The sequence below is a fragment of the Rhinopithecus roxellana genome, chromosome 15 (genome assembly GCF_007565055.1).
Source record: "Rhinopithecus roxellana isolate Shanxi Qingling chromosome 15, ASM756505v1, whole genome shotgun sequence".
NCBI classification, from domain to species: domain Eukaryota; kingdom Metazoa; phylum Chordata; class Mammalia; order Primates; family Cercopithecidae; genus Rhinopithecus; species Rhinopithecus roxellana.
In genome coordinates, this window is record NC_044563.1 from 19,719,460 (window position 1) to 19,791,548 (window position 72,089).

The 72,089-nt window shown below is 38.8% G+C and overlaps 4 protein-coding genes across 4 annotated transcripts; 1 reads left to right on the forward strand and 3 right to left on the reverse strand.

The window, feature by feature from the left end:
- Nucleotides 1-2,829: 2,829 nt before the first annotated feature.
- Nucleotides 2,830-3,832, reverse strand: LOC104679438 (olfactory receptor 4D10). The gene has a single exon (XM_010385010.2). It carries the CDS (start codon nucleotides 3,821-3,823, stop codon nucleotides 2,864-2,866), a length of 960 nt encoding a protein of 319 aa, XP_010383312.1. The 5' UTR covers nucleotides 3,824-3,832; the 3' UTR covers nucleotides 2,830-2,863.
- A 15,429-nt stretch (nucleotides 3,833-19,261) lies between these two features.
- On the reverse strand, nucleotides 19,262-20,303 carry LOC104679439 (olfactory receptor 4D6). The gene has a single exon (XM_010385011.2). It carries the CDS (start codon nucleotides 20,284-20,286, stop codon nucleotides 19,342-19,344), a length of 945 nt encoding a protein of 314 aa, XP_010383313.2. The 5' UTR covers nucleotides 20,287-20,303; the 3' UTR covers nucleotides 19,262-19,341.
- A 12,830-nt stretch (nucleotides 20,304-33,133) lies between these two features.
- LOC104679440 (olfactory receptor 5A1) lies at nucleotides 33,134-34,172 on the reverse strand. Its single transcript, XM_010385012.1, has one exon. It carries the CDS (start codon nucleotides 34,151-34,153, stop codon nucleotides 33,206-33,208), a length of 948 nt encoding a protein of 315 aa, XP_010383314.1. The 5' UTR covers nucleotides 34,154-34,172; the 3' UTR covers nucleotides 33,134-33,205.
- Nucleotides 34,173-53,922: 19,750 nt separating this feature from the next.
- On the forward strand, nucleotides 53,923-54,893 carry LOC104679441 (olfactory receptor 5A2). The gene is given in 3 exon segments (XM_010385014.2): nucleotides 53,923-54,119; nucleotides 54,121-54,520; nucleotides 54,522-54,893. Coding segments are annotated over 3 exon segments (969 nt in total).
- The last annotated feature ends 17,196 nt before the right edge of the window (nucleotides 54,894-72,089 follow it).

Consider the following 72,089-nt stretch of genomic DNA (forward strand, 5'->3'; position numbering starts at 1 on the left):
GAATTATGGGAGCTACAATTCAAGATGAGATTTGGGTGAGGACATAGTCAAACCATATTAGGGTACGTGCCATTAACATGATTGGTCACTGATGATGTTAACTTCGAACACCCGGCTGAGTTAGTCTTTGTCAGGTTTCTCCAGGATTTAAAAAAACTGTACTTTTTTGGAGAGAGGAGATAACCACTTATAACTCACACTTAGAGAGTTGGGGCTGGGTGTGGTGGCTTGTGCCTGTAATTCCAGCAATTTGGGAGGCCAAGGCAGGAGATTGCTTGAACCCAGGAGTTTGAGACCAGTCTGGGATAAACATGGTGAAACCCTGTCTCTACTAAATATACAACAATTAACTGGGCATGATGGCACCTGCATATAGTCCCAGCTACTTGTGGGGCTGAGGTGGGAGGTTCGCCTGAGCCTAGGAGGTTGAGGCTGCAGTAAGCCAAGACGCACCACCACCCTCCAGCCTGGGCAACAGAGTGAGACCATGTCTCAGTTAAAAAAAAAAGAAAAAGAATTGGAATCATGCTCCATGTCCTTGAGGGCAGAGAATCTACGTACATTATTTGGAATTGTTCTGCATGCAAGACTTGTCTATTATCCTTCATTTATTTATTTATTTAATCATTTATTTATGATTGGGTTCATAGATATTTATTTTGTACTTTGGATTATAATTCATGACTACTTTATATATTTTGTTGTTCCAACTTTGGCTATGGGGAGCTCTTTCAGTTGACTCTTGTGCCCCTTTGACATACTTCCACCATTTTGCTTTTTAAACACTTCCTTGTTTTTTGGTGCTAAATGATGCTCCAGGCTTATATTGTATATTCCCCGCCCCAGTCCTAAAATCAGTCATTTCTCCAAGAAATACTGCTGCCTTTGTTAAAAAATAATATTTATTAAGTGATTTGAAAATATAAAGAAAGAACACAATACATGGTACCAACCAAAGAAAACAAAACAAAAACCTGACTTTTTACATTATTGATTATTTCCAGGTACAGCATTTATTCATGAATATAAAAAGTTAATTTAATTTTAATTAATTTATTTTCCCAGCTTTGATTACCTGGATGCTTTCTGGGAAGCATGAGTCCGTAAGAAGATTTCACAGCTATATTGACTCCTACAATGGGACTAAAAGAGGTTAATCTTTGGCTTCTGCTGGAAATAAGTTTCTATTCTTGCAATCCCATGCATGCAGGATGAGTCTGAAGTGTGACACATAAGTATCGAAAGGAGATAGTTGGATCTGAAGGGATCATTCAATGTCCTGATGACCAAATTGGATGATGGAGTTCTCATGGGATACATAGCAGTCAGGAAACCCATGTTGGGTTCATCTGCAAATCGTGCCAACTTGACCTTCAAATTTTTTCAAACTTCTCACCATGACCACCATTACCATTCTAAGTCATGTCTCCATTCTTTCTCTCATGGGGCTATTGTAGTAGGCTCTGAATTGCTCCCCAGTTTTTGTCCTTACCCCTCTTCTGCTCCTCAAAGACCTCCAGATGTGTCACAGCTTACTCAATGTGAAAGCTAAAAGCTTTGCAGCAGTCCACAAAGTTGCGATGACCTGGCCCCATGACCCTACCATCTCTCTGAACTCAACTACAGGCACTTCCTCTCTCTTACTTGCTTCTTCTCACTTAGTCCCAAGGGCCTCCTTGCTGTTTCTTGGACCTTGTGTACACATCCCCATCTCAGGGCCTTTGCATATCTGATTTGTGAACTGAGATTTGTACACCGACATACACATTTTGCTAGTTTCAATAATTTTAAGATATCTAGGATCTACCTTCAGAAATGGGTGAAAGAAAAAACAAAAGAATAATTCCCAGCAGCTGTAATAGCACATTAAATAAACAAATAAAAACCAACTTGATATATTGCATAATGTTTTCCATTTTATTATTCCAGCTTTTTGAATAAGTATGTACAGTCTGAAGCGGCTTCCAAGATTTCAGTCCTCCAATGATTTGAATACCAGAAATGAGTGAGAGGTGATAGTCCTTCACTTAATGTTTTAATTCAGTAATTTTCAGTAGCAGTTTATTATATTATACTTGTGCCAGGTGTTGGGGATATGACAATAAATAAAGCATAATCCTACTGGGGGAGATTGGGAGAAATTGAATCTCCCAATTCCCAGGGAATTGAAACAAGGTCTCAAGTTCTGTGCTACAGCCAAGCACAGGCTACTGAGGGAATGTCCTGGAGTGGGGGCCAGCAGACCTGGGATTCAGGGGAAGATCAAGTTAGAACTATGTTCAAGGTTACAGAGGTCACAATATGTGAGGTCATGTTCTAACTCAAGCTGTGCTGATCCAAGCACCTGCTTTCAGCTACCGGTAGGTGGGCTTTAGATTAAAAAATCTAGCAGTGATATTTATTTGGTTCATATTATAGGATTGGAGGAGGAACTTAACTTGGATGTGATTTCTTTAATTAGGATATGATATCTCCATGAAAGATCTTACGGAATCCTAATGCCCAAGCTGCATCATATTCGTAATGTGTGTCTCAGCTCCCTTCCTGGCAGTAGTACAAGATTGTAGTGGAAATGTCTGAGTGTATTTTGATTTCATTTCCTTTAGTTTTTCCAAGGCTGTATTGCAAAAACAATATACACCTCTCCCGCTAACAATTTTATCTCTGTACTTTCTCCTGTGACACAGAACCAATCTTTTTTACATTATTATGACCTGCTAATCAGAATGTCTGAAAGTCACGTGTTTCTTATTAGTAGACTAAAAGATAGTTAGCAATCAATTAGTGAGTAGAATGTATTTGCTGGGCAAGCATTTTCAAAAGTGGTGAGAAGGAGGGAAGTACTGGTCTATTTCCTATCAGGTCAGAGTCTTCTCTTCAGTCTCCTCATGGCTGACTTCATCTCATGGTTTCTCAGAGTGTAGATCAAGGGGTTGAGCAGAGGGGAGATGATAGTGAAGGTGACAGAGATGGCCTTATCTGTGGGGAGGGCAGTGAAGGGCCGGGCATAGACATAGATGCAGGGCACAAAATGCAGGGTCACCACAGTGATGTGGGAGGTGCAGGTAGAGATGCCTTTCCTCCTGCCCTCTCCTGATTGAGACTTGAGTAATGATAATATGACCATATAGGACACCAGGAGCAGGAAAAACCACAGTGTGGTGAGCAGTCCATTGTTGGAAATCATTAGTAGCTCAAGTACGAAAATGTCTGTATGGGCCAGTTTGAGGACCTGGGGGACATCACAGTAGAAAGTGTCAAGAACATCAGGTCCACAAAAAGGGAGTGGGAGCAACAGGGAAATCTGCACAATGGAGTGGACAAAGCCCCCCACCCAGGCAGCCACTATGAGCCCAATGCAACGGTCTCTACTCATGATGGTCGCATAATGCAGGGGCTTGGAGATTGCCACATATCGATCCAATGCCATCACTGACAGAGAAAATACGTCCACCCCTCCAATAAGGTGGAAGAGAAACATCTGAGTGAAGCAACCATTGAAGGAGATGGTCTTTCTCTCAGACAGAAGGTCCACCAGAACCTTGGGTGCTGTGATGGAGGAGAAGCAGATATCGGCAATAGATAAATTACGGAGCAAAAAATACATGGGCGTGTGAAGGCGAGATTCACAGGTGACAGTAACCACGATGAGGAGGTTTCCCAGCAGAGTCATCACATACACCAAGAGCAGAAAAAGAAATACGACCAAGCTCGCTTCCCAGTTCTGGGTCAGGCCAAGGAAAATAAATTCTTTTACCTTGGTGCAGTTTTTCATCTCCATTGAATCATCCTCTTTATTCTCTTTGGTTTTAAACCATGTCATATGAAAGCACTGGGATATTTATTTTGTTTTCTTCCTAAACACCTAGAATTTAGTGCAGAAACTTCCCATGTGGTTGTAGTTTTTGCAATTTGTTGCATTGTTCACGTTTTTCAGACTACAGTTAGTCTGGTGATAAAATCAAATTATCATATGCAAAGTCATTCAATAATTCTTCTCGTATAGAACTATTTTGGGAAAGAAAATATGTTAAGTAGTGACATAGTGTATTTTAAAAAATCAATTACCCAAGTTTAATTTGATGTTTTTGGTACAAAACTCCCAATGTAATAAATCTTTCCTCTCTTTATTCTGCTTTAAGGAAATCTTTTCATCTCTTCTTGTCACTTATACTGCTTTGGAGGTCAAAAGTTCTGGCTTTCTCAAAAGACAGAAGTGAAAGTACTAGGTTTTTTTTTTTTTTATGTTGTGGCTGCTCCTGGTTTATGGTCACTATTATTATTATCAGTTATTTTTTTTTGCCCTGTACAGGAATACATTTTGATAGGAACCAACAGAAGTTTTGAAAATCTGAAAGGTGATTTATTTTTTTCCCCAAAGGAAGAATTTCCCTGCTGAGAGAGGCAGTGGGATGTAGTGAAGAGAGCTCTGGATTGGGGAGATTGGAGCACTGGTTCCATTTGGTCCGTATTCTGCCATCAACTAGCTGAATGACTCGGGCTCTGACTCCTCCACTGTGCCTTGTGTCAGACGGATTCTGCGTGTTTAATACCAGTTCGAGTCTGCAGGGAGGAGTAGCAATCTGAGTCAAGGGAAAGATTCACTTGGGAGAAGACAAGATTGAGTGAGGCAACACAGGGAGACCCTATCACTACAAAAAATAAAAAATTAGCCATGCGTGGTGGCACACACCTGTGGTCCCAGCTACTCAGGAAGCTGAAGTGGGAGGGTCACTTAAGCCCCGGAAGTCCAGGCTGAAGTGAGCCATGATTGCACCCGGCACTCCAGCCTGGGTGACAGAGTGAGACCTTTTCTCAGAAAAGAGAAAAGTAGACTGAGTGAGGGTATAGACCCTGGGGTCTGAATGTTGATGCCCAATTTCAGGCTTTGTCGAAAGGTCTAACCTCCTGTCCTGTTTTTCCTTCCCCTTTCCTGTCTTCACCAACAGTAGATCCTGTTTTCACCAACTGCATGTGGCTAGGAGAAAATCAGCTGGAGAGACTTGATGTCCCTGCAGTCTCCATACCCCAAGAGTTAACGTGCCTTGTGAATTATTCTTTTATGTAATCCTATAAAGAAGGTTTCTTAAAAAAATTTCTCCCCACAGATAAAGAAATGATCTTCAGAAAGGTGGGCTCATTTTCTCAAACTCACAGCAGTAGTAAGTGGTGGAACTGAACTTCGGATGTGATTCTGTTTACCTCCAAAGCTTACAACGTGACGTGTGTTGCAACATATGATCATTGTTTAAGCATTCAGTTGATCAGTTATTTCTTCCCATTTACTTTAGGGTAAAGGTGGCAGAAAAACAGTCTCAGAAGCACTGTTTAAAAAAATTATAAAATTTTCAGGTGAGTTTGGATCAGCATAGGTTCAGCCCAATATTCCACACCTCTGCAGCACCTCCGATAAGACTGTGCTGCAGAAATTGATGTCATTAAAATGGAACCTGACTTTTTTTTTTTTTTTTTTTTTTTTTTTTTTTTTTTTTTTTTTTGAGACGGAGTCTCGCTCTGTCGCCCGGGCTGGAGTGCAGTGGCCGGATCTCAGCTCACTGCAAGCTCCGCCTCCCGGGTTTACGCCATTCTCCTGCCTCAGCCTCCCGAGTAGCTGGGACTACAGGCGCCCGCCACCTCACCCGGCTAGTTTTTTGTATTTTTTTAGTAGAGACGGGGTTTCACCATGTTAGCCAGGATGGTCTCGATCTTCTGACCTCGTGATCCGCCCGTCTCGGCCTCCCAAAGCGCTGGGATTACAGGCTTGAGCCACCGCGCCCGGCCGGAACCTGACTCTTTAATGTTGGATTTGATTACATTCCTGACCCTCCATTTATTAGGCCAGTGAGAAGGCTTTCGTTTAGCCAATGAATCCTTCAGTCCTTTGGCACACATTTGGCACACATATACTGCTAGTACTAGCAGTATACATATGACCACAGCAAAGTTCTTACTCTGGAGCAATTTTCGCTCTGATGGAAAATATAAACATGTAAGTGCATAATCACACATGGGAGATGAGGCTGGTACCAATATAGTACTGTGGAAGCATGGCAGCGCTCTAGCTGAGACTAGTGCGGGAAGCCTTCCTGGAGGAGGGGAAGTTTTCCTTCAATTTAGATGAATTTCCAGGAAACAAAAGCAAGATGTATCATACAAAGGACATAGCCTGTAAAATGTCAGTCAGTGGTGAAGATGATATGCTTGTACAGAGAACACTGGAAAATGCAGTGTGGTTGGCACAGAGGGAGGAAGTGTGGAATGGAAGGAGATTTTTGTTAGTAACAGAAACCTCATTAATAAAAGATTTATTATTACATTCAATAGTGCCTAGGTATTCTTTGGTTTGTGAATGAATGGTTTAAGCCTACTGAGCTTCTTGTTCTCCTAATCATGATAGGAAAGCCTGAAATGTTCATCCATGGTGGGTAGGGACAATGTCCTTTGACTTCTCCTTCTTTTTTTTTTTATTTCTTATTTTGAGACAGAGTCTGGCTGTGTTGCCCAGACTGGAGTGCAGTGGCGTGATCCCTGCTCACTTCAAGCTCCACCTCCCGAGTTCACGTCATTCTCCTGCCTCAGCCTCCCAAGTAGCTGGGACTACAGGGGTCTGCCACCACGCCTGGCTAATTTTCTGTATTTTGAGTAGAGACGGGGCTTTCATCGTGTTAGCCAGGATGGTCTCAATCTCCTGACCTCGTGATCCGCCCACCTTGGCCTCCCAAAGTGCTGGGATTACAGGCGTGAGCCACCGTGCCCGGCCCATTTGACTTCTTTACTCCTCAACTCTGATCCATGCACTTCTAGTATTACATGGAGTGGCCTGTTCTGGAAAGGGGTGATGAAAGGTTATGGATCTTGCTTGAGTGTTGGGGTGAGAAAAAGACAGTGACCCCCTTCTGGGAGGCAGCTGATACTATACCATCACGCTTTCTTCTGCTCTATCCCTCTTTGGATCAAAGCTTAGAGGGTGGAGGGATCACACAGCAATGAGAGACGTTGTCATCTTTAGAATAATGCCTATGTTTATAAGCTGTCATTGGTCATTTGAAATAAATTTTATAATTATTATTACTCGCGCCACCTTATACATAGCCTGTGGACATTTATCACAATCTTCAAATTATACAAATAAGTTGGGCCACATTTCTAAAGTGTTTACAGACCAATAGAAACGGAAAATTTATGCAAATAAGTGAACATGATACATGATAAAAAGTGAGATGTGTTGTAAGAGATTTGGGTGGCACAGCACATATGGTAGGAGATATGATCATTTCTGGTAGTAACAAAATCCATTATTTGAGTCATTTGTATATGTGAAGTGGTATAAAAACTTGATTTATTTAATTCTCACCACCACCCATTAGGTAAGTCTGCACTAGTGTAAATCTTGTCTTTCATATGGAATATAGCATGAACCTTTGTTGGGTGAAGAAAGACCGTATGAAATGGAAGGTATGGAAACAGGATGGAAGATACAATATTTTATTTTTTCCCAAAGTTCAGTCATTATAGGTTGAAACTTTGTATTGGGAAAGCATTTGAAAAAGTCTTTCTGAAGGTAAGCATTTGGCAGAAAGCGGTTCTGGAAACCCTTTTTGCATTGACCTTAGACTGAGGTGGCCTCACACATAAGCAATTCAAAGGGTCACAGCGAATGCATGATGCCTCCTCTCACACCAAATGGATCACGTTTCCAGCATCTCTCTTAACACAGTATCAACTTTTCCAATATTTAACACCCACCTTTGTTGTTTCTATCATTGAGATGATTAAGTCTGAAGCACTTGGTATACCTGGAAAATATTCAAAGTAAAATTAGTCATACATAATCAATAACAACGTCTCAATTTCACTAGGCATAACCTTAATCCTACCTAGAAGTTTGTCTTTACCTAGTTCCTTTGATCCCAAAACTCCAACTACAAATTGGATGCTATTAGGTACAGTGCGTAACAGAAGACTACTGACATTGATTCTTGAAAATCTTGCCTAAAGATTAAGCTCTTTGCAATGCTAAATATCTCAATGTCTTTGCTCCACTTTTGGAGAGAAAAGTCAGACTCAAAGAATCACATCTATAAAAGTTCTTCCATTGTGTCCTTGACTTATGTTCAAACCTCTGAGGCTTATGCTTAATTTGTGAATTGGAAAAAGAGAATGTTATTGGACAAAAGAGAAGTCGAGTGGCTGATTTTGCTCTTGGTGATGGAGTTTCAATGGGAGTTATTAAAATGTCGCCAAAGCATACCATGTATACATAGACACATCTGGGTACATTTTGGTTGGTGTCCAAATTCTCTAGAGGCAATAGAGGAAACCCATCTCCTTAACCACAGTTTAATAAGAACTTTGTTAATACATGCCAAATGCTATGCCAGAGAGGCTTTGAGTCCAATTTTCACAGCTTGCAAGGCTCAGAGGACATCATCTACCTGTGGGTTCCAACTAGATTGCCAAAAACCTGGGAGAACTGGACCTCAAGTAATTTGTTACCAGTCCAGTTTCTAATTAAACTCAGAATGAATATAGCCCCATGATGTATTTTTTTGTTTTACACACACACACACACACACACATACACACACACACACACACACACACACACACTTACTGTCCATCTCATTTGAGTATGACCATGATGTTTTAATAAATGTCCATATAAACATATACAACTTAAGTGATATTTGGGGAATATACATTTTCCTGTTTCCAACACTACTTATGTGGACTCTTCCAATTGGGAGACAGATGGGTCAGTGCAAGATAATAAAACTGTTCACATAAATGCAATAATTATTTTAGCCTAACTCAATTTGTTGAAAGGTTTGATTTTCCATAGAATCCACCTCCACTCTTTCCAAAATGACAATGAGTTTGAACTTGTGTTTTATTACATTAAACTAGTCTACAAAGAACAGCATGAGACTGAACATGCATGTTGAGATAGAAAATGCTTGTTTTTTTTTTTTCTTACCTTTTTCTGGGTCTTATTAACCTGGTTCTGGAGTAGTAGACTGAATGGACCTTTGTCTCCATACTCTTCTGTCTCAGTCATTAATGTCTGACTTGAGTCAGAAGCAGCAGATACAAGGAAAGGAAGAGAATCACTTAATAAAAAGAACAAGAATGTACTTTACCTGCAAGCTTTATGGTGAATTGTGTTACATGTGTGGAGACTCCTGATTCAGACGTATTAAATGGGCAATGAGTCTGAGAGTGGTTGATGCCTTTCAATGAAGGTGAGGAGAATAATGAATTGGATCCAGACAAATGTGAATCTGTTTTGGAATTTTAGTACTGGGGAATAGAGCTTTAAGATTTAAAATTTAACTGGAAACAAGAATTAATATGTGAATAGGATGCAGTAAAGGCATTCATGTGACACAGGGACTTAGTGATTATATAAGCTCTCTGGCATCTGTGCTTTATATCAAATACACAGAAAAGTGTAAAAACCTGTTTACACCACAATTACTTCTCGAGAGTCTCTTTTCTACCCAAGGAACTGAAAGTACAGCAGTGAATAAAACAGATCCAAATCCTGTTCTCATGGAGCTACTATTCTAGTGGGATAGCCCAGGCAATAAATAAAGCAAATCAGTCAAATGTATAGAGTGTGTTGGTGGTAAACAGAACAAAAACCACTAGGTAGGCAGTGACGTAGGCGGGAATGGATAGGAACTGAGTTTTATACAAGCGTATTAAGGTGAGCGGCAGCATGTTTTTGGAACATCAAAAAGACCAGTGCTTAGCAGATGATGTTAAGATTATATAGAATGAGTAGTCCATTATGAGAATTTTATTTTTATTCTGAGTGAAATTGGAGGGTTTAAATAGAGCACTGACATAATCATACAGGATTGAAGCTGTATAAAAGACTGAAGCTTGCACTACAGCCTGGGCAACAAGAGCAAAACTCCGTCTCAAAAAAAAAAAAAAAAAAAAAGACTGACAAGAAGCATTGGAAACATATACACCTCCCACCAAGATATATATATATATAGAGAGAACAGAATATATAACAAGATATTTATATTAGAACAGAAATAATTTTTTATAATAGTCAAGAAAATAAATATGTATATTCAAAAAATTTCATTTCTGTTCTAAAAAATCAATTTTATAGAATTATAATATAGAGGAACTCTTTTTTGTTTGGCTTTTTAAAAAAGTTTTTGAGATCCATCTGTTTTCTTGAATGTGTTAGTTACCCCTAATTATTGTGAATGGTATTCCATTGAATAGATATATCACAATTCATTTGTCCAGTTGACTGTTGATGCGCATTTGAGTTGTTTCTAGTTCCTGGCTATTATGAATAAATCTACTCTAAATATACTTGTTCAAGTCTTGTGGACATAGTTTTTTATTTCTCTTCGGTAATACCTGAGGTGTTAGGGCACTATATGGTAATGCATGTTTAACTTTATAAGAAAGTGCCCAACTCTTTCGAAAAGTGATTGCAGCCATTGACAGATCTACCAGCAGTGTTGCAGTTGCTTCATGTTCTTCCCAACATTTGATATTGTTAGCATCACGAATTTTCATTATTCTCATGGATATGTGGTAGTATCTCATTGTGGTGTTTTTCTTTTTCTGACAGGGTCTCACTCTGTTGCTTGGGCTGGAGTGCAGTGGCGTGATTTTGGCTCACTGCAACCTCCAACCCCCTGGCTCAAGTGATCCTCCCAACACAGCTTCCCAAGCAGCTGGGACTACAGGCACATGCCACTATGCCCGACTAATTTTTGTATTTTTTTGTAGAGACAGGGTTTCGCCATATTGCCTAGGCTGGTCTTGAACTCCTGGACTCAAGTGATATGCCTGCCTAGACCTCCCAAAGTGTTGGGATTACAGGCGTGAACCACTGTACCTGGCCATGGTGTTAATTTTTATTTTCCTGACTACCAGTGATGTTGCACATTTTTAATGTACTTTTCATATAGTTTATTTTGATTTTGTGTCTATTCAAATTTGTTCCTATATTAATTTGTCTTAATTTGAGTTTTAGGATATATTTTGGATACAAGTCCTTTATTAGAAATATGTATTGCAAATAAATCTGCCTAGTCTACAGCTTGTTTTAATTTTCTTGATATATTCGGAAGTACATACATTTTATTTATTGTTTTATTGTCACTGAAACTCTTCCTTCCTTCCTTCCTTCCTTCCTTCCTTCCTTCCTTCCTTCCTTCCTTCCTTCCTTCCTTTCCTTTTTTTTTTTTTGATGGAGTTTCACTCTTGTCGCCCAGGCTGCAGTGCAGTGGCACTATCTTGGCTCACTGCAACCTCTGCCTCCCAGGTTCAAGTGATTCTCCTGCCTCAGCTTCCCAAGTAGCAGGAATTATAGGCACACGCCACCATAACTGACTAATTTTTTTTTTTTTTTTTTTTTTTTTTTTGGATTTTTAGTAGAGACAGGGTTTTGCCATGCTGGCCAGGCTAGTCTTGATCTCCTGACCTCAGGTGATCCACCTGCCTTGGCCTCCTAAAGTGCTGGGATTACAGGCTTGAGCCACCATGCCTGGCCCAAAAAAGGAGTTTAAACTTTATTTTTTAGGCAATAAGAAACCATTAAAAAGCTAAAACTCATATTTCTTTATTCATCAGTTTTTTTTCACTAATCGAGTGCTTATTATGTGTGCATTTCGTGCTGCTCTCTCTGTTGGCCTCTGGCTCTACCAATAAAGAGCCAACAAAAGCCTCTTTTTTTTTTTTTTTTTCCAGGAAGTGGACATATTTAGTTTGTAGCCATCTATAACTTGCTGAAACTTAGAATTTTTGTTTTTTTGCATTAATTAATTCAACTGTATCTGGGTTTATTTCTGGGTTTTCCACTCGGTTCCACTGGTCTATGTGCTTATTTTTATACCAGTACCACACTGTTTTGGTGACTATGGCCTTATAGTGTAGTTTGAAATCAGGTAGTGTGATGCCTCCAGATTTTGTTCTTTTTGCTTCGTCTTGCTTTGGGTATGTGGGCACTTTTTTGATTCCATATGAATTTTAGAATTTTTTTTTCTAATTTTGTGAAGAATGATGGTGGTATTTTGATGGGGATTGCATTCAATTTGTAGATTGCTTAGTGATTCTACCCATCCATCAGCATGGGATGTGTTTCCAATTGTTTGCGTCATCTATGATTTCTTTCAGCAGTATTTTGTAGTTTTGCCTGTAGAGGACTTTCAACTCCTTGGCTAAGTATATTCCTAAGAGTTTTATTTTTTTTTGTAGCAATTGTAAAAGGGGTTGAGTTCTTGATTTGATTCTCTGCTTGGTCATTGCTATTGTATAGAAGAGCTACTGATTTGTGTACATTAATCTTATATCCGTAAACTTTGCTGTTTCTTTTATCAGTTCTAGGAGTTTCTGGAGGAGCCCTTAGGGTTTTTAAGGTAAAACATCATATGGTCCGCAAACAGTGAAAGTTTGATTTCCTCTTTACTGATTTGTATGCCCTTTATTTCTTTCTCTTGTCTGATTGCTCTGGCTAGGACTTCCAGTACTATGTTGAAGAGGAGTGGTGAGAGTGGGCATCCTTGTCTTGTTCCAGTTCTCAGAGGGAATGCTTTCAACTTTTCCCCGTTCAGTATTATGTTGGCTGTGGTTTGGTCATAGATGGCTATTATTACATTAAGGTATGTCCCTCGTATGCTGACTTTGCTGAGAGTTTTAATCAGAAAGGGATGCTGGATATTTTGTGAAATGTTTTTTTTTTCTGTATCTGTTGAGATGATCATGTGGTTTTTGTTTTTAATTCTGTTTATGTGGTGTATCACATTTATTGAACTGCATATGTCAAACCATCCCTGCATCCCTGGTATGAAACCCACTTGATCATGGTGGATGATCTTTTTGATATGTTATTGGATTCGGTTAGCTAGTATTTTGTTAAGGATTTTAGTATCTATATTCATCAAGGATATCAGTCTGTAGTTTTCTTTTTTGATTGTGTCTTTTCCTGGTTTTGGTATTAGGGTGATGCTGGTTTCATAGAATGAGTTAGGGAGGGTTCCTTCTTTCTCTATCTTGTGGAATACTGTCAAAAGGATTGGTACCAATTCTTCTTTGAATGCCTGGTAGAATTAAGTTGTGAATCTGTCTGGTCCTGGACTTTTTTTTGTTGGTAATTTTTAAATTACCATTTCAATCTTGCTGCTTGTTACTGGTATTGGTCTATTCAGGGTACCTAATTCTTCTTGATTTAAGCTAGGGGGTTGTATTTTTCCAGGAATTTACCCTTCTTTTCTAGGTTTTCTAGTTTATGTGCATAAAGGTGTTCATAGTAGCCTTGAATGATCTTTCATATTTCAGTCATGTCAGTTGCAATATCTCCTGTTTTGTTTCTTAGTGAGGTTATTTGGATTTTCTCTCTTCTTTTCTTGGTTAATCTTGCTAATGGTCTATCAATTTTATTTATCTTTTCAAAGAACCAGTAACCTTTTGTTGGTTTTGGATCAATTAAAGGAAAATAAATTTCCTGTTAGGCTCAAGTGACATGTAGGAGACCACACAGCAAGGTAGTGGTGAAGTCAGTTTTTGACTTTCAGCCCAATACATTTTCCATTCACGACACTTCAATATATATATTTTTTCTGGAGTCTGACACCATAATTTCAATAATTTATAAAATATATGATGGTGGCAGCATGACAAAAGTTAACTCAGGGGAAAATAGCCATACTCAGCCTAAGCATCTGCGTGAGTCATGTGGTACCATATTACAGATAGAAGGTCCCCAGTTCAGTGCACAGCTGGGAGGTATCGTGCTCTGGCTGCAGAAAAACAAGGTTTGGAAAGGTGATAACCTTAAAAAATCATGTGGATAAACAAACTCAAAACACACGTTGCCTCTCACATGCTCCAGAGAATGTGACCCTTTGTTTCCTGAGTCTATTTCTTCCACGTGGGCACAGTGAACTCCACAGCATGTACTAATGGGGACTGGCATTTCATCCCAATGACATATACTGAGCTACCCACTTGGAAAGGCACCAGGACGTTGTGCAAAATTAACTCTCCTAGGATTCCACTTTCTTTACTTCTCTCATTCTCTCTTCTCCATCCTCAGTTAAAGCCTGTCATCTTTTCTTAGATTATTGCAGGAATTCCCTAACTGGTCTCCTTTTCTTTGGTCTACATTCCTCTTACCTCATTCTCTTTGTTGTTTCCAGAAATGTCTTTATATCCTAAATGAGACCATGTTATTTCTTTGTTTAATTTTTAAATGGTGCCCTATTGCCTGAAAAATAAAGTTTAAACTCCTTTTTTTGGATCAGGCGTAGTGGCCTAGGTAGGCAGATCACTTGAGGTCAGGAGTTTGAGACCAGCTTGGTCAACTTGGTGAAACCCAGTCTCTACTAAAAATACAAAAATTAGCTGGGCATGGCGGTGCGCACCTATAATCCCAGCTACTCAGGAGGCTGAGGCAGGAGAACTGCTTGAACCAGGGAGGTGGAGGTTACAGTAACCGAGATCGCACCATTGCACTCCAGCCTGGGTGACAGAGTGAGACTCTGTCTCAAAAAAAACAAAAACAAAACAAAACACCAAAAAAAAACCCCCAAACTCCTTTTTTTTTTTTTTTTTTTACATCCAAGACTTTTCTTCATCTTGGATATTATCTGGTGCCTTGTTTCCTTTGATTCTGGTTTCAGTGGCTCAAATATTATGCAAATTATTGTTTGCCTATGCTTTTTGGTCTACGTTCCTGTTGCTCCCTCTGCCTACCATGTCCTTCCCATTCTCAGAATATCCCAACTATCTACCTTGACAAATCCCGGTCTTTCAACATTCAGGTTCATGGTCTACTCTTTTGAGCACATGTTCCTAACACCCCTCACCCAGGTCCCTCCTTTGTGTCTCCACCATTCTTTGCCCTGACACCTATCATGGTTTATAGTATCTAATTTCTTATATGTCTGTCTCTCCTTAATTCAGTATAATTTTCCTCTTAAGCCTCAAGTTCATCCTGTCTGCTCAATATTTCATTCATCCCAATGTTGTTAAAGCCTCACCTAGTCTGGGGCGCATGTTAGGTGCTTGTTAATGTTTTTTGCTTTAATGAATAAATCTAGTTGATAAATGCACATTGTGACTTATATGTATTGGTCTTTGAGTCTGAGTGAGTGAGAAGGATCTTGACAAACGCAGGCTAATAAACGATGTTACTCATTTTTTTTTTTTTTTCTTGAGACGGAGTTTCACTCTTGTCACCCAGGCTGGAGGGCAATGGCGTGATCTCAGCTCACTGCAACCTTCGCCTCCCGGGTTCAAGCAATTCTCCTGCCTCATCCTCCCGAGTACCCAAGGTTACAAGTGCACGCCACCACGCCCGGCTAATTTTTGTATTTTTAGTAGAGATGGGGTTTCACCATGTTGGCCAGGCTGGTCTCGAACTCCTGACTTCAGGTGATCCTCCCACCTTGGCCTCCCAAAGTGCTGGGATTACAGGCATGAGCCACCGTGCCCAGCCTATGTTGCTCATATCTTTGACTTGGTTTCAGGGATGCTAGGTAGAGATTCATGTTCTGATCCAGGCCATGAAAAGGTTCTGTGAGTTTGAGAAAGCCGCTTTGCCTCTGTGTGCCTCAGATCCTCAGTGGTGAAATGCCACAGCAGTCTATGACAACGCAGTGTGGGATAATGTTAAGAGCTTTGGAGTAGGGCATGCCGGGGTTGGAATTCTGTCTCTTCCTACTTTGTTACCTTGGCAAGTCTTTTAGTTTTCTTTAGTTTACTTCTCTGGAAACTGGGAAGCATAACACTTTGTTAGGTAGCATAAGGAGTAAACGAAGTAGTGTTTGTAAAATATCCGTCATTGAGTAGTAGACATTTAGTTAACTTGGTTCCTTTCTGTTTCTCCTAAAACTGAATCTTTTTTTTAAATTAATTAATTAATTTTTTTTTATTATACTTTAAGTTCTAGGGTACATGTGCACAACATGCAGGTTTGTTACATATGTATACATGTGCCGCGTTGGTGTGCTGCACCCATTAACTTGTCATTTACATTAGATATATCTCCTAATGCTATCCCTCCCCTATCCCCCCACCCCATGATAGGCCCCGGTGTGTCATGTTCCCCTTCCTGTGTCCAAGTGATCTCATCGTTCAGTTGCCACCTATGAGTGAGAACATGTGGTGTTTGGATTTCTGTTCTTGCGATAGCTAAAACCGAATCTTTCCTGCCTATCATGAAAGGTTATTTATGAAGACATTTGCAAAATGTAAAATGCTATTCTGTGAAAGGACAGCTTCTCTTTGAATCCGCTTGCTTATTTTTGTTTCAGTGAACATGTGTGAATTGACTGAGTGGAACCAAGTCTTCAGCACTGGGTGAATGGGTTTGGGAATAAGGCTGTCTCCGAATCAAAGAGAAACAACACCCAGTGAGCCATGGGCAAAGTATGCATATGGAGCTGACTCTGAAACCTTCACAGTTGTTAAGGGAATTGAGGTTAAAGTCATGTCTTTGTAAGGAAGCACCTATTTTGTAGAAAGAGCTTCATGATCCTCATGGGCAAACCCTAAACTGAAACAAAATCTGCTCCTTTCTTTTTCTTTTTCTATTTTATTTTACTTTAATTTATTTTTGGAGACAGAGTCTCATTCCGCTGCTCAGGCTGGAGTTCAGTGGTGTGATCTCTGCTCATTGCAACCTCAGGCTCCTGGGTTCAAGCAATTCTCATGCCTCAGCCTCCTGAGTAGCTGGGACTACAGGGGTGCGCCACCATGCTTGGCTAATTTTTTGTGTTTTTAGTAGAGATGGGATTTCACTATGTTGGCCAGGCTGGTCTTGAACACTCAACTGAGTTCAGGCAATCTGCTCATCTCAGCTTCCCAAAGGATCACAGATGTGAGCCACTACCTGGTCTATTCTTTCTATCAAATATAAACTGCCTTCTCTTTTATTATGCTGACTCCATTGCTGTGGTTCCTTTTTATGAAGATATTACTTATTTCCCAATATTTAACATCCATTTTTTTTGGTTTCCTGTTGCTAAAGTTTTCAACTATTTTTGCCGTATCTTATACACTTGACACATTTTTCATGCTTATCATATTCACGCATAATCCATAATATCTCACACTCTGACAGTTCAATATTCTTACCTAAATCCTTCAGTGTCCAACTATGAATTTATACCATCTGAGACTGGGTAGCTGGGCCTCAGCATATACAATGGTGGGGAAACATGGCGCTTGAAGGTAAAGTCCTTCTGAAAATAAGTCATACCAGATTTCAATGTCTTCTCTTCAGCCTTCATGTTGGAAAGAGCCGACTAAGAGAGTTACATCATTGTTGGCTCTTCTCCTTGGCTCAAAATGTCCTTGCTACGTGCACTAATGTCTCAGGCTCAGGCCTAATATGAGAATTAGCAAAGGAAATTTTATTGGATGTGAGTGTGGAAATAGAATGGGCATCCTTCTGGTAGTGTCAGAGTTCCAGAGGGAGTTATTAAACAGTTTCCAAGTTATTGCAAGCAAGTCCACACGTATGCTCTCTCTCTCTCTCTCTCTCACACACACACACACACACACACACACACACACACACACACACAGACATGCACAAGGATGCCCATGTTTCTCTGCTTTCCAAATTCTTTCAAGGCCCCAGAACACATGGACATGAATCTACCTATTCTGTGATTCTCTGAGTTTTGGGGAAATATTGGTCTCTGGAAACATCTAGTGTCATATAATCATTCATACTGAATGAGAGCCTGGCATGTGCAAAGAGACAGTTCATTCTCAGGGGAGCAACAAAACTTACTTATTACAATGATGTACGGCCCTTCAAAAGGCCTCAGCACACATAAATATATATAGTATATTTTTGGCATTGAATTTCCTCATAAGGGAGCAATTAGGAAAAATAGCTAATAAAGCTCCCTGAGGGGGCTAATAATTTTTTGTGTGTGTGTGTGTGTGGAAACAAGGTCTTGCTGTGTTGTCCAAGCTGGTCTCCAACTTCTGGGTTCAAATGATCCTCCTGCCATATGTAGCTGCAACTCTAGGCCCTTGGGGCTGCACGGTGAGCTGTTGCAGGGTCTTGGCTCATTATCTCTGTCTTGTAGGACTCAGGGAGGATCACAGATGTATGTCAACTACTAGGATCTTTGTGGCCAAATATTAATGCATTATAACAGTTCGGTACTTTGCAAAACTTTTTTCAATGTGTTGCAATTTCTTGAGCTTCCTTACTTCTCTTGGATAATTTTTGAATGACTGTTCAAGGCTGAAGGGTGGATTTGAGACAAGTATAGAGGAAGAAGGAGGATTCATTGTCTTTACATATCTACTCTCTTGGAATCCTTCCCTTGAGAGAGAGGTGGATTCTAACACAGACCCAGTGGCTATTCCCAAATGACCCTGAATGCAATGTGTTTCTCTCCTGGAACAAAAAGTGGGCCATGAAGGCATAAAATATATTTATTAGACAGATTTTGTTTTCTTGAACCACCATGAGTTGTCTTGAATTGTCTACCCATACATAAATAAAAACTATGGTTTTATTCCAGTTACAAAAGCCCCAAAGGTGAAATGTAAAGAGTGTATAAAGAAGAAAAGGAAGTTCAGGTTAACATAAAGAAATTGTCTCTGCGCATATATGTACCCAAACTGTATAAGCATCTTTTTAATTTCAGTTGGTAAATCAGTAGACTAGACCTGAGAACAGGAAATACTTGGTCCATGTATAAATTTGTCCAGGTACATATTTGACTTACAATTTAAAATATTCCTTCCATTTCACTAATTGGTGAAATACACTTAAAATTCTGTACTTAAAATGTAGAATCAAGTGATTTTAATAATTGACTGGATATAGCAGAGTCACCACAGAAAGCATATATGAAATAAATGTGTCTATATTCTGTGTATATACACATTTAGGAAGAGAGGGATAGGTAATAGGGAAAGTTGATTGAATACTTGATTAATGCCAGGAGCAGTACTAACCTTCACGACTATCATCCTCACAGCATTGATCACATTTCATTCTTTTGACAACCTTGTGAGCAAGTAATGATATTTCCATATTATGGGTGCTGAAAGTGAGATACGTGTTGGTATGAGTTACAGATAACACCGAAAAGCATTTAGGGGATTGATTTCAGCCTTATACTTCCTTCTTCTCCTGAGTCCACAAGCTCAATAGTTCACATTGTTTAATCTCATTTCTTCTTCTTGTTTGTATACTCCCGCTAATAGAATCGAGTGGCTATGAAGATATACAATGAAGTGGTGGAAGAAGAGCTAGCTACCTGTTACTCTTAGGCTAGCATTTTGAGAAAACTAGATCAGATGGACTTCCACTCTCCATCTGACTGCTCACCCCCATTTTCTGCTCTCGGAAGGCCCAAGTCTCCTCTGCAGCCTCTGCATGGCTGACTTCATCTCTTGATTACTCAGGGAATAGATTAAGGGGTTCAGCATGGGGGTAATGACAGTGTTATTAATGGATATGGTTGTGTCCATGGGCAGCGTCATGAAGGGTCGGCAGTAGATGTAAACGCAAGGCACGAAGTGAAGAGTCACCACCAGGATGTGGGAAGTGCACGTGGAGAGGGCCTTGTTCCGCCCCTTCCCAGAGTGGGATCTCAGCATCACCAGAATGACAGTGTAGGAGCCCAGGAGCAGCAGGAACGAGAGCAGGGTCACCAGTCCATTGTTAGAGATCATGAGAAGCTCCAAAACAAAGGTGTCAGTGCAGGCCAGTTTTACCACCTGGGGCACATCACAGTAGAAGGCATCCAGCGTGTTGGGGCCACAGAAGGGGAGTGGAAGCATCAGAATTACCTGGACGATTGAATGCAAACCACCACCCACCCAAGATGCCACCACCAACGCCACCCACACCTCTTTCCTCATCATGTTCACATAGTGCAGGGGCTTGGCGATTGCAAGGTATCTGTCATAGGCCATCACAGAGAGGAAAAATATATCTGCCCCACCAGCAAAGTGGAAGAAAAAGATCTGTGCCATGCAGCCATTGTAGGAGATGGTTTTCCTCTCTGATAAAAGATCCACCAGGAACTTGGGGACGGTGATAGATGAAAAAATGATGTCCAGGACTGATTTGTTCCGCAGGAGAAAGTACATAGGAGTGTGCAGGCGGGACTCACAGGTGACAGTGACCACAATGAGTGCATTTCCCAGGACGGTTGCTACATACACAGCAAAGAAGACCACAAACAAGAAAAGCTCCAGCTCTCGGGAACGAGTAAGTTCCAGGAAGAAAAACTCCTTTACATTAGTGTGGTTGATCTGGTCCATGACGGGGATGACTGTCTTCCAGGTCCTACCTTGGGAGAAGATATATTAGAACTTGGATTATGGTGACATGAGGTGGCAAAATCATTGATCACATACTGCTCTCAAGCATCGAGGTCATCATGACTACACAGAAAAACTGGGCCAGCCTTCCCTTTGTGGTCTGGAAATTCTTCTTTCATATGGTTCTTCTTTCTTATTATAAATATCCTGGGTTGACAGGGAAAAACCATCACATGTCTGTATCCTCACTCTGACCAGAAAGAGATGGGTGGACTGTGGCCATTCGCCTATGCTTTACCAAGGGCTTTCACCTGCAATAGCTCATCTTGATTTCGATTCTCATGAAGTTTCTGAAGAGTCTTTAGAACGATTATCTACATTTTATATATGGGGAAACTGAAGCTTTAGAGCAGTTAATGACTGACTCACATCTGCATAGTTGCAAAATTAGTGAATTGTAAATCGAGGATTCAAATCCAAATCATTCTCCTGACTTGAGAAAGATTCCCTCCCTGACCAAACATTGCTTAGGCTCCTCTGAACCCTTTTCTTAACTATGACTTAATCTTGACCTTCGGTGTCTGTCTTTGCTGAGCCCAGTTTTAACAGGAATCTTGCCAAGTCAGTTTAATGAGAATTCCCCACCCTTGAAATCTACTCAAATTCCTCACCCGTTACCCTTTTATGTATTTATTATTTTTAACCTCATCCCTCACCCTCGATGTCTAAGTCCTTGTGTCTAAGTCCTTGGTCAGTCTTTAGCAAGAATTCTTTTATGCCAGTTTAGCAAGAACCACCCTACCTTTGATATCACTTCTTAGTAATTTTCAATCCACTGACCTCCCTCACTCTGCTCATTGCTTATAAATCTTCACTTGTCTTTGCTGTATTTCAAGTTGAGTTCAATCTTTTTCTTCTATTGCAAGAGTTTTAAATGAAATCTATCTTCCTGTCTTTAATAATTGTCTGGTGAATAATTTTTCTTTAACACAACAGTCTCCAGAGGTTTTTCCACTGTACCACTCTTAGAAATCACAGAGTCTGGGGCTTACTTTGGCTTATGAGAATTCTAGTGTGTATGTAAGGCTGAAACAGTTTATTAAGTAGCCTGACTACCTAATCCTCATCTCATCCCTTATAAAAAGAGAAGAGTAAGGCCCTCATAAGTACTCCTCTTTGGCACTCTGGGAAGCCTGGACCTTGCTATTGACACACAGGGCTCTTGGTAGAGTATAGAGCTACAATCATTGTTAAGGGCATGTTTTAGTATTACAGAAAAACTGATCATTAGAGTGTCACAGGACTTCAGAGATAAATCAGTCTAATGCTTCTTACTTCAGGAATGACTAGAGAAGGACATTTATTTTTTTTCAGAATCAGAGTTTGAATTGGTGAAAGAGAACTGTAACCAGGTTTATTGACTCAAATTCTAGGGATATTCTACTATTGCTGTAAAATAGCAATTTACTATATTAATACTACTTTTCCCCAAATCAGAAATTCAGTCATGTGAGGACAAACTTCTTTTAGTAAGAATATCTGTATGAACCAGGTGCCATGGCTAATGCCTGTAATCCCAGCACTTTGGGAGGTCGAGGCGGGCAGATTGCTTGAGATCAGCAGTTTGAGACCGGCTGGGGCAATAGTGAGACCCCATCTTATCAACAACAAATCAAAACAAATAAATTAGCCAGGCATGGTGGTGTGCACCTGCGGTTCCAGCTACTCAGGAGGCTGAAGTGGGGGGATTGCTTGAGCCCAGGCATTCGAGGCTGCAGTGTGCTATGATTGTGCTATTGTACTCCAGCCCGGGTGACAGAGCAAGTCCCTGTCTCTACAAAACAACAACCCCACCCCCAAACCATTTGATACAACAGGCCTGTGAAACAAAAGAATATCTGTATGTCCCAACGACTCATATTCTAGATAATTTTTAAAAATTTAAGGGGCCGGGCATGCTGGCTCACGCCTGTAATCCCAGCACTTGGGGAGGCTGAGGTGGGCGGATCACGAGGTCAGGAGATTGAGACCATCCTAACACAGTGAAACCCTGTCTGTACTAAAAACACAAAAAATTAGCCGGGCATGGTGGTGGGCGCCTGTAGTCCCAGCTACTCGGGAGGCTGAGGCAGGAGAATGGCATGAACCCAGGAGGTAAAGCGTGCAGTGAGCCAAGATTGCACCACTGCACTGCAACCTGGGTGACAGAGCAAGACTCCACCTCAAAAAAAAAAAAAAAAAAAAAAAAAAAAAAAATTGAGATGACCAAAATCTAATTCAACAATAAAAAGTAGGCGATTGGCATTTGAAAAAACATAATTATGCCTGAAAAATATAGGATAAGAAATAAGACAGTATACCAGATGAAAAAATGATAGAGCACTTTCCCTGAAATAAAAGCAAAAGAAAGTATTCCATAAGCAACATAGTTCTTAATTTTTCTTATTTCAGTTCTCTTACAGTTGAGTGTATTTTACAGTTTAGTTTGTGGGGTTAGAACATACAGAAGTCCTCTTAAACAAAAATCTTGTTACCTTGTTAGGTCCCTGATGTTTCCACCATTAGAATAATTTCATTCCTGTGGAAGTGAGTTGCCGCTTTTATTTTTGTTTATTTATTTTTAATTAAAAAACTTTTTACAATCTTTTAAAAATTGCACATATTTAAGATATACAGCCCAAAAGAAATCTTACTTTAATATGCCAGCATCCAGTAACACACTAACTGGTACAATGTATTTGGAATTATGTTATTGCCTTTTATTAGAGTGTCTACAAGGAAGAGCATCCATCTTTGGATTGTCCTCAGGGCAGGGTCTATTTAGCTCTTCCCAGGAGACTCCAAAGAAGACATTTATCCTGGACACAAGTGCACGGCAGAGCTCCTGTGGGACATCAGTGTGCGTTCTTTTCTGAGGCAATAAGAATTGTGTAACTGACTGTGTATCTTTGTGTGTGTGTGTGTGTTTTAACACAGAGTCTTGCTCTGTTGCCCAGGCTGGAGTGCAGTGGTGCGATCTTGGTTGACTGCAACCTCCGCCTCCCAGTTCAAGCCATTTTCCTGCTTCATCCTCCCGAGTAGCTGGGATTGCAGGCAGGAGCCACCATGCCCGGCTAATTTCTGTATTTTTAGTAGAGATGGGGTTTTGCAATGTTGGCTAGGCTGGTCTGGAACTCCTGACCTCAGATGATCTACCCACTTCAGCCTCCCAAAGTGCTGGGATTACAGGCATGAGCCACCGCGCTAGGCCCTGACTATGTATCTTTGTTTTGGCTTTCATACATTCAAAAACATATGTGTGACTTAATTTCCTACTCCATAATTTTTCACATGTAGCCTCTTAACAGTTCCTTATGTACATTCTATTGTTTTACTGTATGTAGTTCTTTGTTGTTGCTGCAAGGTCTCCCTGATCCCTTGTGGAATGTGATGGGAAATACATTGGTTACTAAGGTAGAGACAGGTTTTCATAGGTATGTGGGAATCAGGCAGGTGAAGAGTAAGCATCAGTCATGATGGCTAAAATGGAATGAGACACCAGCCAGGAGAGCACAGCAGTTTGGGATTCAGGACTTAAGATAGACAGTATGGAAACCAGGGTGAGTGGGAGGCATTGTGAGTCAGGCTTGTAGAATGTACAGGAAGTGAGGGGCTACAAAAGTCATACCTTGATCTCTTCAGTTGCCTAGTCAGTCCCTGATTAGTCTTTTTGAATAATCCTGCGCTCAACATTTTGTAAATGCATTTTCATGTGCATCTATGATTTCTTTTAAAGATACATTTCCAGAAATGAACTTACTAGGTCAAATGGCACGTTAGTTTTCTAATTTTAACTGATGATAAAGGTATTGTAAAGAGCTGCCACACAGCACAAGAAACCATCAACAGAGTAAACAGACAACCTGCAGAACGGAAGAAAATTTTTTGCAAACTATGCATCCAGCAAAGGTCTAATATCCAGCATCTGTAAGGAACTTAAATAAATTTACAAGAAAAAAACCTGAACAACTCCATAAAAAAGGAGGCAAGGGATGTGAACAGACACTTTTCAAAAGAGGAAATACATGCAGCCAATGATCACATGAAAAAAAGCTAAACATTACTGATCATTACAGAAATGCAAATCAAAGCCACAATGAGATACCATCTAATACCAGTCAGAATGGCTACTCTTAAAAAGTCAAAAAATAACAGATGCTGGTAAGGTTGTGGAGAAAAAGTATGTTATACATTGTTGGTGGGAATGTAAATTAGTTCAGCCATTGTGGAAGACAGTGTGGAGATTTCTCAAAGATCTAAAGACAGAAATACCATTCCATCCAGCAATTCTATTACTACGTATACACCCAAAGAAATATAATCATTGTATTATAAAGACATGCACATGTATGTTCATTGCAACACTATTCACAATAGCAAAGACATGGAATCAACCTAAATGCCCATCAATGATAGATTGAGTAAAGAAAATGTGGTACATACACTATGGAATACTATGCAGCTATAAAAAAGAATGAGATCATGTCCTTTGCAGAGACATGGGTGGAACTGGAGGCCATTACCCTTAGCAAACTAACGCAGGCACAGAAAACCAAATACCGCATGTTTTCACTTGTAAGTGGGAGCTAAATGATGAGAACACATGAACACATAGAGGGGAACAACACATACTGGGGCCTTTTGGAGAGTGGAGGGTGGGAGGAGAGAGACCATCAGGAAAAATAAGTAATGGATACCAGGTTTAACATTTTGGTGATGAAGTAATCTGTACAACAACCCCCGTGACACAAGTTTACCTATGTAACAAAGCTGCACTTACATCCCTGAACTTAAAAGTGAAAAAAAAAAAAAAAAAAAAAGAAAAAAGTAAAAAAGAAACAGAATGGGTGCGGTGGTTCACGCCTTTAATCCCAGTAATTTGGGAGGTGGAGGTGGCCAGATCACTTGAGGCCAGGAGTTCGAGACCAGCCTGGATTACATGGAGAAACCCTGTCTCTACAAAAAATATTAGCTGGGCCTGGTGGTGTGTGCCGTAGTCCCAGATACGCAGGAGGCTGAACTGGGCAAATCAAATTTGCCTGGGACATCGAAGCTCTGTAGTGAACTGTGATTGCGCCACTGCACTCCAGTCTGAGTGATGGAGCAAAAACCTGTCTCCAAAAAAAAAAAAAACCAAAAACCAAAAAACAAAACAAAACAAAAAACACAGCCCAATTCTAACTGTGTTTGAATGTTTAAGGTCTTTTCTTTTTATAGATAGATACTATGAGCTGAAAGAAATTGCAACACTCTTTAACTTCTCATAGAAAAGGAAGACAAGAAGATTTTGTCACCTTAATAATATAAATACCAAAAAAGCAATTAAAATATTAGAATAAAACTTACATAAATGTTTTCATAATTTTTGGAGTAGGGGAGCATTATGCCAATAATAATTATATTTGACTAAGTAAAAATATAAAGCTTTTACATTTTAAAAGCATTATAAATAAGCTTAAAACTAAATATAAATAGAAAACTTGGGAAAATATCTAAAAAAGTATAAAACAAGCTTAATATCTTTGATATATAAAGCGCTCTTATAAATCTGTAAGACACAGACATTTTGATATTTTAAAACAAAAATGAATCATGATTCACAGAAAAATACAGTTGTTTAGTCCACATGTGAAAAGACAGTCAATCAACTATTGATCAAATAAATATATTGGGAGGCCAATGAGGGAGGATATCTTGAGCTCACAAGTTTGAGACCAGCCTGGGCAACATAGGAAGATCCTGTCTCTATTAAAAAAGGGAAAGAAAGAAAGAAAAAGGAAATACAAATTAAATTGCAGTGAGGTATCATTTCTCATCTAGAAGATTAGCCAATGTTGAAAAGTCCACTGTTGGCACAGATGTGGGGAAAGTAACACCTTTCTATGGTTAATAGGAGTGCACACATGGGCAACATTTCTGGGCTCATTCTGGAAATATGTGTCAAAATGTAAAACGTACAAACACCGTGACTCAAAATTTCTACTTTAGGAATTTATGCTAAAGAGTTAATAAACCAAATGCTTAATGTCCTAAATATAAACAAAGTTCATCACAGTGCTGTTTCAAATAGTAGAAATTAGAATTTAAGTTAGCGTCCGATACAGAAAATTTGTTCAATAAATATGGCACAATAGTACAATTAAGTATTTGCAGACATTCAAAGTGATGACATAGAACTGTACTTTTAAACATGGAGAGACTTCTTTTTAGTGACAGATTAAAACACTGAATATGTCACATGATGTTATTTTTGGGAAAAATATTTACATGGCTAGAAGTTTGAAAAGATGTATTAATATATCACAACAGTAGTAGCCATTATCTGTTGATAATTGGATTTTGGTGTTTTTATTTTAAAAAGACATTCTGTTGTGCCTAATTAAAAAAATGATTTTAAATGGCTTCTGATTTTGAAAATCAGAAAAACTACTATACCTATTTACAATTTGAAGTAAAAAGTTCTCCATTAATTTGAGCTCTGATATTATGTATCTTGTATTTTTATTTTTTTGTTTGTTCTTAAAATTGTTCTAAGAAGCTCACTTATTACAGAAAAGGGTGTGTGGGAAAGACAGCTCTAATTTTTCTTTGGGTGTGTTATGGCTCCATGAGGCATTGGCTGGAGGCACCCAGAGGAGAACCTGGGACCAGCCAACTCAGGTCTCTGGGAACTGAGATCAAATCTACTTATTGTTGACTTCTCTTTCAGATTAATATTATTCCATAATATTATTATTCTGGCCAATCACCTTAGAAGGTTCTGGACTATCAGGTTCAATGTCAGGTCAGGGTCAAATGATAGCCTTTCTATTTTGTAACCTCAGGGTTACATTATTGAACATAGAATTAGCTTGTTCAAAAGAGCACAGCCTTCGAAGCCAGGTTCCAGTATTTTAAACTGTGGCTCTTGTGACTTGGAGCAAGTTAACCTTTATGAACCCCGGGATCTTATCCCATGAAGTGGGGAATATACACCTTACTTGCATAGTGAGGTTTACTTGTCATAATCTAGCACTTTTCACTCCTTGCCTTTATGGGTCTGTGTGTGTCTGCCTTTTCCTCCAAATGTAAACTCCCTGAAGGCAAGGGTTTGTCACTATTGTATCCCCAGCTCCTACCTGGCACATAGCAGTTATTCAATAATTCTTTTTGAAGATGAATGAACAAATGGGTGTCCAGCTCCTGATGTGCAGTAGTTCCCCAACAGTATTTGTTTTCCTTTACGCCATTTTCAGCCTCATCTTACATCCTCTATTCACTTATTTTGCTGTATAAGTCAATTAAACGACTTAATGCATATGAGAGAATACTGTAAACTTCAAAGCATTATACAAATGTAGGGTATTAATATTATCATAATCCTAATATCATTATATAGTTTTCTTTCTGCTGCGATCTAACTTTTAATCACCTTCTAAGAAAGAGATCATACCAGTTTTTCTTTTTTTCTTTTTTCTTTTTTTTAACACATTGTAGGGGCTTAGTAATGTTTATGGAATGAGTTTTAATTTTTGAAAAATTACCTTATTTGAATGTGTCTTAAGAAGCCCTGTATTTTAGGTTAGAGGCAGGAGATCTTAATCGGCCCCAAACTTTTAGTTCAAGATGACATATCCTTCCAGAATTGCAAATGGACATTTTGCCTTTCAGAGACACTATCAAAATCATAAGGTTGTAGGTATACAAAATTTTCAGGATGCCCTCACCTACCTTTGCATTGGTAAGGTGAGCCTGACAAGCTCCCCGTCATCACTGCTCTGCCCTTCTTCACCCAAACACAGGAACAGTTTACACTGTTCCTAACTGATGCTGAATTAGAAGTCTACTATAATAATTAGCATAGGGAATAATGTTGGATATTTGTAGGAAATACAATTTTCAATGGAGAAGTGGGCAGTTGCGGATGCAATGGGAGTTATTAAAAAGTTACTAAGCAACACATGTGCATGTTTTTTCTCTCCTTTACACACACACACACACACACACTATTATGATAGCACATCTAATCAGGAGGTGATGAAACTGTGTATATGGAAGTCTGAGGAATCTCCAAAGGCCCCTTCTCTAAATTATAACAACATCAATTTGATGCAAAGTCCTTGTATGATAACCATGACAGCAATTTCATCAACAATATTATAGTTCAAGAGTCTATTTCTTGTGACAGTGGTTACAATTTGGGCTGCATAATTGATTTTCTTCAAACAGATCAATTACAGAGATTGACCAAAAATGCATATTTACTGCTTTTTGTGTGTCAGGCAGAATTCTAGATGCTGAGAATATATTCATGAAGAGACAGATGTGACCCCCACCCTCAAGCACATACTTACAACCGTGATGATTCACACCAAAGGGCAAGAATGGGGCGAGATTGGCCCAGGGATTTAGTGAGGTCCAGGGAGTCTGGGAACGCTTCCTTAGGGGGAGCGGCATTTGGTAATAACAAGAATCTCTGGTTTTTACACAATGTTTTCATTTTTTTCTAAGAAGTTTCTAAAAATCAATTTTCTTTTTTTGGGCTCATAATAGTCCTGTAAGATCCAAGCATTGGATGTGACCAATGTCATCATAAAGAGGCCTCGACTGAGACCTGGAGATACTGGCAAATTGGATTCCACTAGATGAGGCCTCCTGGTCTGGTGGCCCTTCATAGTCATAGATGGAACTTCAGTTTAGTGCTTCTTAGAGGATCAGGGTGAAGGAACCTTAAAGGTCTTAGTATGGGTATGGGGAGTTCCTTCCCTTGTCCTCCTGTTTTCCTGGAGAGGAACTTACACTGAAATGGCATGCATGTTTTGTGCCTCCTCCTTCACTCAGTCCTTTCTAGGAAGGTAGGAGTGATGTAAAGCAAGTGTGTGCAACCCACAGCCCGTGGGTTGCATGTGGCCCAGGACAGCTTTGAATGCGGCCTGATACAAATTTGTAAACTTCCTTAAAACATTGAGTGTTTTTGTGATATTTTTTAAAGTTCATCAACTATTATTAATGTGTTTTTTTTGTGTGGCCCAAGACAAATTCTTCCAGTGTTGCCCAGGGAAGCCAAAAGATTGGACACCCCTGATTTAAAGGACTGGTGAATCGGGGAAAATAATTAGGCAGGAGAACTTGGCCTCCTGATCTTCCTTCTCTTTCTTTGGGATCTGTCTCCCTGCAGACAGTATGTGGACTGATTCTCTCTCATCTATGCAATTAGTGCAACAGGGCAAGCCTGCTTCTCCTGGGTTAGCCTGTCTAATTCTGGTGTACAGTGTGGGGCAGCCATAGGACCAGATCAAAGCCATGTCCTCCAACAGAACATTATCTGTCCGTTTAACATTATTAAACTGATATTTTGATTTTTGTCTCCCTGCCTCCTGCTGTTCTCTACTACCCAATAATGCCGAAAGAAGCTAATGATGTAACTGCAACCAAATAGGGGTGAGGATCAGACAATCTCTCCTCATATTCTTTCTTGAATTTCCCTTGTAATGGTAAAATGCCTGTAAATTTTTGATTCATTTGCTTATATTTCTGTAAAGCAAGTATTCCTTAATATACAGATGTATTGTCAGCTTTTCATTCCTAAAATGTTACTGACTTAATTGTTGCAGTTTCATACACCAGCCTGACCCCAGTGGCAATGGTTCTATAGTTCTAGGCATAACTATGGCCTCTGCTTCTGGGCCTACATTTGGAAGATGTGCAATAGAAAAATGGAGGCATGGGATACTTCCGGTAGACAGAAGTGGGAGGCATATGTTGAGTTTCTCTAGTATTTTCCCTAGGTGGTATATTTGGCTGCCACTACTGAAACCTCCCCACTTCAACCTAATCAGGGGCCCGCTTGGGGGAAATGTCACAAAGTGTTGATGACTTTAGTCTCAGGAGCCATGCTGAGTCAGTTTCCACTCAATGGCTGTGTGACTGGGGATTCAATGGCTTTAACATGTATGAAATGTTCAGAATAGAACTTGAAACTTAGTAAGCACTCAGCAAATTTCAACTGTCTCTCTCTGAGTACCTGTATATATGAATTGTAGGAGTCATTCTACGTTTTATTGGCCATGGATGGGAATGAATTTAGAGGATGAAGAACCCAGGAAACCTGAGACAGGGATCTCTGCTTTCCTATGCATTATTTATGTTCTTCCAGATATGGAGGAAATAATTACTACTCTTATATGAACGATCAAATCAAATATCTACTTATCCAATTGACCTACACCAATGGAAAAGTGAATGTGCTGCAAGTGGCCAGAGAGAGAGATTTAGCAGCAGAAATAGTTGTGTGGGACAACTCCACTGTAACTGCCTGAAATGAAGGGGTAATTATCTGGAAGTGGGAACCGGGATATATCTCCCTGAGATGATGCCAAATAAATTATACCCAATGTGGGCTGCAAGGTTTAATTTATTCAAGAGGAGAAATGGAATTTTATAGGAGCAATGGGTTCAGATAGAAGATAGCAAGGGGAATTCAGGGTGTGGTGATTAAAAAGGACACCAAACTGTGAAATGGAGGCAGGTCCTGAACTGGTAAAGGAATGGCATGGTTAAAATCAAGGAGATAGTATAGCCAAGACAATCCTAAGAAAAATAACAAAGATGGAGGCATTACACTCCCTGACTTCAACCTATAATACAAGTCTACAGTAAGCAAAACAACATGGTACTTGTACAAAAACAGACACATAGACTCATAGAACAGAACAGAGATCTCAGAAATAAGACTGCATATCTGCAACCGTTGAATCTTTGACAAACCTGACAAAAACAAACAATGGGGAAAGGATTCCTTATTTAATAAATGGTGCTGGGAAAACTGGCTAGCCATGTACAGAAAATTGAAAATGGACCGCTTCCTTACACTTTATACAAAAATTAACTCAAGATGGATTAAAGATGTAAATGTAAAGCCCCAAACTATAAAAAACCCTAGAAGAAAATCTAGGCAATGCCATTTAAGACATAGGCACTGGCAAAGATTTCATGATGAAAACATAAAAAACAATTGCAACAAAAGCAAAAATTGGCTAGTGGGATCTAATTAAACTAAAGAGATTCTGCAAAAGAAGCTATCATCAGAATGAACAGACAACCTACAGAATGGGAGAAATTTTTTGCAATCTATCCATCTGATAAAGGTAACTTAAACAAATTCACAAAAAAACCAAACAACCCTATCTAAAAGTGGGTTAATGGCTTGAACAGACACTTCTCAAGAAGACATTTGTGTGGTCAACAAACATGAAAAAAACTCAACATCACTAATTATTAGAGAAATGCAAATCAAAAATCACAATGAGATACCATCTCACACCAGTCAGAATGGCAATTATTAAAAAGTCAAGAAACAACAAATGCTGGTGAAGCTGTGGAGAAATAGGAACATTTTTATACTGTTTGTGGGAATGTAAATTAGTTCAACCATTGTGGAAGACAGTGTGGCAAGTCCTCAAAGACCTAGAAATGGAAATATCATTTGACCCAGCAATCTCATTACTGGGTATATACCCAAAGGAATATAAATAATTCTATTATAATGATACATGCATGTGTATGTTCATTGCAGCACTATTTACAATAGCAAAGACATGGAATCAACCCAAATTCCCATCAATAATAGACTGGATAAAGAAAAGATTGTACATATATACCATGGGATACCATGCAGCCATAAAAGGAAGGAGTTAGTGTTCTTTGGAGGGGCATGGATGGAGCTGGAAGCCATTATCCTCAGCAAACTAACACAGGAACGGATAACCAAATAGCCCACGTTCTCACTTATAAGTGAGAGCTAAACAGTGAGAACATATGGACACAGAGAGGAAACAACACACACTGGGGCCTGTCAGGGGGCAGGGAGGAGGGAGAGCATTGGGATAAATAGCTAACGGATGTGGGGCTTAATACCTCAATACCTTAATAATAATGTGGGTTGATAGGTGCAGCAAATCACCATGACACGTGTTTACCTATGTAACAAACCTGCACGTCCTGCACATGTATCCCAGAACTTAAAATAAAATAAAATTAAAAGAAAAAAATACAACATTTAGCAAAATATTAAAGAAAAATCAAGGAGGTTCTGACTGAGTAGGCAGTTTAGAGGACTGAGACTGAGAAAAGAAGAGTATCGGTGTGACACCATTGGACTCAAATTTCCCCAGCCCTTACATAGCTGAGATAGAGAGAAATGGCAGCCAAGGGGAATGTCCTTCAGCATTTGCTCAGCAAATCACTCAGTAGCTATAATGGGAATTCAACAGGGAGATCCTAGAGAGGGCATTTGATGAGGTGTCATCTTGGTCTTGTCATTTACCTTAACTACACACAGTGTATCTTTTCAGACTCTGCCATATGCTGATAACAAGAGTTATATACTTGTACTACTTTTGGGCTGTTTTTTGTTGAATGTGGACTGCAGCATTTGGGCAGACCGTGGGCTCTAGAGTCAGGAAGGCCTTGGTGTGAATCAGAGTTCTGCCCCTTCCTTGGTGACCCTGAGCAAGTTAGTTTTCCTTGCTGACACATCGTTTCCTTATTTTGTAACATAGGGGATAGTTCAATGTGTATTTTACTACTGCAATGAGTATTTAATTAAATAACTTTTGTGCCTGGTACATACTAAGTGCTCAATAAATGTTAGTTATTGTGATTATTGTGGAGGTTCTTTTTTTTTTTTTTTTTCTGAAGAAATTCCTTTTCCTTTTTGGCTATCTATGGCACAGTCAGTAGACAAGTGACCATGAGGAAGGGTGAGAGGAACCTGGAGGGAAGAGTCTCCACGTTCAAGTAAGAGCACCAAATGTCCCCCTTGCCTGAGGCAGAGGTGGAGGTGAAGGCTTGGATCATTTAATTCTCCAGCAATGTGGATAAATAAGTTTCTACACATGACCTAAGAAAACACTTTCTTCCTTTCCAACACCTTCCACAGGGCATCCTTGATCTCTTTGTTCCTCAAACTATAAATGAGAGGGTTCAGCATGGGGATCACCAGTGAATAGAAAACGGACACCACCTTGTCCCTGCCTAGTGAGTAGGTGGAGCTGGGTCGCAGGTACATGAAAAGGGCTGTCCCAAACAGCAGAGTCACCACCATCAGATGCGAGGCACACGTGTTGAAGGCTTTCCATCGGCCCTCTGCTGAAGGGATCTTCAGGACAGCAGACACTATGTAACCATAGGAGATAAGGAGTTGGAGGAATGATGTTCCTCCTACAGTGACCACCATGAGGAAATTCACCACTTGACTGAGGAAGGTGTCAGAGCAAGACAGAGCCAGGACTGGTGGGAGGTCACAGAAGAAGTGGTTAATGATGTTGGGTCCACAAAAGTGAAGCCTAAATATGGAGCTGGCCTGGATCAGGGAGCTCAGGAAGCCACCAACATATGCCCCAGCCACCATGCGTGTACAGAGGCCCTGGGTCATGAGAGTGGGGTAGAGAAGGGGGCGGGAGATGGCTGCATATCGGTCATACGCCATAGCAGTCAAGAGGAGGCACTCAGACAGTCCCATGCCGACAAAGAAAAAAAACTGAGCAGCGCAGCCCACAAATGATATGGTCTTCTGCTCCCAGAAGAAGTCAGTGAGCATCTTGGGAGCCACAGCAGAAGAGTAGCAGATGTCAATGAAAGATAAGTTGCTTAGGAAGAAGTACATGGGTGTGTGCAGATGGGTGTCACCCCTGATCAGAAAAATGAGGGCCAGGTTCCAGGCCAGGGTCGTAAGATAGATGCCCAGGAAGGTCACAAAGAGGAGCGCCTGGAGTTCTGGATGGTCTGTGAATCCCAGGAGGATGAACATGGTCACTGATGAGCTGTTCCAGGGTTTGGTTATGGACATGCTTCCTGTGGACCACAAGGACAAGATGCAGACCTGAGATAGTAATGACAGTCCGCATTACAGGTGGTATTAGCAAATAATTACAAAACACATGAGAGGGAAGGCAGAGGATTACAGGTTACAGCTTTATGCAAAGACTGTTTCTCTTTTTTGGTCTCAGTCTCAGTCTCTCTCTCTCTCTCTCTCTCTCGAAGGCAATTGCAGTCATCATCTTAAATATTAAGGCAGTATAGTGTAGCTGATATGAGTTTGAACTTTGGATCCCAAATCCCTAGGATCAACTCCTGCCTCGACCATTTACTAGTCGTGTTACTTCAGGTGAGATAGCTAACATCTCTGGCTTCAACTTATCCTTAAAACGGGATGATAGCAATTACTTTATAGATTTGTTTTAAGTGCCTGACACATAACAAGTGACCAGTGAGTAGTTATTAGGACAGTCCTGTGTGCCTCAGGTGAGTCAGGTCATGCCTTGGAATAACTATTCATCTCCTTTACCTAAGTTTCCACATTAGGAGGGAAAGATCAATGGAACTAGGTTCAGCTATGTAGTTGTGAGATGATTAATGAGATAGAATGTTTTTAAAGGAAAAGGATTAGGCCACATGTATATAAAAATATTCTTAATTGTCAAATATTGGGTCCAAGTATACTAATGTAGGTTGAATTTCAAATTTATCTCAGTCTGAGCTTTCTATTTTATTTATTTATTTTTAAATTTTTTTTTTTTTTTGAGACGGAGTTTCACTCTTGTTGCTGAGGCTGGAGTGCAATGGCACGATCTTGGCTCACTGCAACCTCCACCTCCCGGGTTAAGCGATTCTCCTGCTTCAGCCTCCTGAGTAGCTGGGATTACAGGTATGCATCACCATGCCCAGCTAATTTTGTATTTTAAGTAGAGATGGGGTTTCTCCATGTTGGTCAGGCTGGTCTCGAACTCCCGACCTCAGGTGATCCACCTGCCTCAGCCTCCCAAAGTGCTGGGATTACAGGCGTGAGCCACTGCTCCTGGCCTGAGTTGTTTAATTGTTGAGTGTGGGCTCTGGATCTAGACTGCCTGGATTCAATTCTCAGCCTCACTTAGTAGATGTGCGATGTTGACCAGGTCTCTGTAAAATTAGAGATAATAATAGCATTTACGTTGTTATAGGATCTGTCTAATTATCTGTCATCTATCTATCTGTCTGTCTATCATCTAACTATCATCTATCATCATCGTCACGTATCTTCTAATCTTCTTAAAATATGCCTGGCCCATAGTAACTGTTCTATAAGTATTTGTTGTTGTTGCTGTTGTTATTTTAAACCTAAGTTACAAAGTATCCTCAATCAAATTATTTGAATTTTCAGTGCATGAAGCATCTTTCAAGATCAGGGACTTGATTTTATTAAATCCACACCAGTAAGGACTCCCATTGCTCCCTCAAACATCCACACTGAGTCTCAATGCACATTAATCAGAAGCTAACTGCAGTCATTGGGTCTCTGAATCTGGGTCCCTAATCCTACAGAAAGTATCAGGAAAAATGTGGTCAGATGGCCGTGTGGCTCATGGTGAATGACCCTTAAAGGTTTGGAATATATCTTGATCCTTCTTCAATTCTTAACCCAAATAATTTGGAAATCAATGAAATTATTTTAACTGGCTTTTAAATTAAAGAACTGTGAGATATTTTGATTACTATGATCAATATACAAATGTGAACTATTGAAACAAAAAATGACGTTCCTGATGAATAAAAAAAGGAAACTGAACATTATGATCTATCTCCTGAAATAATAACTCTTAACATTTTGGTGTATAGTTTTTATGTACAAGTATATGTTTATGTGCATAGGTGCTTATATCACAGTACGCAAACCTTTGTAACTTGTATACATTATAGAAATCATTGCAAGTCAATAACTTCACAATTTGGGAAGTAATACTCTATTTGTGCCGAATTTTTCTTGCTCAGTTTAGGAGAGCCACTTTATTTTGACATCCTCAATTTTCACAAATCAGTCCACATCTACTCATTGCCAGTTAAGGTCTCATTAACATTCTTAATGTTTTTTTCCTGAACTTGCTCAGACAGATGCCCTTGAAATTGGGGCTCATTTGCTCCCCTCTCAATAGTTCCTTCTATATATTTTTCAGTGCTAAACCCCTCAAATTTGGATAATGGGAGAATGTGAAGCTCGTCTTAGCTATCACCATGCTGTCATTTGTGCAGAGTTTTAGATATTCATCACATTAGTCACAATATTGTCGGTATGACTTTAAGCTTCATCCTATATTCTAAGGTTTTGCTCCTGTTTGTGAAAGGTTTGTGAACTTTCTAGAGTCAAGAGAGGATTCTTTATCCTTTGAGGAAATAAAAGAGGAATGTGCAACAAACTTTGGCATAATTGAGAGCAGATGTAGAGCCACATGGAGAAACTGGGAGCTAAAACAAAAACAGCTCTGCGAGAAGGTAGTGGTTTGATCCTGGGTAGGCTTTAGAAAAAGCCTGGTTCTAATTCTGACTCTGCCACTTGCCAGCTGGGGGATGTTAGGCAACTCATTTAGCCTTTCTGAGTTTCAATTTCCTCATTTGTAAAACGGGAATAACAGCGACTACTGGCCAGGTGTGGTGGCTTATACTCATAATCCTAGCACTTTGGGAAGCACAGGCGGGAGGATTGCTTGAGGCCAGGAGCTCCAGACCAGCCTGAGCAACATGGTGAGACCTCATCTCTACAAACAAAAATAAACATGAAAATAATTAGTCGGGAATGATGGCATATACCTGTGGTCCCAGCTACTTGGGAGGCTGAGGTGGGAGGATTGCTTGAACCCACGAGGTTGAGGCTGCAGTTAGCTGTGATTGTGCCACTGCACTCCAGACTAGGTGACAAAGGGAGACCTTGTCTCAAAACAACAACAAAACCAACAGTAACAACAGAGCTTGAAAATTGCTTAAGATAATATATAAAGGGCTCATGATGGGTCTTGAGATAGAATGTTTGCTTAATAAACTGGGACTGTGACTGTTATCAGCAGCAACTATTCCTTAAAGTATTATTGATAGAACCGACCATCAGTTTTGAAACATTTCCTCCTTACGTAATAGGTTGAAGTACACTTATGTTAGAGAAATAAGAAGTTCACTAATGGACCATGCAAGTTTGTAAGAAGTGTTTACGAGTGAGGTTGAGGAACTTAATGACTGGAGGTCTGATGGGTTAATTGAAAGTCTGTTTTGAATGTTGTCATCAGGAGGGAGAAATTTTGTATTTAAGGATGAGATTTCCCAGCCCTAGAAACAGAAAGTAGAGCTGGATAAACTGAAACAAAAGGAAAAGCATATGTAGAGTTTTATTCCCACGTATGGATGCCCTGGAGCTTATTTTAGAACATTAGAGAGAAGATATCTTAAGGGTCTTATGGAGTGCTTTATGGCACGGAACCCCACTCACGAAGAGGTGCTTCTTCCCTTGAGAGGGAAAGGAGGTTTTATTCACTCTTGCAGCAAACTTGGGGAGCCTGGACTCCCTACAATTCTATGATACAGGTGTAATCAATAGCAGGTCTATTTTACAGAGCTGAAGAGGAAGAGTCTGAGAGGCTCAGTGACCTCATTAGACTCGTAGATGCAGTTCCAGGATCTTCATGAACTACACTATCCTTGATGGACACGGGAAGATAATAATACAGTAAAACCAAGCACCTAGCACAGTCCTTTGCACATAGAAAATACTGGGTAATTGATGGGGACTTGTAGAGTTGATTTATGATTCTGTTCATTTTCCATCAAATATATCTGGAAGAAGTGCTAAACTTTATAACCAAGTTTGCCTCATTTGAGCTTCACAGACACAGTTGGTGATGGAGGAAAAAATTGAATGATGAGAAGGACCTCAGTCAGCCAAATTGTGGAGTTGGAGGTGTTCTGTGATTTTCCCATCAATCCTGATCTGAGCTGCATGTCCTTCACTTCATGATGCCATTTCCTCTCACTCCTGCCGGTGCCTGGTGCCCTCAAGATACTGCTCTTCCAGGTCTTTCTTTCATCTGAATGTACAAATGATTGATGAAATGAAGAGTTCCTTTCAATGTAAGGTGATAATGCTAAAGTGGTCAAGACTTTAATTCAAGGATTAAGATTCAGATGGTATGATTCACAGCATTAGGAAGAAAAGAGAAGGAGGGTTTTGGAATTTAGAGGCCTCTGCAGTGTTTAGAAAACCTGCTATGTAAAGTGTGTCTGGATTACAGGCCTTCTAAATTACTTTGTGGATTACTTGCTAATAATTGAGGCTCTGTTTAAGGGCATAGAGGTTCCTTCAGAAATGTCATTCCCTTTTAATCATCTTGGTAGTTGCAAGGGCTCAAATGTACTTCAGGAAGCCCATCACAGGAGCAGTAGAGAAGAACCAAGATTGGGCTGTGATTTCAGAATCAGGCTCTTAAATGCCTTACTCAGATTATCATGGTGAGCAAATTTCTCTCCTTAGAGTAACCTTGGTATTTGAAAAGACTGGTTTCACATTGGTTTTACCGTAGCATCTAATAGTATGCTGGGTTTACTGTTCACAAAATTTGTAATGAACAATTAATGCATTTATAAAGCTAATAATTCATCATGGTTTTCTGAAGACTTAAAAAGTACTACTGAATATTTAGTAGTCAACTGCTTACCAGTTAAAGAGACCATGTGTTTCTTTTAGCTCTCTTTTAGTAATAGGTCCCTTTTAAGACAATATAGAATAGTGTATTAGGCCCTTTTTCAGGACTACCTGAGGCTGGATAATTTATAAAGAAAAGAGGTTTGGCGACAGAGCGAGACTCCGTCTCAAAAAAAAAAAAAAAAAAAAAAAGAAGAAAATAGGTTTAATTGGCTCACAGTTCAGCAGATCGTACAAGAAGTGTGGTGCTGGCATCTGCTTCTGATGAGGCCTGCAGGAAGCTTATAATCATGGCGGAAGTTGAAGGGGGAGCAGACATCTTATATGGTAAGAGCAGAAGCAAGAGAGAGAGAGCAACAGAAAAGGGCCAGGCTCTTTTAAACAACCCGCTGTTGCCTGAACTCACTCATCACCAAGAGGATAGCACTACCCTATTCCTGAGGGATCCGCCCCATCATCTCCTACCAGGCCCCACCTCCAACAATGGGGATTACATTTCAACATGAGATTTGGAAGGAACAAACACTCAAACTATATCAGAGTCCAGCTTATCGTATACAACAATTAATAAAACACTGCACTGGGAAATCTATTCAACTGATAAATCAAGAGCATAGAATTATCTGAGACAGACAACAAAATTGAATGTAAATCCTAAATTTCTGCATATTATCTGGAATTTCAATTTTGAATTGGAGAAAGCTCAAATATGAAAAGAATAATGTACATTTAAAAAACTGTGGCAAAAAAATCTGTAAATTCAAATTTTCCGTATTCTACTTAAGTACTTAAATGACAGCAGAGAATGCTTGAAAACAAAAAAGTATACAGCAGACACCTTGAAAAGTATAGTACTGAAAAGAAATGAACTATCAAGCCATGAAAAGACATGGAGGAACCTTACTTGCATATTACCAAGTGAAAGAAATCAACCTGAAAAGGCTACATAGTGTGTAATTCCACCTATAAGACATTTTGGAAAAAGCAAAACGATGGAGACAGTAAAAAGATCAGTAGTTGCTAGGGGTCAGAGAGGGAAGGGTGAGCAAACAGGGCACAGAGGGATTTTAGGACCGTGAAGCTACTATGGATGATCCTGTAACAGTGGATACATGTCATTATACATTTGTGCAAACCCACAGAATGCACAACACCAAGAATGAACCCAAATGTCAACTATGGATAATGTGCGGATGTAGGTTCATTGATTGTAACAATGTACCACTGTGGTGGGGGAGGTTGATCATGGAGGAGGCTATGCATGTGTAGCAGTAAAAGGATAAATAGGAAATCTCGGGTCAATATTGCCTTGACCCTATAATTGCTCTAAAAAAGAAGGTCTATTTTTTAAAAAGTACAAAAGAAGTATAAAAAAAAAGTACAAAAAGATTTGACTGAATTTGAGGAAAGACAAATCGCATTGAGAGGCGCAGGGAGAAAAACTAAAAGTCAAAGAACTTCTTGGTTACCTAAATGGGCTTGTGGATATAGGGGATTCTATCATGTGAGATTAATATGGGAATGAAGACAAAGAGCAAACTGCACTTACCCTGTTGCTCCTGCTCTGCCTGCCCTTTAGCTGATACCTGTTTTGAGTTGTCCTGCTTTGGAAGGAGTTTAATCGGGTTTCAGTGGCTGCTTCCAATTCCCAAAGTGCTAATGAGTTTGGAGAGAGCTTGAGGCTGGTTTTTTCATCAAGGATCAAAATATCCTCTTGGTGCATGGAAGGTGTGTTTTGGGGCAGAGTAAAGGAGGAAAAAGATATGTACAGAAAGGATGGAGGTTGCAATCTTTAAGAAGCTCTTCTGGTATCAGCTAATATCTGCATTTAGGGTCATTTTGGGAAAACGTTCAAAGTTGGGGTTGGGGGTAAATTGGGGAGAGGTTTTTTTCTTCTCTCCATGGAGATGTTTCATTACATTTGCCCCTGAGGGTCTTTTTGAAAGGGAGGAATGTATCACCTGAACTTCACGGCTTTATGGTTAATTGCTCTCTGGGGTTGTCTAGAATACTAACTCTAAAAGCTCCAAAACTGATGCTTATTAAACTCCATCCCAGTGGCCAGGGCCTCCAATCCCCCAAGGCCAATCAAGACATTTTCTGGTAGTACATGACGAAAAACCTCAAGATAGCAGTGGAGCATAAGGATAGGTTAAACACCACTCCACAAAAGAAAGCAACATTGCCTATCTATACATATATATTTATTGACCCTTTTCCATTTCTTAGTATAACCTATTTGGCCAGAAGTATGTTAAAAGGGTGGGAACTTAACCTTCCTGAGCTCCTACTACGTACTAAGCGCTATACTATGTGCCTGGTGTGTGTTAGCTCAGTAAGTTCTCCCAAATTCCCCTTGCAGAGGAGGAAACCGAAATTGAGAGAAGCTAAATAAATTGCTTGAAATTTTATGCTAGTAAGGGATTGATCCAATATTTGAACCTGTGTAATACCAAACATTGCGTATAAACATATGGCACATGCATTTATTTTGAAACTCACATAAATGTGTTGATATGGTCAATCATACCCCTCAATTCATAAATCCATTTTCTTTCCACAGAAACCTACTATCTTCTTCCAGGAAAGAGACATTAGGAATAGGGCATTTTGTTTTTCTGAAAACATTTAAAAAAACTTACTCTGCTATGGAATATAAAGGTGTAATATAAAGATGTAGGACTTTTATTCTATGGAGAGCTATATACAAATAAAAAGTAATATTGGTCCACACATTTAACAAAAGGCAAGCCATTAGTACATGTGCTTGCAGGTGGAGGGGAAAAAGTAAAATATTTGATTCTCTTGTTTCTTAAGCTGAGAACATGGAACTTAGGCCTTTTCAAAGTAGCTACGATGAACAGTGGATGACTGATCTCAATTCCATGGCTAATTAAAGGAGAGAAAGTTATCCAACCAGGGAGAGAAAAAAATGGACGGAGATACAGCCGGGATAGACTGAGTAGAATTCAAAGAAAAATATAGATAAGGGAGAAATTATTCATTTGTGCGTTCCTTAAGTATGTATGTATTTATTTATTGAGAGTTAGGTCTCTTCATTTATTTATTTAAATTGACAAATGACGAATTATATATATTTATGATACATAACATAATGTTTTGATATATGTGTACATAGAAGAATTATTAAATCAAGCAAATGAACATATCCATCAGCTCACCTACTTATCATTTTTCTGATGAGAACATTTTAAAATCTACTTTTTCAGTGATTTTCAAGTATACTACACACATTATCATTAATTATAGTCACCATGCTGTACAACAAATCTCCAAGATTTATTTCTCCTGTCTGACTGAAACTTTGTACCTTTTAAGTGACATCTCCCTGCTCCTTCAACCCCTGCCCCTGGTAGCCACCATTCTACTCTCTGCTTCTATGAGTTCAATTTTTTTAGATTGCACATAATTGAGGGCATACAGTATTTGTCTTTCTGTGCCAGGTTCATTTCACTTACCATAATGCCCTCCAGGTTTATTCATGTTGTTGCAAATGACAAGATGTTCTTCTCTTTGAAGGCAGAATAGTGTATATATACTACATTTTCTTTACCCATTCATCCATTGATGGACACTTAGCTTGATTCCATATCATGGCTATGGTGAATAGTACTGCAATAAATGTGAGAGTGCAGTTATCTCTTTGACATATTGATTTCATTATCTTTGAATATATACCAGGAAGTGGGATTGCTGGGTCATATAGCAGTTCTATGTTTAGTTTTTTGAGGAATATCTATATTGTTTTCTAGAATGGCTATACTTACTATATGCTACTTGTTTTTTATTTTTATTTTTTGCCATTCTAATAGATATTAGTGGGGTTTAGTTTTGATTTTAATTTCTTTTTTGTTAATGAATAGTGGCATTGAGTATCATATGTCCATCCATATATCTATTTTGCTGAATTATACATTCACATATATTTTGCCCATTTAAAAAGTTTCTAAAATGTAATACTTAGTTTTGAAAGTTCTTTATATATGCTACATACAATTCCTTTATCAAATATATAATTTGAACTTTTTTTTTCCAATCTGTAACTTGTCTTTTCATGCCATTAATAATATTTTTTGAGAGCAGAATCCTCAATTTTTGCATATCTGATTTATCATTTTTCCTTTTTTTAATTGTGCTTTTGGTGTAACATCTAGGAAATCTTTGCATAATGCTGTCATAATGACTTTTTTCTATTTTTTCTTCTAGAAATTTTATAATTTATATTTTACATTTAGTTGTATGATTTAATTACTTGTGTATGGTGAGAAGTATGAACTGTTTCATATTTTGGCACAATGATATCCAATTATCCCAGCACTATTCATGGAAAAGTATATTCCTTCTCATTTGAGCTGTTTTTTGCATATTGATAAAAGTCATTTGATTGTAAGTATGTGGGTCTATTTTCTGTTCTTCAGAACAGAACTGTCTATTCTGTTTCATTGATTTATGTATTCTTTTCTTTCTCCAATGTCATACTTTCTTAATTATTGTAGATGTATGCGTATCTTTTCAAAGCAAGTAATGTGTGTCCCTCAACTTTGTTCTTCTATATAAAAATTATTTTGATTCTTCTAGTTCCTTTATCTTTCCATAAATATTTTATTATTTTTATTTTTTCAAAGTGATCATCATCAACATAAAAATTTTAGAATCAATTTGAAAATATCTACAGAAAATCCTGTTGATATTTGATTTAAAATGTATTGAATACAGAGATCTATTCTGAGGGAATTGATATTTATTATGATACTACATTGAGTCCTCTAATCCATACACATGGTATATATCTCCATATGTTTAGATATTTGATTTCTTTCATCAGTGTTTTATAGTTTGCTGCACACAGATCTTTTATTTATTTCATTAGGTTTATACCTATTTCATGTTTTTAAAAATGTTATTGTATTATAAATGATACATTTGAAAATTTCAATTACCAATTATTTACTAATAGTGTTCAATTACTAATTGTTCATTACTAGCTCAATTACCATTGTTCACTACAGTTAATTTTTATAATTTGACTGTTTACTGGGGCACTGTTTAACTTATTAGTTCTTGAACCTATGCTATAGATTCTTTGAGATTTTCTACAATCATATTATTTGAGGATGATATGGTTAGGCTTTGTGTCCCCACCCAAATCTCATCTTGAATTGTAATCCCCAAGTGTTGAGGGAAAGACCTGACGGGAGGTAATTGAATCATTGAGGTAGTTTCCCCCATTCTGGTCTCATGATAGCAAGTGAGCTCTCATGAGATCTGACGGTTTTATAAGGGGCTCTTCCTGCTTCGCTGTTTCACTCTCTCTCTCCTGCTGCCATGTGAAGAAGGTCCTTGCTTCCCCTTCACCTTTCACCATGATTGTAAGTTTCCTGAGGCCTCCCCAGCCATGGAGAACTGAGTCAATTAAACCTTTTCCCTTTATAAATTATCCAGTCTTCGGAAGTTCTTTATAGCTATTGAAAACAGACTACTACAGTATATAAAGGAAGTTTTATATTTTTCGTTTCAATCTATGTAACTTTTACTTATTTTTCCTGCTTTATTGATAGGAACTTCAGTACAATGTATAAAATGAATGGTGAAGGCAGACATCATTGCCTTTTTCCTGATCTTAGGAGAAAAACGTTTAGTCTTTAACTACTAAGTGTAATAATAGCTGTAGGGTATTTTTGTTATTGATCTATGAACTATATCAGTTTGCAAATGTTCTTTCTAGTCCTAGTTTGCCAAGAGTCTTTATCATAAATGGATATTGGATTTTGTAAAAGACATATATCAAATTGATTGATTTTATACATTTTCTTCTTGATTTTTACTTTATTGATAAAGAGAGATTCATTGACTGATTTTTAAAATGTCGAACCAGACTTACATATTTTTGGGGATAAATCCAACTTGGAAATATATATATATATATATATATATATAATATATATCCCTAACCAGGTATTTGGATTTGAGAGAAGGTAATTCCCAAAGAATCTAATTCTAAGAGAGATAACAGAACAAGAGCCAGACAGTCGATCTTCAGGAGTGGAATCCTAAAGCAGAAGCAGATGCAATTTTCAATTCTGAAAGCCAAGGTAGCCATGGGTGGCAGTTCAATAAAGACATAGCCAGGAGTTACTCTGGTACTACGGAGGAGTCACCAGCTGCATTTGTTTATTGTTTTCTTGCCTTCAGCCCTCACAATTGTAGGTGAAAATATGTTGTGTGTGTGTGTGTGTGTGTTGGGGTAACAGAATGGACATGAGACATGGTAGGCTCGTTGTAATCATCAAAGATTCTCTCTCCCTCTATATCCTTACATGCGGGAATAATCCTCAAAGTCTTGTCTGTGGGCTGTTTTTCATCTTCTACACATTTTACCTAGGCTATTTTCTCTTATCTCAGATTTTAAATTAATAATGCTATGTATAACCACTGTTCTTACCCACATCAGCTGAAAGACTGAAACATGATCACAATAATAGTTATCAAAACAAAGTTTCCAGGGTCTTACTACCCCAGATTCCTTTGAATTCCTTCTATACCCACACAGTCCTCAACATTCCTCCTCATTCTGGAAGCCATCAGGGAGTGGCTCACATACTCTTTGTATAATAATCTCCTATTGTGTTATCTATTGTTTTACTTCTTTCCTGTTATGGATCAGGATGGTATTTCCTGCAGCCACCATGTCACTAGCTCTGATAGTCACCATGTCACTAGCTCTGATGCACAACAGTGTCTCATGGCTGAGGTGCTGGCATTGAAGATACAGGTATCTGCATTGAGAGCATCATACCCAGCTACTACCCAAACTGCTGGCATTTGTACTACTTGTACTTTAATACTCTTTTCAGTTTCTTTTTTCCAGCATTCTTTCCCCAGTCCCTTTGGGCCAGGACTCAGGAATGAGTCTTTGGGCTGGGCTGAAGGATAATTTAAGTAATAGAAAACTGCTTCTTTCCAGAACCTCCTTTCTCTTCTGAGCTCAGGTCATTGTTCTGAAACTAGATGAGTACCTTGTGATTCTTTTCTTTTGAGATGCTCCCTTTGAGAGTTCCTGAGGGAAATTCATTTCAATGGATGTTTAGTCAGAGCAATGTTCAAAGTCTTCTTGGAAAATTTATACTCATGATGTTGTCAATTCATATGAGTCCTCAAATACCTTGATAAGTAGAGAAACTTGTGCTTTATTTTTTGCATTAACATTATTTTAAATCTTTACTGCAACTTTCACTATATCAATGATTAAGCACATTTTCATTTGATTTGGAATTAACACTTAAAATTTTCTAATGATTCATTTTTTAGTTTAAGTCTTACCTGGCAATTGCATGAGAGTTTAATACTTTCAAGTGTTTTTCAGGAGCATAAAATTTACATTATTTACAAATAATTAGGGCTGTGATAATATTAAGTACACAATTAATAAAAATGACCCTGATAGCTAAGGTAATTTTTTATTAAAAAGTACTGTGCCAAGATTGGCTAAAAATGAAAGTTTTTAAAAACCATATCCAAATTAGATGACATTTTAATGAAAACATATAGCTAACTGGTATTTAACAAAAACATATAGTTAGCCAGGGACAACAATAATATAGATTATCATGCTATTTCTAATAAACTAATTATCAGAATATTACAGCTGGAGATGTTTCTTCTGAGACAAATGGGCAATTTAAAAATCAAAATGATAACTCCTCATGATTGAATAGATTATATAATGGTTTTCATATAGATTGTATATTATATGCTCTTCACACAAACATACAATGTTGATATATTTGGTGCACTTTCAGAGATAAAGGAAAAGCTTATGTAAGATCAACTGAGGCATCCAAGACCACACACTGGCAATAGGATGGGATTTCAACCCATGACGTGTGGTGCCACTACCAATTATTTTTACTTCTGATGCCTACTCTTCTCATTTGCTCTCCTGTTATGTCATTGCATCTCTTTTTAAATATTTAAAAGCTGATTACAAAAAAATATACCATGAATGTAAATTTATGACTTACCTGTTATCAGTTACATCACCCTTACCTAAATGTATTTGCTTATTATTGTTATTTACCATTTACATTATGCTCAGTATGTTGCCCCTCTCCCTGATCTGGTTTATTTCTCAGAATTGAACTTCATGATAATATTGAGTTCAGGTGCTTGAGAAGAACATGGTTCAGTGCTTGGATCACAGTGAGGATGTAATGTGTTTGAAGATGATCAGTCACTACTGCAACTGACCCTACAATTTAGTCATGTTTCCACTAGGTGGCAGCAACATTCCATACGGATAAAAACCAATAGGCGCTTGGTTTTGACAGACAATGGTTTAGTAATAAAGTTAGTTGTAATCATGCTGTTTGAGTTTTTAGAGGTTTTCTATTTTAGCTCTTTGGTTTCAGAATAAAAAAATTGAGGTCCAGAGAGGGGTCAGGAGAGATCAACAGCCCAATCTGCCATAGTAGAATGGGAATTAGAATTCAGGTCCTGTGATGTCTTTGTGCTTTCCTTCTTGTATAAATTGTTAAAGACCTCTAGAGCTTTTAAATATACCTTCACTTTGGGTTTGTTAGGGACGTCCTGTGAAAACACTTTGGATCCGTATCAGGTTGAAATTTTTACTAGTCGCTAGTGGAAGAAATGCACCCCATGATAACTTTCCAAATTCCAATTTGAGAGTTAAGATGTTTTACTACTAAGCATATTTGGATTTTTCTCTGGGGTTTCTTTGAAACAATTCAAGTAAACTCATCAAAATAGCTATGCTAAAATGTTAAGCTAAAACGAAAGTAAATAATATTTCAGGAGATGCTGTCAGAGAACAAGCTCTAAGATGCATAGGATCCTAGGAAGATACATTTTGAGTTGAACCTCAAAGCACTTCCAATTGTAAACATTTATAATTCTGTGTGGAGTTTATTTGCCTTTATGTGCTATTTGCTTTCATACTTTTTTATTGTGGTAAAAAGCATATGACATTAAATTTACCATATTTATTAGTTGGGGTTTTCTAGAGAGACAGAACCAGGAGGATGTATTAATAGATAGATAGACAGATAGATGAATAGATGGACAGATATTAACAGATGGATAGGTGAGAGTGGGTTTATCAGGAGAACTATGAGATTAGGGAGGCTGAGAAGTCCCATCATGTGACATCTGGAAGCTGAAGAATCACAGAACCCTGACTTCCTGAGCGTGGTTCAGTCTCTAAGTTCAAAGGCCCCTAAACCGAGAAAGCCAACGGTGTAACTCTCAACATGAGGCCAAATGCCTGATAACCTAAGGGGCTACTAATGCAAATCCCAGACTCCAGAGGAGACCCTGGAGATATGATGTCAAAGGATGAGAGAAAGGTATCTCAGCTTCAGAGGAGAGAAGGGGAATTTACTTTTTCACTGCTTTTTTGTTCTTTCCAGACCCTCAACCGATTGGAGAGTGCCCATCAACATTAAGTGAGGGCGGATATTCCTTACTCAGTCCACTGATTCAAAACATCGTCTGTCTTACAGACATACCCAGAAATAGTGCTTTACCAGCCATCTGGATATCTCTTAATCTAGTCCGATTGACACCTAAAATTAGCCATCACATCATCTTAATTATTTTTTAAGTGTACACTTGACTAATATTAAATATATTCATATTGTTCTGTAACATAGTTCCTTGGATACTTTCTGATGTTCACTTAAACTTCTGCTATTTTGATTAAATTTGATTTTTTAAAGTAAGGTCATGAAGAGTTTATGGTTTTATCCAGATGGATTTAATAGGATGACTTTCTTCCTCATTCTCAGATTTCGTATAGACTAGGTTAATAAATACATTCTGAGTCCTCATTCTGCATTTTTCTGTCCAATGCAGACATTGTTAATTTATAATTTGTTCTTTTTTTATTTCAATAGCTTTTGGGGTACAAGTGGTTTTTGATTACATGGATGAATTCTATTAGTGGTGAATTCTGAGATTTTAGCTTTGCTGTCACTCAAACAGTGTACGCTATAACCAATATGTAGTCTTTCATTCCTCATCCCACTTCCACCTTTCCCCCGAGGCCCCAAAGTCCATGTCACTCTGTATGTCTCTGTGTTCTCATAGCTTAGCTCCTACTTTTAAGTGAGAACGTACAGTATTTAGTTTTCCATTCCTGAGTTACTTCATGTAGAATAATGGCCTCCAGCTCCTTCCAAATTGGTACAAAAGACATTATTGCTCTTTATTCTTAAGATTCTCAGTCTTACTTTGTAGATAGTCATTATCACTATAATCAGAGTTGCCATGACAGATGAACTCTATCACTACCCTATCTTATCAGCCTTTTCTAATCCTAGAAAAATATATCGATCATAAGTGTGTGATTTACCTTTTAAATTCTTCAGATCTTAACTCAGTATCAAAAACTCATTCATAATTAGTTGGGGTTTACTCTTTCAGCACAGAATTTCCTAGGACAGTTTATCTTCAACCTTAGATAAGAATGTTTCTCTTGATGAAGAACTTCCTTGCCTTTTCATCTTCACAGTTGATTCTTGAAGCCATTTACCTTCCTTTCTTTCAACAATCTTAGTTACTAAATTTCTTCCCTAAATAAAGCCTATTACCTTGTAAGTCAAGAGTCTCAGTAATTATATCTCTTTATATAGAAGACATTTCTCTCATTTAATTTTATTTCTTTTGAGACTGAGGATTGCTAACTTGGTCTCCATGAAATAGATTAATTCATTTTTTATGAACTTTATCCCTAAAGAAAACATTTCAAAAAACAGGAAATCAATGTTTTAAAACATCAGACTTTCAGGGCTGGATGAATTCCTGGAGAGTGAGTCCAATTCACTCAGGCTGGAGGGGTTAATTGGACTTGCCCACAGTGGCACATCCAGGTAGTGGCATTGCTGGCAGTAGCAGCCAAAATATTAAAAAGAGAAAAGAAGAGCCCCATCAAGCCCTTCATCCCATCCAGCCTCATTAAAAAAAAAAAAAAGAGAAAAGACATCTTTTTATTGTGGTGCAAATAAGTCACAAGAAAAAGACAGAAAGGAGAGACACATTTTTGGCCATGACCCAAGAAACAGAGTTAATGACATCATTAGTTTACATTCATTGAGTGATTTCTGTTTGTTAGGCACTGTGCTATGCCTTCCTTATTCACAGCTTATTTAATTATCACAACTCTTTTGAGGTAGGTATTCTTGTTACACCAGTTTTACAAATGAGGGAGTTGATAAGTTTAAGACATTAAACAACGTTGAACATGTTTATATTGATAAAAGGGCAGAGCCAGAATTTAAACCCAATTCTCTGCGTTGGAAATGTGTGTTTCTAACCAGTATATTTCAGTACAAGGCTTGGTGTGTTTATGTGTGGTTTACTTCTGCTGAAATTTCTCTTAAACAAAAGGCATCTACTAACCCAGCAGGGAGTTTTCCTGGACTCAAATCAGAGAAAGCTCAGAGAAGAATAGGAAGGGGGATGGAAAGAGGCTCCTGTGATGAGTGGTTGGCCCTTTTCGCCACCACTCCAGGGAACAATTAGTGCTCAGAAATGTTTAGCTCTAATGATTGCTGGGCTTTTTATGTTGGACCCTGGAGTGAGTGGCAGAGGGCAGCCTCTTGGAGAAAGAATGTGGCTACCTCTTCCCATTAAAATAATGAACTCCCACAGCCCATTTATTTGGAAGACTTGTTAACAAAGGCGCGGGGATTCCAGAAGCATGGTTTACTATTTACAGGAGGCCAAAGCATAAGAAATTGACAGAACCAGAAACCAGCCACATGGAGCAGTGGGAAATGCAGATGACCTGGTTTGCAAAAGATGTTATGGCAGCAAAGCAATCAATATTTCTTGTCTTGTAGCACAAGATTGAATGATCCTTCTGCCCAGTATAACCCAGTAAGTCCAGCTCATTCCCTCCTACCTCATCCATCCAGCGGCAAATCACAACTCTACATTTACAGCCTATTCTGTCTTTTATTTGTAAAAGGGGCCGAGTAACGCTGCCACTTCTTGAGTCTATTAAGATAATTAAATGGGTTTATGGAAATCAAACCTTTCAAACAGTACCTGGCACACAATAAGCACTAAATAAGTGTTTGATTACATTGTTACATTATGATTGTTATATGATTATTGTTTGTGATTAATGATATATTACATGTTTTGTTATTATAATCATAACAGGCCAAATACAGTAAGTCATAGGCCAAACCCTTCTGCCAAACTTTGAGGATAAGTGGTGGAAAAAAAATCTATTTATTCAACAAAATATTTACTGGGTACCTATGTCCCAGGCCCTATTCTTTGTACTTACGATGAAACTGCCTTTGCAAAATTATAAGTGAGGAAATTATGACAGTCAAAGAAATCACACCTACCTGACTGTCTTGCTTCTAACCTTTAAGCTGTCTTTGCCCATTCTTGGGCATAGGCTGAAGTAATGTTGGGAAGGAATTCAGTTCATGGTTAGACTCTGAAACAAAATTAATAGCAACTCTTCCTTGAAGAGACCCCCTTTTTGCCTGCCTGGGGACCAGTCTGTCTTTGCAGGACTAACAAATTAGCTGCAAGACTAGAAATTACAGTTTAGGGGTCATGCAGCCTCTGGCTCCAAGAGTCTGAATCTTCCCAAATTGGTGCCAGGGGTAACATCACTATTGGAAAACCTAAGATCAGTGCTTGAGATACTTGGCAGACCCTGCACTAGATGGATCAGCTGACACCACCCAGACCCGTAAACTGGCTCAACCAGTTCTGCCATCCCATCCAGGAACCGAAGAAAGCAAGAAAACTCAATTCCATCCGTTTGATTCCATCTCCAACCTAACCAATCAGCACTCCCCACTTCCGAAGCCCCTACTCGTCAAATTATCTTTAAAAACTCTGATCCCTGAATGCTCAGGGAGACTAATTTGAGTAATAATAAAACTCCACTCTCCTGCACAACCAGCTCTGCATGAATTACTCTTTCTCCATTGCAATTCCCCTGTCTTGATAAATGAACTCTGTCTAGGCAGTGGGCAAGGTGAACCCATTGGGTAGTTACAAGGATAGATCAGTAAACAGAATGGGCAAAACTCTCTGCCTGTCTTTAACTTAAATTCTGGTAGGGAAGATTTCACCAAGATAAGAGATACCAAATTCATCTTACTTCCTTTTTGATAGGATTATATAGATTGATGTTTTAGTGAAGATCAATCTACGCTCTTCTTGGTTTTGACTGCTTGACCAGTGACTTGCAGGGAGATTAGAAATTTGTAAAAAATACAAAGTTGGAGAAGTTTTTAATATGATGAATGACAGAGAACCACAGTTACCATTGGGTGCAAACATGCATGGGCAAACAAATTCCATACAGATAATAAAATACAGTTTAACCTTAATTTCACCACTGAGTCTTTCTCAGGGCATTTCTGCCTCTTTATACCCATTTGTATTTCCTAATTTTTTAAAAAAATTTCCTTTTTTTTGAGACAGGGTCTCACTCTGTCATCCAGGCTTGAGTGCAGTGGCGCGGTCATGGCTCACTGCAGCCTAGACCTCCTGGGCTCAGGTGATCCTCCCACCTCAGCCTTCCAAGTAACTGGGACTACAGGTGTGTGCCACCACAGCCCACTAATTTTTGTGTTATTATTATTATCATTATCTGAGATGGAGTCTCGCTCGGTCACCAGGCTGGAGTGCAGTGGCATGCAATCTCAGCTCACTGCATCTTCCGCCTCCTGGGTTCAAGCGATTCTCCTATCTCAGCCTCCCCAGTAGCTGAAACTACAGGAGCATGCCACCACGCCCAGCTAATTTTTGTATTTTTAGTAGAGACAGGGTTTTGCCATGTTGTCCAGGCTGGTCTCAAATTCTTGAGCTCAAGCAGGCGGGCTGCCTCCACCTCTCAAGTGCTGGGATTACAGGAGTGAGCCACTGCGCCTGGCCTGTTTCCTCAGTTTGATCTTACATCAGTGCCAGTCTGTTTTTCTTAACTGCCAGATATGTATGGGCTTACCTCTTGTCTTCATAGTGATCGTCTGATCTGGCCTGATGACATCAAAGCTGTCCCTTGCTTATCACTGTCTTTAAATATTGAATGAACCCTCTTCTCCCTGCTGCTTTTCTTGCCCAGGAAATATTGATTGCTGTTGGTTCTTGACCACAATGGCTCAGCCCATCTCAGTCAGCTTAGGTAATGCTCCCCTTTCCCCTTCAATGGAGACCTGTTCATATCCCTTCTTTCCTATAATTGTGCCGACTGTGTTAGTTGAAATTATCATCATTCTATGAATTTTGTGCAATGACTTTTATTAAGAACATTATATAATTAGAATAAATGTTCTGGTCTTAAACATGATAAGTGTGTGTGTGTATATATATGCACAAACATACACATATATACAGTTATTCCTGCACACATATGTATAACATATATATATCTATATATACACACACAAGTATACATATACGCACAAATATGTATACACACACACACATATTTTTTTCCCACTTAGTTTTACTACCTAGAAGAATAGATTGTTAGACTGTTGCCTGGATTTCCTCCTGCAAAATGGAATATGTCAAAAATTGTAGCCCATTGTATTCAGTTCCCTTCTTCTGAGTTCTTATACTAAAGATCTATAATGCATAAAAATGCCTAACTTTATTATACTTTATTTATTTATACTTTATTTTCAAGTCAGAAAGTCTAAAAAAGCCATAGTGAACCTAAGTCCAAAGGGACACTTCAAACTTATCTGATTCAACCCTCTCATTTCCCATTTGGGAAAATGAGAATCTGGAGAAATGACTTTTCCAAAGTTCCCAGGAAGTTATGAATGGAGCTGAAGAAAAACTTGGGCTTCTGACTCCCAATCAGTTTCTACTTTATTATTAGATGGATTCTCTTTTGGTCAACAAACATAGAGCATATGGATTATCCTAGGCTGACTTCCTCTGAAAAGTCTTTGCCTGGCAGGTGGCTGGGCTTTAACTGGGTGTTGTTTAACTGGGTGCTGACTGTACGATCTTCCAGGAAATACCCACTCTTACAATAACAAACAAAATTTAACTGACCACAGGATTCTTCTTTCCTTTATGCAGGAAGCAGGCCTATGGCTGCAGGAAGGAACAACACAACTGTGACAAAATTCATCCTCCTGGGACTTTCAGACCATCCTCAAATGAATATTTTCCTTTTCATGTTATTTCTGGGACTCTACCTGCTGACGTTGACCTGGAACTTAAGCCTCATTGCTCTCATCAGGATGGACTCTCACCTGCACACGCCCATGTACTTCTTCCTCAGTAACCTTCCTGGACATCTGCTATGTGTCCTCCACTGCCCCCAAGATCCTCTCTGACATCATCACAGAGCAGAAAACCATTTCGTTTGTTGGCTGTGCCACTCAGTACTTTGTCTTCTGTGGGATGGGGTTGACTGAATGCTTTCTCCTGGCAGCTATGGCCTATGATCGGTATACTGCAATCTGCAACCCCTTGCTTTACACAGTCCTCATATCCCATACCCTTTGTTTAAAGATGGTGGTTTGCGCCTATGTGGGTGGATTCCTTAGCTCTTTCATTGAAACATACTCTGTCTATCAGCATGATTTCTGTGGGCCCAATATGATCGACCACTTTTTCTGTGACCTCCCTCCAGTCCTGGCTCTGTCCTGCTCTGATACCTTCACCAGCGAGGTGGTGACCTTCAGTAGTGGGTGTTCTCGTTGGAATAGTGTCTGTGCTAGTGGTCCTCATCTCTTATGGCTACATTGTTGCCTCTGTTCTGAAGCTCAGCTCAGCTACAGGTAGGATCAAGGCCTTCAGCACTTGTGCCTCTCACCTGACTGCTGTGATCCTCTTCTATGGTTCCGGATTCTTCATGTACATGCGACCCAGTTCCAGCTACTCCCTAAACAGGGACAAGGTGGTGTCCATATTCTATGCCTTGGTGATCCCTGTGGTGAATCCCATCATCTACAGTTTTAGGAATAAGGAGATTAAAAATGCCATGAGGAAAGCCATGGAAAGGGACCTCGGGATTTCTCATGGTGGACCATTCATTTTTATGACCTTGGGCTAATGTTTACAATGAAGCTGTGAGCTGGGTCAATTATGCAGGCATTTATGTAATTTTAATCTAGTTGACCTATAGAATGAATTGTGTGAATCAGGCTTTTTTTCCCTCCTTCTTAAGATTTCACTAATAGTTTGCCTGTCGGCTATTAGAAAACATTTTGGCCATTGTTGCTTTGTAAAATGAATAGCATTGTATAGTTTGAGATTTTAAATGCTCTGCCTAGCAGAAAACTTCACCATGACAAAACACATCCTGGAATGTCAAAACAGAGTTTGTATGTATAGGAAGAAAATCATCAAAAAAATGTTAGTCCAGCATTTAGTGTGGTGATTTTTAAGGTACAACATGGTATAATGACCTGAAGAGGATGATGCTTTTTCTAAACACAGTTGCCTTTCCCTCTTCTGAGATTCTCAAATGGTTTGCTTTAGAGCCCATGAAAATCACAGGGCAGACACTTTCCCGTGTTTCAGAATCATGGCCATAGGAGGCCCTGTGACTGATGGGGGAGTTTTAATACTCTTTAGATGCATTAAAGCAAGAATTCTGATTTGGGCCTTGATGTAATTTGGATATTTGTCCCCACTCACATTTCATGTCTAATTACAGTCTCCAGTTCTGGAGGTGGGGCCTGGTGGGAGGTGTTTGAATCCTGGGGGTGGATTCCTCATGGGTTGGTGCTGTATTCATGATAGTGAGTTCTTGTGAGATCTGGTCATTTAAAAGTGTGTAGCACTCCCCCCTACCCCCTGTCACTCTCTCTCTCCTCTCACTCTGCCTCTCTCTCTCTCCTCTCACTCTGCCTCTCTCTCTCTTGCTCCTGCTTTTGTCATATGATGTGCCTGCTCCCGCTTTGCCTTCTGCCCATGATTGTAAGCTTCCTGAGGCCTTCCTAGAAGCTAAGCTGATGCCAGCACCGTGCTTCCTGTAAAGCCTGAAGAACTGTGAACCAATTAAATCTTTATGAATTACTTAGCCTAAGGAATATTTTTATAACAGTGCAAGAACAGTAGTCCTTAATGACTGAACAAACAACCTCTTGGCCAATTCAATCAACTACAAAAAGAGGCCACTAGAACAATTTAAATAAAACCAAAGAATTATTGCTTAGGCCCAAAGTGATAGCTTTCTAACCAACAATTAAAGTTTCTTAGGAATCTAAAGAGAAGCATATGCTCATTTGGGATGAAAAGTTCTCTATTTTTACCAGGGTTGTGATTAATTCTAGAAGAGAACTTAGCCAAGGAATTGAAGAAAATGATTTTTCTCCTCTACATTTTCTCAGAACTTGTTATGTATCCTTGAACTGGCAGTAAAGAACTGGAATAAATTCATTCAGCTGTGGCCTTTCTTGGGTAGGCTATAAATAAGTGAGTAAATGATATCTGCCTGTGTGGCTTTAGGCAAGTTGCTTGGACTCCAGGTGCCTCAGATCCTCATCATAAAATGGAAATTATAATAGTAATTTTATCCTAGGATTATTGTGAAGAATTAAATGAGTCAGTACATGTAAATACTTAGAATACTGCATTGTGAATAGAAAATGTCCAAGAGGTGCTATTACTGTTATTATTATATAATGCTTAATCATTATCTAAATAGAAGAAATAGAAGAGATTTCCTTAGTTTGGTAGGAAATGTTATTTTTGCAATGGCTTTATTGCATTAGAAAGAGGATCTGGAGGGACTTTTGCAAAGAAGGTTAAGAATATTCACTTTTAAGTAATCGAACCTGAGATTATTAACTTCATCTCCGCCATTTTGTAGGTTCATAGCCTGATCCAAGTTATTTAGAAACTCTATTTTCCTCATCTGTGAAATGAGGATAGTATGCATCTACCTGAGGACTAAGCTCTGATTTTTTTCTCTTGCTCAAATTCCTTTCTAAGGAGTCTGGGGAGTCATGCCCTACAAACCATAAATTCTCATCAGATGGGTTTTATTTAACCCTGGATATAGTGACTTACTTTACAATCTGACTCTAGCATAACAAGGAAGAAAATCAAAATGTTTTATACCAAAAACGATTTCCTTGCCACACCTTGAAATTGCCCTGCAAAGTCTCTGGTGGGAAAAATCCACATGCTATAGAGAATCTCCTCTCCCCTTTGTTTTCCTTCCTTTATTCCCTGATGTAGGAGATAATCAACTAAAGAGCCGGGCACCCTTTTAAGTCCGATAAGAAGCAATTTACAACCTACTCTCTCTGAAGTCTGTTATCTGAGAGCTTCTTCTGCACAATAAAACTTGGTCTCCACAATCCTTTACCTGAACCTGAACATTTCTTTCCATTAATCCCAGGTCTTCAGATGAACTCAACCAATTGTCTGCCAGAAAGTGTTTAAATTTACCTAGAGCCTGGAAGTCTCCACTTTGAGTTGTCCCTCCCTTCTGAATGAAACCAATGTCTTTCTTAAATGTATTTGATTGATGTATCATGCCTCCCTAAAATATATAAAACCAAGCTGTACCCCGACCACCTTGGCCAAATGTTCTCAGGACCTCCTGATGGCTGTGTTGCGGGCCATGGTTACTCATATTTGGCTCAAAATATATCTCTTCAAATATTTTACAGAGTTTGACTCTTTTTGTCAATATACCCCATAAAATTGATGCAACAATTCAGTGAGAATATACATAAAGAGGGCTTAGCCCAGTGCCTGGCATATGGTAATACTTAGTACAAGTTAGCTTATATTATTAGTCAATATCTTTACTCAGTTTTATATAAATCGAGAAAAATCCAGGGTAATGTGTTAAAAAGAGACCAAAGAAATAGGTTTAGGGTATCCACTCCAATTGAGACATACTAGTCTCAGCCAACAGGCACACCCATGTTACTATCTCTATGATTTCTCTTGTATATCAGAAGCAGTTCTTAGGAAATTAGAGTGAGCTCAGGTTCACAGCTGTGACCATTTCGCCAACTCTATCAGCTACCTGGATGCCTCTCTCCCTTTTTCTTATAGCTTTTTTCCCCTCCACCTTTCTTGACCTGTACTCCAACTCACCAAGCTCCTATCCTTCAGTTTGTCAGTTTTCAAAATGGTAGTTAATCTTAAGTTCTCCTAATGTCAAAAGTCATTGAAATGACACAATTAACTAATGAAAATGTCTCATGCTTTGGATTTACATGAAGCTATTATCAATCTTTACCATATCCAAACTTTTTTGATGAACAGAGATTCTGAATAAAAAGTTTTCATAAAATTTTTTCTTGTTCAATCACATATATATCTACCAGTAATGGTAATTTTCTCATTGCACTGAGAAGATATAAGGTACTTTTGCAGCTTGCGAAACTACCAAGAAGAATGTAAGTCTTATCAGTAGTGATTAATTCTATTGCATAAGATGGAGATTGGTTGTAAGACTTGAATGTTTTGGGGTTTACAGTAAGCTACATGTTAAATGTTTCCTAAACAAGTGTATTTATTATGAGGCTTATAATCAGACATACATTAAACAGAATATTTTGGGCCCTTAAGGAATCAGGCATTTTATAGCCATTTGAAGGAGGAGGAGGTAAAACTCTTTCCTGGGAGGGCTAGTCAGCTGGAGATAGAATTCACTTTAGTAAAATTACCATCATCCAGGGTGTGGCACTCATGTTTGTGACTTCCAAAAATCTTTTCCAGATGGACTAAGTTAACAAAGCTCAGAACAGCTAGCTGCATAAGCCAGAATGACAGATTTAATTTTCAGTGGAGAACAAAGCTGCCAAGCTTGAACTTGTGCCAGTGGCACAATTCTCCATCTGTCAGGAAGCCATATAGAAAGACAAATTACAATGAAAAGTCTATTTGGAGAGAAAGGGATCACAGCAAAGCGGATAAAGTGGATCAGTTCCTGATACACCCAGCTAGAGGGTCCAGATCAGCTGAGGCCCTGGGCAAGGGCACTACCAAATTTTCTCCCCAAGCATTCCTTTTCCTCTCTTCCAAGATGACTGTCCTCCCTTCTAATCAATACTTATAGATTGATGAACTTACAACTTTTCCTACTTTTAGTCTAAGAAATACATATTTTTTCTGTAAAATGCTTCTGTTACACAATTTACACATAGAGAGTGCATAGTGAAACCACGGGCTGATTTTATGGTTTAAGTTTTAGAGTTTTGTAGACACCTTGTTGTTGTCCTAGGCACCAACAGCATTCACCTACTTGTTTTTGATTTGTAGGTACATACAATTATGCACACCCATGAATTAATGAGTGATGCATTAAAGGAGCTCTGATGAGATGCTTAACATTTTTCTAAAGATGAATAGTCTTATGTTTCTAGTCTTAAACCTTCACAAACCTAGAGCTTGCCTATTCTGTGATCATCCACAGAAATGAGGAATCATTTGCATTTCACTTGCTTGCGTGCAGATAATGAATCTGGATCTCCCTGACATAAAAGTAAGCAGGGGCAACCTGACTATCTTGCATGTAGGGAGATATGCCATGTATACCAGCACATTCTCCCACCAGCTTGATCTGTGACTACCTCCCTGATTTCCTGGTGACTTGTCCTCACGTTTGTAACATTTTCAAACCCACTGGGGATGATAAGGCAGCTGTTTATATCAACCTTCGCTGACTTTATTCCACCCTCTCTCTTCTTGTGCTTCTTTCTCCCCTTATGCTGGTTAAGACCTCCTATATGCAATAATGCTTATGGGCCTGGCCAGGCATGAGAGTTCACTCTTTCCTACAAGCAAAGAAATAGTGATACTAGTCTCTTGCATGCATGGCTTGGAACTTTTACAAACTAGATATAGCAGCATCTCTCTTCAGAGTTGCCAGACCAAATGGCTGGCACTATCTAGTTGAAGAGACTAACCACACACTTTGGGTGGGACCACATTCTATAAATAAACCAGCAGCTGGGACCCAGGGAGACCTCATAGAAAAACAGAGAATTCATCTTGTGCTCAAAGCCAAGTTCTTCTGAAAGAGAACTATGATGTCAAACTAGACTTAAATGTCAGCATGCATAGAAAAACTGGCATGCATAAAGTATCGCTTTGATATTGTATGGTATATTCTTGTTTGTTCTAATAAAACATCTTTCTTATGCAAAAAGAGGCTGGGTTGCTTTGATCTTAAGAAATTCTTAAGAAGCAAAATTGCTCCGCATGGTTTAGAAGGAGAAAAGCCTATAAGTCAGACACAACACTGAAACTCATAGCTCATTTCCTAACAACTGAAAGCTATGTATGTAGCCTGGCAGGATTGGCAGTGAGACTCCATCTGGGGCTGAGCTGCAGGGGGAGGTGTCCTGGGAGAGTCATCAAGAAGATGTGGGTTCTGAGAAGTCCTGCACCAATCTAGTCTTCCCTCTCCACATTTCATGTGCCCTGTGAGAGATACTACTGACAATTGCCTGTATTGTCTGTGCTACTTGTATAAATGTCACTTTTTTTTCTTGCAGACACTTCTGGTTTTCTTGCAGACACCAGAAGGCAAAGCAGGTATTCCTTCTCTGTTTAACACCTTCAATGTCTGTGGCTTTCAGATCTTGAAAGGCTCTGGAATTGTTTTTCATCATACATGCCATCCCTGGTAGTTTTCCAACAGCAGGTGATGCATGAGATTTTCTTGCTTTAGCAACTTAAGCATCTTTTTATTAGGACTTTGGCCTTCTTTATTCATTTGATTTACCATTTTTTTTTTTTTTTTTTTTTTTTTTTGAGGCGGAGTCTCGCTCTGTCGCCCGGACTGGAGTGCAGTGGCCAGATCTCAGCTCACTGCAAGCTCCGCCTCCCGAGTTTACGCCATTCTCCTGCCTCAGCCTCCCGAGTAGCTGGGACTACAGGCGCCCACCACTTCGCCCGGCTAGTTTTTGTATTTTTTAGTAGAGACGGGTTTCACCGTGTTAGCCAGGATGGTCTCGATCTCCTGACCTCGTGATCCGCCCGTCTCGGCCTCCCAAAGTGCTGGGATTACAGGCTTGAGCCACCGCGCCCGGCCTTTGATTTACCATTTTTAAAAAACTCTTCCTATGTTTTAACATTACAAACTATTTGTAATAACAGTTCAAAAACAAATAACTTTATCATGTGGTTTTATGTTTCTTTTTTTAAACTTTACATACATTTTATTTTTGTGGTTGATTTCATTCCTCCCCCTTCAGCTCCTCCCCCACCTCCCCCCGCCAAGCAGCAGGAATAACCTGAAGGTTCCCAAGAACCCTCTCCCATTGAGTCCTACCTGGAAAGTAGCTACCTACTTGGAGAGTCCTCCTCATCACTTTTTTTTTCCAGCTTTTATTTTAAGTTCCAGGATACATGTGCAGGTTTTACATAGGTAAACATGTGCCATGGTGGCTTGCTGCACAGATCATCCCATCCCCTAGGTATTAAGCCCAGCATCCATTAGTTATTCTTCCTGATGCTCTCCCTCCCGACCCCGACAGGCCCCAGTGTGTGTTGTTTCCCTCCATGTGTTCATGTCTTCTCATCATTCAGCTCCCATTTGTAAGTGAGAACATGCAGTGTTCTCCATAGCCCAGTCCCTAAGTGTTCTTCCCATATAATGTCCAATGTGTTCTGAAAGAAAAGTCAGACTTTGAAGAGCAAATGACATAGGCTTAATCCCTGTTAGTGTCTTGGGCTGGAAAACAAGGATTTCTTCTCTTCCTATTCAATCTGGAGAGAGAAGATAAAGAGCTAGTAAGGCAGGGAGGAAGGAGGTGAAAGTGTTCATGCTTGGCAGGTGGGGGTGGCTGAATATTATTTATCTTTTCAAACTTTCCTGCCCACTTTACTCTTTGACTCCTGATAAAACAAAAACTTCAGCCAAATTAAATTTAAAACAGTTTAATTGAGCAATGAACAATTCATTAATTGGGCTGCTTCTTGAGCCAGAGTAGGCTCAGAGACTTCAGCATAGTCATGTGGTGGTAGAAGATTTATGAACAGAGAAAGGAAAGTGACCTACAGAAAACAAAAGTGAGATACAGAAACAACTAGATTGGTTACATATCAGCGTTTGCCTTATTTGAACATGGTTTGAACAGTTGGCTATACTTGATTGGCCAAAACTCAGTGATTGCCACAAGTGTAGGCTACAGTCTATTTACACCTCCACTCTTCATAGTTCACAATTTACAGAAAAACCTTTAGGCTGAACTTAAAATATGTAAGGAGGCAGCTTTAGGCTAAAATTGATTTAACAATTCCCCCCTTTTGGTTATCTTCTCAATTTTGAAAGATTGACTGAAACTTTAGTCATTGATGTCACTATCACCATTGTAAATGTACTTATTTGGTATTGAAACCCACTGGGAAACAATAAAGGAGTAGGTTTTACAAATTAGGAACAAGGACTCAGTAGAGGGTTCCTCCTTATGCCGGAATGTCCTGTTTACATGAAAAAACAAAACAAAACAAAACAAAACAGCAACAAAACCTTGTCTGTTGTAGGATCTATGTGTTTCCTTAAAGTCTTAGTTTGATTATGTCACATTTAGCACGAGTGACTCCATTTTGGTTTGGTCTGGTTTCTTGGGGCCTACTACATGAGCTCACTCCAAAACAATGGCCTCCCATAATTTTGTTTAAAAAGTCCCCCTTTTTGGTCAGGTTCTCATGTAGGTGAGAGTGTGACAAAACTTAGGGCCTTAGCTCCACTCTCAGTTACCATCAGTTTTGGTTTCTGATCTCAGCATGTCATTCATAGGTTACAGTGTCCTCATGGTCACACATTTCTGTCAGCTCTTATCATTCCAGTTGAAGAGACATTCCAGAGATGGCTGCATGCAAACACTGAAAACTTTTGAGAGAACATAGCCCACCAGGGAGACTGCTATTATGACTATCAGGAGGATAATACCAAGATTTTGGAGTATGCTTATTTCTCAGAGTCCCCATAAACCAAACTACCTGGAATCAAGTAGATCAAAGAATTAGCTAGAGTTCACTCACTTAAGCGAGCAGTCTCTTCATTAATCCCCTACAGCTGAATCTCTATCATCTACATTTGGTGTATTTCTCCATAGACCACAAATGCCAGCAGCTGCACAGATACTTCTGTTTAGCCAGTAAGTAATCTAGAGCAATTCTATTACTTAGCATAACTTTCACAAGAGAATGTAAAGTCTGTTGTGTAGTGATAGCCTTTACAGTAGAATCTTCTATAGAGCTTATCATGAGGGATACATTTCTAACCATTTCCTTTTTTACTTCAAACCATGGGAAAAAGGACTTAACAATTGGTACCCTTCTAGAAGAGTGAAGGCCTCCTGGCAATGTTCTCTTTAGCCCATGATGTAGGTTAGGAGGATTGAACCAATGTTCCATTTGTGACTGATTATGGGGCAATGTACGTACCATGAAAATTTCTCACCTACATTGGGGCCTTTATCTTTTATCTGTCAAGGTTTAAAGTTATCCATGTAAAAGACTGGCTGCAAAAATCCTTCACAAATAAAAATGTACCCCATGAATGCACACAACCGACCCCCTTTTCACTTCTATTGTTCATGGAGGCATAAGCAAGGGAAAATATTCAAAAATAAGTATCATTATAGTACAGATGTCTTGATCCATGATCTCAGGAGAAGCTGTTCACATCAAGGATGCCATCTTCTGAGGAGAAGCTTCCCAGTTAGTGTTACTTTAAGGGTTCCAATGCATGTAAAGCTCCAAGAGTGTGGAGGGACCTTTCTCAGTTGTGAGATTATTAACCCAAGGTTCAAGGTTTCAAAGTTCGCTGCTGTGTGGATGGCAAGGGCAGTCTTTTTCTGATGTTTTCAGAAGATCCAATCTTCAGGTTCTAGATTGTGAAGAGGTTGATTGTTCCCAGTCAGTAAACCATAAAAATCTTTCTTCCACCTGGTGAGAATATACTGTGACATAATAATATACTGTTATAACATCAGACGTCCTGCATGGGAAAGCTTTTATTCAACTGGAAAACATGCATTGAAAATGACAATCGAATGAAGTCTTTCTATACATGTTTAAATGGCCCATCAGGCAGCCAAATGTACCTTAAGCTTTGATTATCTTCCAAGGAATATGGGTTTGACAAACCAAACACTGGTCATAAAATATTTTGGCAATTTAGAAGTCACCACACCAATATGTATTTAATTTGGATTATTTTATCTTTTTCAGGATGAGTCATGGAATGCAGAACTCTTAATAACAAAAGCTTTAAGGACTCAGGAAGGACAAGGTGACATCCTTGTTCTCCATAAGTCCAAGATTATCATTGAATTTAGTGCTCTTGAATACTAGTTGTTTCTCAAATGTAGGTGCATAGCACTAATAACTGATGGGTTATTGTAGGTAATTTGACATAGATCATGGAGTTTGTTCAAATCGCATATCCAAACAATTTCAGTACTGGCTGATTTATCTGGCAAAGTACTTTCTTGGTATTCAATTAATTTTTGTTCACTTGGGTTAGCAGCCAGAAACCTGTATTCAATAGTGCTTTTCAGGGTCTTTTCCATCCTTTCATGAACCTCCTAAAAGACACCATATTCTAGGGTTTTGCACACTTGTGAAGTCTTCAAAAATGGCATCAGCATCAAGCAATTAACTATGGAAATGACCTTAAATAGTCACAGTGAAAGACACAATTGACAAAGAAATTAGGTTATTTCTGTGGTCTTCAATAACTACACATAATAACCATAATTGTGATTAATAGCATATACTCAGACACATTAGAATTTTAGAAATACCATACAATTTTGGAACATATATTAATATCATTCACTAAATATAACCCAAAGGAAGTTAAACATTATTTTTTAGTTTGACAATGCTTCCCATATGACTTAACACGTCAGATAATTCTGTTTATCTTTCTTTTGGATTCTTCAGGGGCCCTCTATAACATCACAAAGTTAGAGGTTAAAAAAACTTAATTTTGAAGCAGAAATTTGATTTTGGGACATTTATCAAATATGTTAAAGGTTTACAATATTTGATATTATGAAATAGAATTACAGATCACCATAAGTCATTCATTTTTGAGTTAGCAAAATCATAACTCAAAAATTTAAAAAAGGCAAAAACCATTACTCATTGATAGAAGCAAGATTTAGCTTTCAAAACAATCTGTTTCTTGTCATTTCCATCTTTTTCCTGTAGTTTACTCAAAAGGCCAACAAAAATCTTTCATTATTCTTTTAACATTACATGAAATTTTGTTTAAGAGAGAAAGTCAAATTTCACCCTTGCATTAGTGTACTGTTAATGTCAACCTCAATTTTTAATAAAAGTTTATAAACAAATCTATTTAATCTTAATTAGTTTGACCATAAGGTGAGATTCTGATAAATACTTTATGACTGTTTACAAATTGGTTAAAAAGCAGCTCAGTGCTCTAAGAAAAGCTGGTTGTGCTTTTATTCCAATGTTCAATTTACAAAAAAACTGAATAATACCCCTTTCATTTTAGCCAATATGTTCACACACAGAATCTCTTTTATGATTAATTTTTTATAAACCTTTCACAACTTCTTCAAACCTTTAGGTTTTTCCTATCTCACTTAAAACAATCTTTCACCCTCTAAACTTAGGCAAGAAATCCATATTCCCATGCCTTGTTATCATCTTTTACCAAAAGTATATTCTACTTTCGTTTCACCCCTTGTGTATAGAATTGTTTGTTCAGTAATCTCAAATATACGCTATATTGTTAACTCTTAGCAACTTTTACTTGTGGTGAAAAGCCTTGTTAGTAAGCAGTTTTAATTATGCAGTGGGTGTGAAGCCTGGGACACCAGTCAGAAATGCAGATAAAGTCTGACTCTTTCCAGCATAGCTAGGGGGCACGGCTAACACCACATGTCCCCAGGCCTTACTTAGCTGTAAAGCAAGAAAGTTGTATAGTTAAGAGTCATAGCGGTATTTTATGAAGCATTTAGGAGGCCTAATAAACTGTAAATTGTACATTTCTGGAATAAATTCCTTTTCATGACTTATACAGACCATCTACGACATGCTTGGACTTTCTGACTTGTCCTAAACATCCCTTCTTTTAAACAAACAGTCATTTTACTTTAGGACAATAACTTACCATACAAGATCCGTTCTTACCTGAAATCTCTTTTGTTTATAACCTTCTTTGCATAACTAAGCAGCATGGCTAATTGCACACATCCCCAGGTCTTATCCAGAATCTGATGGCTCCAAGGTAGGTAAATTAAACAATTTCCAAATGTCAGAGAAGCAGTTTATGACCTTAAAGCATTTAGCAAACCTAATACCTGATCTACTTTAGATCAAATGTCTAAATTTTGAAGACATTTTTATTTTACCAATAATCTTTAAAACTGTCTTTATTTCCCAAAGATTACTAAAGTCACATGAACTAAAGGCATTCGTTTTAATTTTTCTGACAGAATATTTGATTTAAGTGCCTTTTTTCTTTAAGTCAATTAATTTGAGCTCTTCTGCATAAAAATCACACACACAACACATATAAATACAGAGAAAGAAAGATGATCTAGTAGTTGTAAGATTTTTCATTTGCCAGTATTTAAGTTTCTTAGTTGGATTACAGGCTTCAGGGTGGACTCCATGGAGGAAAATGGCTAGGAAAATATGCAATTTCCAAGGCCTAATAAGCAGGCACAGCTGGAAGGCAAAAACAGATTCCCAAAATTAAGAGTCTCATTTTTATATCAGATCCTTGATCCCAAAAAAGAGGGAATCAGCCCATCTCCCATGGGAGTCTTATTGCTCAGTGTGAGGTAGGGATAGTTCTATACCTTGTAGGTGACCAAAAGCATGCTTCTCTAATCCAAACATGCAAAGAGTTGAGTATCTCCCCCATACCTACCATTAAACATCCCTAAAAGTATATTTCCTACTTAATTATTACACACCAATGTTCTCTCATAATGCAAAGTAATACCTGATATCCCAAAAGTAAAAAAAAGTCAGGTAACATAATGTAAAATCAAACAGAGCCTTAGATTTTGAGAGACATCTATCTGCTTTCAATTCCCAGGATTCCATGAGGAAAAGAGAGGTTTTTTCCCAGAATGGAAACTTAGAAACTATCTGAAGCTTTCTTGTGTGGGCATCAAGAACAGCAAGAAGGCAAAATGTAGAAATAATTCAGTCAACTGAGAAGAAAAAAACCGTTTTTCCAGGAAAACAAGATTCAAAAAGAGAAAAAACATAAAGACTTTTTAAGTGTATGTATAGCTTGGATATCTGCATTTAATTAAGCTGATTTTAACCACAGTGTTCTTAAAAATAAAAGTCCTTTTATGTTTCTTGTTATCCTACTTTAGCTAGGCCAAATGGCCAATATTTCTGGCTTTTAAACTTTACCAAAAGTGACTTCACAGGTGAAACAGAAATTATAACAAACTGTCTCTCAGACCACAATGCAATCAAACTAGAACTCAGGATTAAGAAACTCACTCAAAACCACTCAACTACATGGAAATTGAGCAACCTGCTCCTGAATGACTACTGGGTACATAACGAAATGAAGGCAGAAATAAAGATGTTCTTTGAAACCAATGAGAACAAAGACACAACATAGCAGAATCTCTGGGACACATTTAAAGCAGTGTGTAGAGGGACATTTATAGCACTAAATGCCCACAAGAGAAAGAAGGAAAGATCTAAAACTGACACCCTAACATCACAATGAAAAGAACTAGAGAAGCAAGAGCAAACACATTCGAAGGCTAGAGGAAGGCAAGAAATAACTAAGGTCACAGCAGAACTGAAGGAGATAGAGACACAAAAAACCCTTCAAAAAATCAATGAATCCAGGAGCTGTTTTTTTAAAAAGAGCAACAAAATTGATTGACCACTAGCAAGACTAATAAAGAAGAAAAGAGAGAAGAACAAATAGATGCAATAAAAAATGATAAAGGGGATATCACCACCGATCCCACAGAAATACAAAGTACCATCAGAGAATACTATAAACACCTCTACACAAATAAACTAGAAAACCTAGAAGAAATGGATAAATTCCTGGACACATACACCCTCCCAAGTCTAAACCAGGAAGAAGTTGAATCGCTGAATAGACCAATAATGGGCTCTGAAATTGAGGCAATAAATAATAGCCTACCAACCAAAAAAAGTCCAGGACCAGACAGATTCACAGCCAAATTTTACCAGAGGTACAAAGAGGAGCTGATACCATTCCATCTGAAACCATTCCAATCAATAGAAAAAGAGGGAATCCTCCCTAACTCATTTTATGAGGCCAAGCATCATCCTGATACCAAAGTCTGACAGAGACACAACAAAAAAAGAGAATTTTAGACCAATATCCCTGATGAACACCGATGCAAATATCCTCAATAAAACACAGGCAAACTGAATCCAGCAGCACATCAAAAAGCTTATCCACCATGATCAAGTGGGCTTCATCCCTGGGATGCAAGGCTGGTTCAACATATGCAAATCAATTAATGTAATCCGTATAAACAGAACCAAAGACAAAACCCACATGATTATCTCAATAGATGCAGAAAAGGCCTTTGACAAAATTCAACAGCCCTTCATGCTAAAGACTCTCAATAAATTTGATGGGATGTATCTCAAAATAATAAGAGCTATTTATGAGAAGCCCACAGCCAATATCATACTGAATGGGCAAAAACTGGAAGCTTTCCCTTTGAAAACTGGCACAAGACAGGGATGCCTTCTCTCACCACTCCTATTAAACATAGTGTTGGAAGTTCTGGCCAGGGCAATCAGGCAAGAGAAAGAAATAAAGGGTATTCAATTAGGAAAAGAGGAAGTCAAATTGTCCCTATTTGCAGATGACATGATTGTATATTTAGAAAACCCCATCACCTCAGCCCCAAATCTCCTTAAGTTGATAAACAACCTCAGCAAAGTCTCAGGATACAAAATCAATGTGTGAAAATCACAAGCATTCTTACACACCAATAACAGACAAACAGAGAGCCAAATCATGAGTGAACTCCCATTCACAATTGCTTCAAAGAGAATAAAATACCTAGGAATCCAATTTACAAGGATGTAAAGGACCTCTTCAAGGAGAACTACGAACCACTGCTCAATGAAATATAAGATGACACACACAAATGGAAGAACATACCATGCTCATGGATAGGAAGAATCAATATTGTGAAAATGGCCATACTGCCCACGTTAATTTATAGATTCAATGCCATCCCCATCAAGCTACCAATGACTTTCTTCACATAATTGGAAAAAACTACTTTAAAATTCATATGGAACCAAGAAAGAGCCTGCATGGCCAAGACAATTCTAAGCCAAAAGAACAAAGCTGGAGGCATCACGCTACCTGACTTCAAACTATACTACAAGGCTACAGTAACCAAAGCAGAATGGTACTGGTACCAAAACAGAGATATGAACCAATGGAACAGAACAGAGCCTTCAGAAATAATACCACACATCTACAACCATCTGATCTTTGACAAACCTGACAAAAACAAGAAATGGAGAAGAATTCCTCATTTAATAAATGGTGCTGGGAAAACTGGCTAGCCATATGTAGAAAGCTGAAACTGGATACCTTCCTTACACCTTATAAAAAAATTAATTCAAGATGGATTAAAGACTTAAACGTTAGACTTAAAACCATAAAAACCCAGAAGAAAACCTAGACAATACCATTCAGAACATATGCATGGGCAAGGACTTCATGTCTAAAACACCAAAAGCAATGGCAACAGAAGCCAAAATTGACAAATGGGATCTAATTACACTAAAGAGCTTCTGCACAGCAAAAGAAACTACCATCAGAGTGAACAGGCAACCTACAGAATGGGAGAAAATTTTTGTAATCTACTCATCTGACAAAGGCCTAATATTCAGAATCTACAAAGAACTCAAGTTTACAAGAAAAAAGCAACCCCATCAAAAAGTGGGCAAAGAATATGAACAGATGCTTCTCAAAAGAAGACATTTATGCAGCCAAAAGACACATGAAAAAAATGCTCATCACACTGGCCTTCAGAGAAATGCAAATCAAAACCATAATGAGATATCATCTCACACCAGTTAGAATGGCGATCATTAAAAAATTGGGAAACAACTGGTGCTGGAGAGAATGTGGAGAAATAGGAACACTTTTACACTGTTGGTGGGACTGTAAACCAGTTCAACCATTGTGGAAAACAGTGTGGCGATTCCTCAAGGATCTAGAACTAGAAATACCATTTGACCCAGCCATCCCATTACTGGATATATATCCAAAGGATTATAAATCATGCTGCTATAGAGACACATGCACACGTATGTTTATTGCAGCACTATTCACAATAGCAAAGACTTGGAACCAACCCAAATGTCCATCAGTGATACACTGGATTAAGAAAATGTGGCACATATACACCATGGAATACTATGCAGCTATCAAAAAGGATGAGTTCATGTCCTTTGTAGGGACATGGATGAAGCTGGAAACCATCATTTTGAGCAAACTACCATAAGGACAGAAAACCAAACACCGCATGTTCTGACTCATAGGTGGGAATTGAACAATGAGAACACTTGGATACAGGAATGGGAACATCACACACTGGGGACTATTGTGGGGTTGGGGGAGGGGGGAGGGGGAGGGACAGCATTAGGAGATATACCTAATGTAAATGACGAGTTAATGGGTGCAGCACACCAACATGGCACATGTTTACATATGTAACAAACCTGCACGTTGTGCTCATGTACCCTAAAACTTAAAGTATATATATAATATATATAAAAGAAACTTAAAAACTGGCAAAAAAAAAAGTACTTCATTCTACATATGAGGCCCAGGATGATCCAAGGTCTTCTTGAAGCACTAGGTGAATAGTGGAGTCATGCTTGAGCAGAGTCATCCTATTTCACCATACAGTTCACCTTTGAAAAATGCAAGGGCTAGGGGCACTGACTCCCTGTGCAGTCAAAAATTTGCACATGACTTTAGATTGCCACAAAACTTGTATTATAATAGTCTACTGTTAACTGGAAGTCTTACCAAGAATATAAATAGTCAATTGACACATTTTTTAATGTTACATGTATTTTATACTGTATTTTTACAACAAAGTAAGCTAGAGGAAAACGTTATTAAGAATGTTATAAGGAAAATAAAGTGTTTACTATTCATTCAAAATAAAGTATTTACTATGATGAAATAGATCATCATAATGACCTTTATCTCCATTGTCTTCATGTTGCACAGGGCTTTTTAGAAATACTGACTTGTGCAGGCTGAGAAGGAAGAGTAAGAGGAGAGATTGGTCTTGCTGTCTCAGGGGTAGCAGAAGTAGAAGAGGAGGAGGAAATGGAGGGGGAGACAGGAGTGGCAGGCTCACTCAGTGTAACTTTATGAAAATAAATCATAATTTCTGCCTGACTTTTTCCCCTTTTCATTTCTCTAAAAATGTTTCTATATGGTGTCAAACCCTATATCATTTGCTTTAGTTTAAGGCTCGTATCATAGAAGGGTCCGTGTCATAAACGAAGTCAAAAGCAGTCTTGAGTAATTGGAATCCTTCTCCCCGATTGTCTAATGTCAGTACATCTTCTAGCAATGCTTCTTCTACTGTCTTCTTCTTCATTATCTGGCACTTGTCTGGAAGCACTCATCTCCATCAAGCTGTTTTCTGTTAATTCCTCTGATGTTTGTGTTCACTAGCTTTTGAATTTCTCTGAGATTCATATCTTGAAATCCCCCTCACTATCATTAGATGTCCACAGTCTCTTTCATGATTTTCTTGGTTGGCTCTGTCATAAATCCTGTGAAGTAAAGCTCAATGGCTGTACACTGTTTTCTCCAGCAGGAATGTATTGGTTGGGACTGGATGGCTTCCAGTTTTTTCTGTAACGATGGCATCTTCAGTGATGTAATTCTTCCAGACTTTCATAATGTCCTCTCTGTTAGGGCTCTTTTCTATAGTGTTGACAATCTTTTCATAGAGTATCGTATGTAATGAGACTTAAAGGTCACTGTGACTCCCTGATCTAGAGGCTAAATTAGAGACATTGTTTTTGAGTGCAAGTTGACCACTTTGATGCCGTTGGTGTTGAACTCATGGGGTTCTGAGTTGTCAGGGGCATTGTCCAATATCAAAATATTTTTTTTTAAAGGAAGTCCCTTACTGGCAAGGTACTTCCTGACTTCACAAAGCATCCATTTTGGAACTAGTCCAGAAAAAATATTCTCATTATCCACACCTTCTTGTTGTACAACTGAAAGACTGGCAGCTGGTGTTTATCTTTTCCCTTC

What these genes read in the sequence shown, in the direction of transcription:
- LOC104679438 (XM_010385010.2), bottom strand. Translation starts at nt 3,823, where the DNA reads ATGACATGGTTTAAAACCAAAGAGAATAAAGAGGATGATTCAATGGAG.
- LOC104679439 (XM_010385011.2), bottom strand. Translation starts at nt 20,286, where the DNA reads ATGGACCAGATCAACCACACTAATGTAAAGGAGTTTTTCTTCCTGGAA.
- LOC104679440 (XM_010385012.1), bottom strand. Translation starts at nt 34,153, where the DNA reads ATGTCCATAACCAAACCCTGGAACAGCTCATCAGTGACCATGTTCATC.